This window comes from Nipponia nippon, unplaced genomic scaffold (genome assembly GCF_047370975.1).
Source record: "Nipponia nippon isolate SJK-2023a ecotype South Korea unplaced genomic scaffold, ASM4737097v1 scaffold_5, whole genome shotgun sequence".
NCBI classification, from domain to species: Eukaryota; Metazoa; Chordata; class Aves; order Pelecaniformes; family Threskiornithidae; genus Nipponia; species Nipponia nippon.
In genome coordinates this window covers 43054773-43125928 of record NW_028262369.1, presented here as the reverse complement: position 1 = coordinate 43125928, position 71156 = coordinate 43054773, and the positions used below count along the sequence as shown (strand labels likewise).

At 40.3% G+C, this 71156-nt stretch overlaps 3 protein-coding genes across 8 annotated transcripts; all 3 read right to left on the bottom strand.

Annotated features, from left to right (window-relative positions):
* Nucleotides 1-26351: 26351 nt before the first annotated feature.
* On the bottom strand, nt 26352-40198 carry LOC104017636 (pancreatic alpha-amylase). Of its 3 annotated transcripts, none has more exons than XM_087731202.1 (11): nt 36565-36714; nt 33330-33545; nt 32593-32739; nt 32189-32386; nt 31233-31463; nt 30699-30832; nt 30489-30611; nt 30276-30375; nt 29942-30063; nt 29707-29832; nt 26352-26473 (listed from the first exon to the last, which is right to left on the bottom strand). In XM_087731202.1, the coding sequence occupies exons 1-11, from the start codon at nt 36580-36582 to the stop codon at nt 26392-26394; spliced, it is 1497 nt and encodes a 498-aa protein (XP_087587328.1). In that variant the 5' UTR covers nt 36583-36714; the 3' UTR covers nt 26352-26391. The 3 variants fall into 3 exon arrangements, with proteins under 3 accessions (XP_087587328.1, XP_009468955.2, XP_087587327.1); XM_009470680.2 differs by lacking the exons at nt 26352-26473; nt 36565-36714 and adding exons at nt 29106-29389; nt 40073-40198; XM_087731201.1 differs by lacking the exon at nt 26352-26473 and adding an exon at nt 29106-29389.
* LOC104017637 (pancreatic alpha-amylase) lies at nt 38149-58828 on the bottom strand. Of its 4 annotated transcripts, XM_087731204.1 has the most exons (12): nt 57830-58828; nt 53908-53985; nt 45827-46042; nt 44120-44266; nt 43632-43829; nt 42117-42347; nt 41065-41198; nt 40855-40977; nt 40642-40741; nt 40308-40429; nt 40073-40198; nt 38149-38886 (listed from the first exon to the last, which is right to left on the bottom strand). In XM_087731204.1, the coding sequence occupies exons 3-12, from the start codon at nt 45992-45994 to the stop codon at nt 38697-38699; spliced, it is 1539 nt and encodes a 512-aa protein (XP_087587330.1). In that variant the 5' UTR covers nt 45995-46042; nt 53908-53985; nt 57830-58828; the 3' UTR covers nt 38149-38696. The 4 variants fall into 4 exon arrangements, with proteins under 4 accessions (XP_087587330.1, XP_087587329.1, XP_087587331.1 ...); XM_087731203.1 differs by lacking the exons at nt 53908-53985; nt 57830-58828 and adding an exon at nt 48330-48463; XM_087731205.1 differs by lacking the exons at nt 53908-53985; nt 57830-58828 and adding an exon at nt 48300-48395.
* On the bottom strand, nt 53755-70131 carry RNPC3 (RNA binding region (RNP1, RRM) containing 3). Its single transcript, XM_009471054.2, has 15 exons — nt 69851-70131; nt 68643-68690; nt 67382-67500; nt 66132-66212; nt 65261-65372; nt 64691-64759; nt 63045-63193; nt 61963-62088; nt 60924-61060; nt 59907-60068; nt 59641-59735; nt 59503-59561; nt 58837-58969; nt 57830-57902; nt 53755-54904 (listed from the first exon to the last, which is right to left on the bottom strand). The coding sequence occupies exons 1-14, from the start codon at nt 70094-70096 to the stop codon at nt 57843-57845; spliced, it is 1596 nt and encodes a 531-aa protein (XP_009469329.2). The 5' UTR covers nt 70097-70131; the 3' UTR covers nt 53755-54904; nt 57830-57842.
* Nucleotides 70132-71156: the final 1025 nt, after the last annotated feature.

Here is a 71156-nt window from a genome sequence, read left to right as displayed (position 1 = left end):
TTAAAATATATACTTGAAAATAGTTTTGAACTAGGGAGCGTATTAGTCTACAGGCCACTTTATTATTTATTTATGCTTTCTTTCCACACTGTCATGCTACTAAAATTGCAGCAAAGAGATTGTGATTTTTCAGAGAGCTAGGTAACGTTGCAGAGAGAATAAAATAATCAATAGTATCAGATATTATTATCTTACTTGGTGTGTTTCCTGCTGTTTTTTGAAGAGAGAGAGACATATACAGTCTGACCTACAGTGTGTTCCCATATTTGCACAGGAAAATTCTAAAAGTTCTGATAAATCTTTTCCTGTTCTGACCTTCCAGATCTCTGCTGTTTCAGTAGATTCTTTTGCATCCTGTCCTGTAGCAGATACGGCCTGTTATGATAAATCATGGAAGGTTGTTTTTAAGTACCAAGGCCATGCAGTTTTCCATGCACTTGATACTAAGGGCTTGATGTTCTCAGCCTGCTGCATACAAATCCTTCATCCTCATTTCACTGCATACAAGCTGAGAATTTGAGTTGGAAGGTAGCTAAGACAGTTCTTTGCCTTATCACCTGTAAAGGCAGAATTCCCCATAGGACAAGCAAATTTGTAACTAGGTGTGAACGTCTTACCTAAATGCTAGATATACAGGAGAAAATTCTATTTCTAATACTTGTGTAGGGAACTGTTATTTCTTTCTCAGGAAAACTTCAATTATGACAGAGAAGTTACAATATGAAGTTTTTGCTTTCATGAAGAGTAGATATTAATGGCTACTGATGATAATCATGCATAACAATCTTGGCTAAAAATCAGGTCTGAGCTGTATGTCCACAATGCCTGAATGTTTAGGCAAGCAGCGAGTAGAAAAGGTGGATGTATCTGCCACTTTATATCAACTCCTTGAAAAGAATTCTAGCCGTAAGGGTGAGACCGTGCGATTCAAGATCGGAGACCTACAGACATAAGTAGGGTGAGATACTTGCTGTTGGTTATTTTGAAATTACTTGTGTATAATACAGTAAGTATCTAATTGTCTAATAAGATTTTGGTTTTAAATAGTTTGGTTTAAAACATATTCTTAGGAGTTGCTATTTTCTGGAAATTTTGTAAGACTTTTCCACGAGAATTGAGCTCAGTTCCAGTAGAAACGGGCATACTTAGGGCTAAGAACTGCACTCATTAATGTCAACAGCAGCTGTGCATGAGCATCCAAGGACAGACTTTTTTGCCTCAAGGTATGTTCTGCTTTGATGTTCCTAGAGTCTATAACCCCTTAAAGTTAATAGGAGTTGCATGCTATAGTATGCATCAAGGAAAAAGATATACCCTGCAGTTAAATATAATAACATTCGTCTTCATAGACCAGTACTGGGCACTGTGTTCATGTTGCTGAAAAACATACCTTGAATGAGGCTCTGAAGTAGCGATTTCTGTAGTTATTTGCATCTGTCAGTGTAAACAGAAATAGACATATTGAGTTTGTCATGGCAATTGGTAGACTAACAATAAGTTTGTACCGTGCAATGACAAATCTTTAGCATGGCAAATCAGCAGTTCTGCAGCCTGCAACTGCCAGCTCCCTAGCAGAGACCTGTCTGAGACAGGGACTACAACGGGAAGTGCTCACCCACTGAAAGTGATTTCCCTCATGATTCTGGAGGCGTGTGTGTCTAGAACTCCTCTTGCCACTATACAGTGTGCAGACAAGACCGGATCTTCTATTTTTATACCATTACGTATGTCCCTGGAATAGAATTCCTTTGCAATTTTCCATCGTTCCTTTTAGCACTGCATAAGCATGCATGTGTGTGTTTATGCACATTTCTCAATGAGTTCATAGGCCTTTGACGAACCTCTTTGCCTGGCTGTGAGACCATCTAGTTCTTACTCTCATTACTTGTGAAGCTTGCCACCTATCTTCTTCGAGCTGCTGCTGCTGCATAAGCACTTTGGTTTGGTGTGATTCCTTGTTTTGTTATGAGAGACAATATCAATAACTATTTAACAACATAACCAGGCAGTGCCCCAGAAATGGGAATATGATGTTTACCTTTGAGTATAGAGTCTCATTTTATCTGCTTGCTCTGAATGACACCTTTTGTATGCAATACATTTTATATTGATGAAGCAATGCCACAGCAGCTTCCTGCATCTGCTCTTTCTGCTGCCTCAAAGTGGCTGTAATTATTAACATGATAGCTAATCAACAAAAATAGCTGCCAGACACTATTTAATGGCCTCAAATTTCTCTTCTCTGGAAACTGAGGACATGAAAGAGAAAATGAATGTGCAATATGTTCACTGATTGCAATATGTTCATTCTTATCTCTTACGCGTTCTGTGTTGAAATCCAGCAGCATTGTTCCACTGGAGTGTGAGCCATGATATTGAACAAGAACCTGTTCTACAGTACTTGTTAAAAGGAGAATTAAAACAAAGCCTGTGGATACCACTAACTTGTGATTATCTTCCTTGAAAATATCTATCTTACACTGTAGTTGTAAACAAGTGGTATGCATGCTATCTGCTATGAATGGTCATAACACTATTGTTTTAGTTGAGTAAGCTTTATATTTTAAACAGTATTGCCATCTTGTGGTTCTGACAGGTTTTATCATTCTGTTTCTTTTTGCAACCCTTTTTTTCTTTATTGTGTTGGCAAGAATTCCTGAAATGCCATGGCACATACAACAGAATTGGTATTGCCCCAGTTACAAAACATTCACAAAAAACAATTACAGCCTATATCTGAATAAACTATTTCATCAGTCTTTCAACAAGATAATTTATCTCTTTCCACTGAAAGGGTGTAGATAGTTAAGATTTTTATTAGAAAGGTCATTGTGAGACACCTTATTGTTAGAGCTGTCTTATTAATTATTGCCCACTTTTGAAATGGAGTTTGTTCCAGACACATATCCTCCAGCAAGTGTCTGGACTCGTCATCTGTGGCTTCTGGACCACTGATAGTCCAAAAGATCATCCACAAGATCATCCACAGTCCAAAAACAGACCTGTACTATCTTAAGAGTACTTTTATTTCAGACATTAATGATAAGGGCTCGGAAAAAAGGTCTGAATTCACAGCGGCAGAAGTCCAATTTTTTTTCCTCAAAAAAATCTTTGTTTTCTGTGCAAACACAGTGCTAGTATTAAAGGACCATGCTCTGATTCACTTGTGGACAATATTAAACAATAATAATGTACCACTGTCGCTGGCCTCAGAGGATGCCCTGTCAGAGTTCAAGACATGCAGGCCATTTGGCAATGGACAGGACCACTCAGTACCAAAGGATGAATGCAATTAGCCTCTTGGTCCAGAAGACTGAAGATGTGATGCCTTTGTCACCTTTGGTGACAGGAAAGGCTCAAGCCCTTTTACTGCACCAGTCATTTGTCAGATAACTCATGAACTCTGCCTTGTCAGATGAGTTGCTGAGCACCTGATGTTACATGGTCCCACTGAAAGAAAGCAGCTGTGACTTCTGCTGGAGCTTAAGAGACAGACAGGATTTTTTTTTTCTCTCTTTTGTACCAAAAATGTCAAGCTGCTTATTGCCTGCTCAAACTTTTATAGAAAATAGCAAGTCTCATATCAGAACTACTTATATTCTTGGTACTGGATATTTTGGTGACACCAAGAGAGTGCCACCCGTCACGCCCAGAGCCAGGGCTTTCCATATCTGAAGCCAAGGCCCTGTAAACAAGAGATGGTTTCCCTGGGGCTTTGCTCTTTCCCACTCATCTTGGAATTGTTCTAACTGGTATAAAATCAGTAGTTTTCAATATTCTGGATTTGAGGTCCTGTAGAAATCTGCCAAGTACTGAGCAGGTACCTCTGAAAATCCCATCTATATAAAACACTCTATAGTGTACATGAACTCATGAACTTGCTGTTTTTCTTTCAGGACACTGTTTCAGATTGAGCCTATGAACAAGGTTTTCCTGATTTACGGGTTAATTCCAGGGACACCACATTGTCAGGGAGGCAAGTTTATTGACAAAGAACTTTTCTTTATAAACCAAGGATTCTTGACAAACTTTCTCCATATTAAAGCTTATCAAAGCTGTACATGTCTGTGAAGCATTTTGCTTTCGATGAATCAATATCTTCTCATGAAAAGTCCCCATAGCCTCAGAAATTAGGCAATCATTGATTTACAGTATGATGTGTGAAGAGATATGTATATTTGGCATCTATGCACTTAACAAGATTACGCTCTAGAAGTCTATTCTGAATATTTTGTATTGCTAGTAAAAGACAACACCCCTCCCCCCCATCTCACCACAACCACCAGGAATCTACAAGTGCTGCCATACAGTGGTGACATCTCAGGCTGTACTACAAATCCTACACCATATTGATAGTCACTGTACTCTCACCATGTTGATTTTTGGTCAAGCTGGTCCAAGTTGAAGTATTCAGTTTTAACTTTCCTGGAGATAAATCTAAAAAGATGAGTTTGTGGAATTAGTATCTTCAGACTGGAAAGTCCCAAGCCTTCTACTAGACATAAGCTAAACACAAATAACAGGATCTGTATTTATGCATGAACTTCAGGGCTGAGTTATAATACTTATTGACATCCATTTTTTGTGCTTGAGCAGTGAGCACTGCTAGAGGGCCTGTGCCACATAGTTCCTATTTTTATTCCGAAGATGAGCAGCCTATCCTGAAAATACTATTTCGATTGGTACGAAACTTTATCTCTGTAATAAACCATTTGCTGTACATGTTAAAGATTGGTGTTGGTTTTTGCAGTTTGCTGTGCTTTGCAGTGATTTGTGATGTTTTGCCTGGGACATTTGCTATTAAAACACTGGCCTTGAGCTAAATCTGGTATTTGGGTTTTGTACTGAAGCCATTACTGTACTTTGGGTACCACCTCATGGAGACAATTAGCAATTATACCTCCTCCTCCGACAGGTTTTTTATGGAGCAAATACAGAGTGGCACCTTCACTACCACCTTCTGTGATGTTTCCTCCTTCATTACAATAACTTCTTAGTGAACATTCTTGAGTAGTTAAGATACTTCTATTGGTATTTCTTGGGAATACTGTTTCAGTTTTGTCTAAGCTTAAAAAGCAGTTTAAAAATATCGTCCAGAGATCTGCCCCAAGGCTGGATAGTTATGAGTGGCAGGGTATGTGGGATAGTATGGACAAGTGCCTAGGACAGTGGGCACCTCCACTGTTTTGGAACTTCACCCCTGAACAAGTACAGAACCCTGAAAAACTAGTAAATTGTTTGGAAAAAGTATGTTGTCACCCTGGCAGCTCCAGAGAGACGCAAATAACCGCAACGTGCTGCGGCCTGGACCATGCCTCCCAAGCCCTGTTCAACTCAATTCAGAACCCTCAAGGGGAACAAAAGGTCTCTGGATCTGACAACAAAATGACAGGCACTGCGGCTACTCCAACCCCTGCAACAGGCACTGCAGCTGGACCAGAGAACCAACCTGTGCTGGTATCAGTCGCCCCTATACACAAGAAAAAAATACACAAGAAAATCATCTCATTTAGTAAGGGATGAAGATGAACCAGGGCCATCATGAGAACAGGAGGAGGAAGAGGCAGAACCCATAAATGAGATGGTCACCACCCGACCCCTATCCCTGAGTGAGCTGTGAGATATGTGAAAAGATTTCAGTCGTCATCCAGGCGAGCACATCATCACTTGGCTGCTCCGATGCTGGGATAAAGGGGCGAGTAGCCTGGAATTAGAGGGTAGGGAAGCCAAGCAGCTGCGATCCCTTTCTAGGGAAGGGGGCATTGACAAAGTGATTGGAAACGGGGCAAAAGTCCTCAGCCTCTGGAGGCGACCCCTGTCAGGTGTGAAGGAAAGGTATCCCTTCAAGGAAGGTGTTATATGTCACCCAGGCAAGGGGACCACCATGGAGAGAGGTATCCAATACCTGAGGGGATTAGCCATGCTGGAGGTGATTTATGGTGACCTGAACAATGAGCAGTTATCCAAAGATCCAGATGAAGTCAGGTGCACACAACCCATGTGGCAGAAGTTTGTATGGAGCGCACCATCATCATATGCAAACTCATTGGCAGTAATGACCTGGAAAGAGGGAGAGGAACAGATGGTGGATGAATTGGCTGGCCAACTCTGGCAATATGAAGAAAGTCTCTCTTCCTCCCTACGGGCCTGTGTCTCTGCTGTGGAAAAACTGTCTGAAAAACTGTCCTGGGAGTTCCAGTGACTCAAAGAGGATATGTCCTGCTCCCCACCTCTATGGACCAGTATCTCATCCATTAGGAGTAAGCATCCCTCTGCTCAAGAGAGAGGATATAGTGGGTACACACCACGGGCCACCCTGTGGTTTTACCTGCGTGACCACGGAGAGGACATGAGGAAGTGGGATGGAAAATCTACCTCGACCCTAGAGGCACGGGTACGTGAGTTGCAAGGAACAACAATCACCAAAGGTAATTCTTCCAGGAAGATTGCTGCTCCAGTTTCCAGTGGGCAATTCCCCAGACGGAGTAGAAGGGCTGATCCTACTTCTGATCTTAATAAAGGGACTTTTGATTCGCATTTACAAGAAGTGAGTAATGAATACTATGACCAGGACTAGAGGGGCCCTGGCTCCAGCCAAGTGGAGGAAAGGGGCAACCGGGTTTATTGGATTGTGTGGATTCGATGGCCTGGCACACCAGACCCACAGGAGTATAAGGCTTTAGTGGACACCGGGGCACGGTGTACCCTAATGCCATCATGCTATACAGGGGCAGAACCCATCTGTATTTCTGGAGTGAGAGGGCTAACTGCATTGGAGGCCGAAGTGAGCCTAACTGGGAATGAGTGGCAGAAGCACCCCATTGTGCCCGGCCCAGAGCCCCCGTGCATCCTTGGCATAGACTACCTCAGGAGAGGGTATTTCAAGGACCCAAAAGGGTACTGGTCGGCTTTTGGTATAGCTGCCTTGGAGATGGAGGAAATTAAACAGCTGTCCGCCTTGCCCAGTCTCTTGGAGGACCCTTCTGTTGTGGGGTTGCTGAGGGTGGAAGAACAGGTATCGATCGTTACAACAACGGTGCATCACTGGCAATATCGCACCACCCGAGACTCCCTGATTCCCATCCATAAGCTGATTCTTCAACTGGAGAGCCAAGGAGTGATCAGCAAGACTTGCTCACCCTTTAACAGTCCCATATGGCCAGTGCGAAAGTCTAATGGAGAGTGGAGACTAGCAGTAGACTATCAGGGCCTGACTGAAGTCACACCACTGCTGAGTGTTGCCGTGCCAGACATGTTAGAACTTCAATATGAACTGGAGTCAAAGGCAGCCAAGTGGTATGCCACAACTGATAACGCTAATGTGTTTTTCTCAATCCCGTTGGCAGCAGAGTACAGGCCACACTTTGCTTTCACTTGGAGGGGCGTCCAGTACACCTGGAATCGACTGCCCCAGAGGTGGAAACACGGCCCTACCATTTGCCACGGACTGATCCAGGCTGCACTGGAACAGGGTGAAGCTCCAGAACACCTGCAATACATTGATGACATCATCGTGTGGGGCAACACAGCAGAGGAAGTTTTTGAGAAAAGGAAGAAAATAGTCCAAATCCTTCTGGAGGCCCATTTTGCCATAAAACAAAGTAAGGTCAAGGGCCCTGCACAGGAGAACCAGTTTTTAGGAATAAAATGGCAAGATGGACGTCATCAGATCCCAATGGATGTGATCAACAAAATAACAGCCATGTCTCCACCCACTAGTAAAAAGGAAACACAAGTTTTCTTGGGCGTTGTGGGTTTTTAGAGAACGCATATTCAAAATTACTGTCTGATCGTAAGCCCTCTCTACCTAGTGACCCGGAAGAAGAATAATTTCAAATGAGGCCTTTGAACAAATTAAACAGGAGATAGCCCATGCAGTAGCCCTTGGGCCAGTCTAGGCAGGGAAAGATGTAAAAAATGTGCTCTACACCGCAGCCGGGACAATGGTCCTACCTAGAGCCTCTGGCAGAAAGCACCAGGAGAGACTCAAGGTCGACCCTTAGGGTTTTGGAGTCAGGGATACAGAGGGTCCAAGGCCCACCATACTCCAACTGAAAAAGAGAGATTGGCAGCATACAAAGGGATTTGAGCTGCTTCGGAAGAGGTTGGTACTGAAGCACAGCTCCTCCTGGCACCCTGACTGCCGGTGCTGGCTGGATGTTCAAAGGGAGGGTCCCCTCTACACATCATGCGACTGATGCTACGTGGAGTAAGTGGGTCGCACTGATCACACAATGGGCTTGAATAGGAAAGCCCAGTCGCCCAGGAATCTTGGAGGTGATCATGGACTAGCCAGAAGGCAAAGATTTCGGAATATTGCCAGAGGAGGAGGTGACACGTGCTGAAGAGGCCCCACTGTATAATAAACTACCAGAAAATGAGAAGCAACATGCCCTGTTCACTGATGGGCCCTGCTGTCTTGTGGGAGAGCATTGGAGGTGGAAGGCTGCTGTATGGAGTCCTATATGACAAGTCGCAGAAACTGCTGCAGAAGAAGGTGAATCGAGTCAGTTTGCAGAGGTGAAAGCCATCCAGCTGGCTTCAGACATTGCTGAACGAGAAAAGTGGCCAGTGCTTGCTGTCTGTGCTGACTCATGGATGGTGGCAAATGCCCTGTGGGGGTGGTTACAGCAATGGAAGCAGAGCAACTGGTAGTGCAGAGGCAAACCCATCTGGGCAAGAGATTGCTGCCCGGGTAGAGAACCTGGTGGTAAAAGTACATCAGGTAGATGCTCATGTACCCAAGAGTCGGGCCACTGAAGAACAGCAAAAAACCAGCAGATGGATCAGGCTGGTAAGATTGAAGTGGCTCAGGTGGGTCTGGACTGGCAACATAAGGATGAATTATTTCTATCTCGGTGGGCCCATGACACCTCAGGCCATCAAGGAAGAGATGCAACATATAGATGGGCTCGTGATCGAGGGGTGGACTTGACCGTGGACACTATTGCACAGGTTATCCATGAATGTGAAACATGCGCTGCAATCAAGCAAGCCAAGCAGTTAAAGCCTCTCTGGTATGGAGGACAGATGGCTGAAATATCAATATGGGGAGGCCTGGCAGATTGATTATATCACACTCCCACAAACTCGCCAAGGCAAGCGCCATGTGCTTACAATGGTGGAAGTAACCACCGGATGGCTGGAAACATATTCCGTGCCCCATGCCACCGCCCGGAACACTATCCTGGGCCTTGAAAAGCAAGTCCTGTGGCGCCGTGGCACCCCAGAAAGAACTGAGTCAGACAACGAGACTCATTTCCGAAACAACCTCATGGACACCTGGGCCAAAGAGCATGGCATTGAGTGGGTATAGCACATCCCCTGTCATTCACCAGCCTCTGGCAAAATCGAACGATACAATGGACTGTTAAAGACTACACTGAGAGCAACGGGTGCTGGGACATTCAAACATTGGGATACACATTTAGCAAAGGCCACCTGGTTAGTCAACACCAGGGGATCTGCCACTTGAGCTGGCCCTGCCCAGCCAAAGCTTTTACGTACTGTAGAGGGGGATAAAGTCCCTGTAGTGCACACAAGAAATATGCTGGGAAAGACAGTCTGGGTTATTCCCGCCTCAGGCAAAGGCACACCCATTTGTGGGCTTGCTTTTGCTCAAGCACCTTGGTGCACTTGGTGGTTGATGTGAAAGGATGGGGAAGTCCAATGTGTACCTCAAGGGGATTTGATTTTGGGTGAAAATAGCCAATGAACAGAATTGTATGACGTTACTTGCTATATAGTACTGCATGTCATCACTTCTATGGTTGCTATATGCCGTATCAATGGTATTACAGTAAGAATCATCCAGATTAATGAAGAATGAACTTTGATGAAACTGAGCAGAGTGCAGCAGTGATGGAAACAGAACTGGCATCAGCATGCAACAAGCTGCCACCACACACCACCTCTCCTGCCCTGAAGGACTGTTATGACAGATGGAGCCCAAAGTCATGGACTAAATGAACTCAACAGACATTTTAGAGGGATAGTCCATAGACTAAGGGAATTATATCTCTGTGTATATATCAAAAGACAGGAAAAGTGGTGGTGATTAATTGGAATGTATTGGAAAGGGTAGGACATGGGCAAGACGTAGATGGTATAGAAAAAGGGGTGGATACTGTCCTGGTTTTGGCTGGGATAGAGTTAATTTTTGTCCTAGTAGCTGGTATAGTGCTGTGTTTTGGATTTAGGATGAGAATAATGTTGCTAACACAGTGATGTTTTAGTTGTTGCTAAGTAGTGCCTACACTAAGTCAAGGACTTTTCAGCTTCTCATGCTCTACCGACTGAGAAGGCTGGAGATGCACAAAAAGCTGGGAGGGGGCACAGCCAGCACAGCTGACCCAAACTGGCCAAAGGGCTATTCCATACCATGTGACGTCATGCTCAGTATATAAACTGGGGGGAGTTGGCTGGGGGGCAGTGATTGCTCCTTGGGGATGGGATGGCCATTGGTTGGTGGGTGATGAGTAATTGCATTGTGCATCACTTGCTTTGTATATTATTATTATTATTACTACTACTACTACTGCTACTACTACTATTTTACTTCATTTTATTTATTAAACTGTCTTTATCTCCACCCACGATTTCTCTCACTATTACTCTTCTGATTCTCTCCCCCATCCCACCAGCAGAAAGTCAGAGAGCAGCTGTGTGGGGCTCTAGCTGCTGGCTAGGGTTAAACCACGACAAGCAAATATGTGAAAATAAATTGAGATTTAACAATCTTTATGTCTTCTGATGGATAAAACAAAAAGACATCATTCTTTCACTGTAGTGATACTAGAAAATGAAGAGTTACGATGGTTCACGTTTCAGAAGACACTACACATGACGTACTGCACATCCTGTACACCTAGAGTCCAGACTGGGGACATAAAGGATAAGGATTATGTTTATTTATGCATGAATGTAGTGAACATCTGCTAAAATCTATCTACTTATTTTAATTCTCCATTTCAACAAAGTTGACCATCTGCTCTGTCATCAGCAAAGATTTTGTTCTAAAAGCTGAATCAAAAGATCACCTGTCTTGTGCACCTTGTTCTCGCTTAACACAAACAAAATTTTTAATGGTACCCATCTGTAGGAATGATGGTGACCTGAAGCAGGTACATGCTGATTGAGTCAAAATTAGCAGCCGGAGTTGTAGTAAGCAGAATGACAATTAAAATGTTTAAACTCCATCCATAACTAAGAGGCATGAAATTAGGTGTACTGCTTAAAACAGTCACTCTATATAATACAGAATCTTCAGACACCTATAAGAGCCAGTGACACACAAATTAAAATACGTAAATATTCCTCAAGATGATGCTAAAGTCTGCAGTGAAACTGTTGAACTTGTATTCTCTTTATATTTCAGGGTACACACTTAATAACACAGAAAGATTCTATCACTGCATAAATATAAAATATAATAAAATATTACAACAAATTGCCAAATTAACGTTTAATATGAGAAACTGAGTTTTGTAGTGTTCTGGTTTTTAATACAATTGCTCAAACTACAAGATAGTACATTCCATTTTTTACTTTTTTTCTTGTTTACCCCCCTGCCAAAATGAGGGAAAATAAGAAGTAGGTGTTAGGACCTTTACATGACTTCAGTGCTCACTAACAGAAAAGAAAAGTGTTAGAGAAGAGGATATTATCATATCATTTCAGTTAGGTAATGGGCTTTTATATTGCTTGCACAGCTGTCACTGGCCTTGCAGAATTTTATTGTGTTAGTTTTAGCAAGAAGAAGGTGGAAGCTTTGGAGGACTGTAAAGACTTTAATAAAGTGTTAGTTTCTCATAGGAGGAAATCTGCCAGAGCCAGTAATCATTAGGGTCTGATCCCCCAGCTCAGGCTGCCTGAGGAGCTGCGCTAGCTGGAAACCCCATGTGTTATTGCAGCCCAGGCCAGCTGAACCTGGGTCTGCAGACTGCTGCCAGCTCTTACAGTATTTTGTTACTGTTGTCAAAACCCAAAGTTTTCTCTAATTGAGGCTGCAGATAACAGTACATTGTTGATGGTTAGCACTTAGCAAAAAGGCAGCATTTATGCTATGTGCTTATTTGCAATTCACTAGAACTGTTTCATCTAGCATTGGAGTGAACTTGTTTCTGTCCACTAAGTATATATTATCAGCAAAAATTACATGACTTCATCAATCTCTCTATACCAATTAGTGGTTATTTTCCAGAACAGTCCAATTTAGATTAAGCTAAACTATTACATTATTAGTACTTATGTTATCCTGATGATCATGATCCAGTTTCTTTAATTAGGCACATCAGCGTGTCTACGTAAGATGGCTCTTTTGTAGACAGTCTTTTCAAAATTTTTTTTGTTAGAGACTTATTAGCCTTACTGAGACACCACATTGTGTTCCAGGAAAGACCTAGCACTCAGGCCTTATCTCTGAATTACACATGGTCTGATTGAAATTTTTTTTATTTTTAAATTATGTTTTTAATTGAACAATCATAGGATTGCATTCAAGGACTAGAGATGATTCGAAATAAAAAAAAAAATTCTAGTTATGCTTTACTACATGCAAACTTAGGCTGTAGATTAGCAGAGGTAACAGACTAAAGCATGATATTTACTCGTAATGAAAGCAATTTTCTTTTCTCTCATATGAATTTACCATGTCTCTTTCAAAATACTCCTCACCACAGCACACTCACCAGGTCCACCCGCAGGACTGCCTGTCACGGCAAGGCCAGGTGGGGTCCATCCTTCAGTACCTGCACAAGGCGGGCAGGGCAGGGCAGGGTTGGCCAGGGAAGCTGCCGCAGCCACCACCACAGCCCAGTATGGCCAGGCAGGTCCTTGGTGAGGCAGCCAGGCAGGTCCTTGGTTAGGCGGCCAGGCTGTGGCCAAGGCAGCCAGCTGAGTCGGCTGGTTGGGGTGAAGTTCATTGAGGCGTGGGGCCGGCCAGGGGCATGGCTGGGATGCAGCTGAGGCAGGGAGTGAGCTTCAGGGCATCACCACCTGATCCAGCATGGAGTCCTCCATGGGCTGCAGCATGGATGTCTGCTCCACCATGGTCCTCTCCACAGGCTGCAGAGGAATCCTCTGCTCTGCTTTGGCACCTGGAGCACCTCCTCCTCCCCTCCATTGTCTGACCATGGTGGTCACAGGGCTCTTTCCTCATGCTTTTTTACTCACTCCTCTGCCTGTACAGCATTTTTACCCCTTCTTAAATATGCTCTCAAAGAGGTGCCAACGGTTTTCACTGACGGGCTCAGTTGTGCCTGTTGTGGGGTCATTGTGGAACTGGCCGTGCCCGGCACAAGGCAGCCCCTGGCCTCCCCTCACAGATGCCGCCCCTGCAGCCCCCCTGCTGCTGGCACCTCGTCACAGACACTCACTAGAGTCCTTTTAAGTGATATACCCTAAAATACCCACTCTAAGGCATTGCTTTCCTACCCAGGATAACAACATGTATGTTTTAATATTTCGATTTGCCAGGTAAAAGCTACTGACTGGCTTCAGAGACCAAAGGATAGCAGATCAGGTATTCAGCTTTAAAAAGTTTCAGGCCTTCCACATTTTCAAACACAGAATAGAGATGACGGCTTAATAATGCATGTGAAATAAGTATAGATGTTTACTGACTGTCATCAGCAACTCTTGCAGGGGCAGTTACTCACGTGAGGTTAATCTGGTAAGGCCCAATGCACAGGAGCAGTGGAGCTGTTTCTGACCAGAGTCCATGGCGAGAGGCAGACCATGAGAGACCATCCACCTCATCCAAAGCAGAGGGAGACAGAAATCCTAGATGTTTTTTTCAGGTAGTGCTTTAATAATCTGTTTTTCTCTTACGTTTTCTAGAGACTGGAGCGATGGCCAAGTGACAAAGAAGAGGCAGGTCCTGGTGTATAAGGCCCTTGCGCACTCCCTGGGGCCCAAGCTCTCTCACAGCAGCAGGGGTTTCCCCAGGGCTCAGCCTATCTCCTCAGCTTCTTGCCGATCACTGTAGTGAACTGCTCAGCCGGATAATACTGGGGAAAAAACGCCAATGATATTTAATATATACTTGGTGCAATTTTGTCTCCATACAGAATGGCTTGTTTGACTATATCAGATGTTCAAGTAGCTGACATTAGCATACTATCTCTGAACAAAGCACTTTCCTCTGCACTAAGCTGTCCAGGTAATGGTAAAAAGTAATTTTGAAGGTTGATATTAAGTATAATTGAATGCATTCAGGGCACAACTGCAAATCTCTTGAAGCTGTCATAAACCATGCAAAACTACTTCCTCAGTGACAGCTTGTTGAGCATAAAAATGGAATTTGAAGATCCTAAGCTATTTATTTCAATTCAGTGAGACACTTAGCAAAGCTTACAATTCTGTTACATTCCATAGAAATGCAGTGTCTCCTCAACATCCAGATGATGCCATCTATATTATAAATATAGATACAACACTGCCTTTGTGTATATGTGTGTGTATATACAACATATACACATCAGTAGCTAGGGTAAGAATATATTTATTTTGCACAATTTAAATACTTTCAAAATTAGACTGCAGCAGAACTGCGGTTTTATACACTCTCTATTTCTTGTTTAGTGCATATTGTTTCTAAAGTAAATAACAGCATGATTTAAAATAGCAAAATCGTGACCATGACCTCAGTGGGAGCACGGACAGCTCCTCTAGAATCTCTAGATATTTGTTTTAGAAAATTTGTTCATTCCCTCATATTAAAAGTCTGGGAATTCCTCAGTTTTGCTGATACAAACATTTGTGGAGCTGTGTGGTATGGCTCCATGCTAAAAAGAAGTAAAAGATGTCATGAATGTAAAGAGTATCTTTTTTTCTCTTTTTATATATTGTAGCACTGAGAAAATACAGTTCATGTTTGAGATACAGTAGACTGGAAATCCCATGCACATTTAATTTCTTGTAATCACTGCTATTATAGCAATAATTAAAAATAGTTGTGAACAAAATAGTTTTCTAATGACATGACACAAGGAATTTTTTTTTTTTTTGATGGCTTGTTTTTTTGAGAGCAGAATGCCTATTATTTTTCAGGAATGATAGAAAAAAAAGATAGAACCATAGGCTGAAGAGGTGTTGCCAATGTGCTCTACAGCAGTACGTTCCTGAAACTCCAAAGTAATTTTAATTAGTAGCAGCACAAATGTTTTTTGAACAGCTGAATAATATCATCATGAGTCTGCAAATACTAATTAGCAGTCACTTTGTTCACACCTAAACTAAATGAGTAGTGTTTCCTAGGAATTGCTTGGGGACAAAATTCTTCACCTAGCTCATTTATAAAACATAATTGTAAAATAATAGATTTATTAATTATCCATTTTCTGGTGGGTGAAGATGCCAATAAAATATCTTTATTTTCAATCAGAAGACAGCTTTTCAATAACAGAAGAATTGAGCTGTAGATTTCCTTGAAGTTTTTTCATTAGGTCTACTCTAAATCTGGCTTGAAAATACACACTTTATTGCACAACAGTTAAAACACATAAAGGCACAGTGTTTTGAAGCATTGTTAAGAACGTGGGAACAAGAACACGAGATTATATATATAGTTAATCAAGTAGTCAAAAAGCAATGAAGTCATGAGAACAGACCATTGTGACAAAATAACTGTCTCATTCTCATAAGATTAATTTCTTGATGTTGAGTTTATGTTTATTTTTTATTGCTGTCTTTGGCGTTTAGATTGCAGCTTTATCCATCACTGTGATCAACTTGCTGAGCATTTATCCCCTAAAAATAAAGCACGTTTTGTTGAAGTTAATATTGCTAATATCTTGTCATTGAAGACATAAAATATTTTGTGTTATTTATCATTCCATTTTAAAACAGGGTATACGCACAGTTGAAAACCTTGCTATCTAATATCTTCTCTTCCACATATTGCGTGAGAGCAGTGGGTTCAGTATAAGAAAGGAAAATTGATACAATAACATTAACGTTATCTTACACACTTAATTCTTAACAATTTTCAAAAGGGAACATGTGAATCAGGCCTCCAGCATTGTTTGTTCTCAGGTATACAGTCTAGGCATGACTCAGACTGTCTGTTTTAAGTGTCCCAACTAGATGTTACAGCACCTAAACAAACAGTAGGTGACACTCAACAAAAATACTTAGGTGGTCCAGAAAGCCAGGGACTAAGCATAGCTACAACTTAGCCACCAAGATAGACTCAAAACAAAGTGGTTTGTGTCCTCCATCCTGAGCTTAGATTCATTCAATCTGAGGTCCTCTTCTGAATGCAAGATATACCAGCAGAGTTGCTATGTGCCTTTGGTGCATGAGATGAGTGGTTAGAGGACCCATGAGATGAGTGATTAGAGGATCCATCAAGGAAGTAAGAGAGAGAGAGCATGTGTGTGTGTTTGGGGGGTAGCCCTGTCTAAGGCTTGTTTCAGACTTGGAGGGGTGCAATGCTCTGCTCCTGTATTTTAAGATATTGCTCTACTAGGCTGCAGATTATTTGGGAGGGGCAGGATAGGTGTCCTTTATCGTTTGTTGAAACTGTGCCACTGACTGTCCAAAGTTCAGCAACAGAGAGATAAACTAAGCAAGAGTAAGACTGTGTGCCTAAATGAGCTAAAGAGCAGTTTCCTTTAAAAGGAGGAATGCCAGGACTCTGGCTTCACTTGGGGCATTCCCTTGGAAATACATTTTGGCCTAATGTTTCCTCCTGGGAAGAGATGTGTGGATCCCAGTTTCACATTCAGGAGCATGGGACTGTCCTACAGAAACACCCATGGCTCCTGCACAGGTAATAATTTTCTGTGCCTTAGTGAGCTGTTCTAAGACTTTCATGACACTGTCCTATTCCTTCCTGAGTCTGTCCTGACCAAGTCTTTAATTTGGCAGGCTGAAGACCAGGCAGGTTCAGGCTGTTTATGCCTTAGTTGCCCTTCTGTAACACAAATCCTTCCCCAACACAAGTTGCCGTGATGATGAATTTGTTCATGTTTTCCAGATATTTATGTATCAGGAGGAGAAGGAAGGGATAAGCCATAAATACACAGATAAAAGGAAGTGGCTGTATCCAACTCTCAGCCTTAAACTGAACTCAGTTTAGGACAAGTATTACTTTAGTTAAAGTAATTATCTCATTCCATATATGATCGCCTTGTAATCAGACACCAGACCTGTCAGCTCTCATGCTTTCTTTATGAGACTGTTCCACATGGGCTCCATGTGCTATTCCCCAACCACAGTATTGGCATTATAAGCACTTGCAAAGCAACTCCCTGGCTCCAGGCTGCACACCAGAATGAGCCACGATGCTGCTTATTGCTATGGTAGTGGTGGTGTCTCCTGCTGCAATCCCTGAACTCAAAAACATCCTGCAGCACAGTCTATGTCTCAGACTAGTCTCATGATACCACAGCTTCACCATCAGATCCTTAAGTGTCTGCCATCAGAGTATACAGAAGGCAAGAAAAATCATCTTTCTGTTCTCTTTTCCCTTTCCAAATCTGAAGTCACCTCCCACGACAGTAAATATTTCAAATAGCCATGTAGAAACAGAGTGTATACCAGCAAAATAGTGAAGGGAGAAGAACAGAAACCAGATTTGTTTAAAGGACCCATAAATACAAGTTTGAAAAAGAACTGCCATTTCTGTCATTTTTGAAGAATAGAAGAGGGAGTAGGGAGAGTTCAGACTGCAGGTATTTTACTGTGTAAACGGTGTTGGGCTTCAGTAAAAAATTCTCCACTTATTCACTCATTTGTTTGTTAGGATAAGGGTGAATTAAAATTCCATCTGGCTGCAAAATCGTACAAGCATCTTAAAATTTGAGATTAGCACTCAGTGTAAAAATAAGACTCATTATTTCAAACATTTTAAGGGAAATATGCATAAACCAAAAAGATTACTGTATCTGATCATTCTGGTCTCAGTGCTATTTTTTTTTTTTTCATACTGATGTCTACTTGATCTCAGTGAAAATTCTGGATGCACAAGACATATGAGACTGGACCATTGATGATCCCAGGAATAAAATCTTATTTGCTAATTCAGATCCCTAAACAGTTATGGCAGAAATTGAACATAATAGGGTCTATAAATATTTCATATAATTTCCAGCTAAGTGCCTAAGGGATGTCCTGCAGGCAGAAGGAATGAAAAAATATATATACATGTAGATGTGTGCACATGCTTATGTGCTACTTGGTTTGCTATTAGTTAGACCACTTGTTTCCTAATCTTTTCAGGGTAGAATGATGACAGATTAACTAACAAAGTTCGTAAGTGTATAAGTATCAGATCATGTGAGGCCAAAAATCTACTGAATCATGCATGATTAAAAAAATTCTATTACCAGACTTTTGTGTTTACCTAGATAAAAATGAGGAAGGGAAAAATGAAAGTGGCTTTCATCTTGTGACAGTGGACTTAATTCTAATTAATCTACACACCACCAACATACACTGACATTCAGCATACACTTAGTTTTTCAGCTACTGATAGGAAATATTGTCAGGGGAAAGACAAGGCATTATTCAATGTGATTAAAGAGTAATGAACTATAATATAAAAATGTAAATTCTGGCTTACTGAGAAAAAGAAATCTGCCCATTAGGTCCACTAGGCAGTAGAGTAGTTTTTCAAAATAAGTCACTGATGCATCAACAAAGCTATGTTCAAAGTAGACCAGATAAAACACTTAAGAGCTAAGTGGAGAGGATCATCTTGTAATTGTGCAACTGAAATGGCCCCAATGGTCTTATCCAACCTTCTGATCTCTAAGTGTGGGATAAAGAGAACATGGCATTTGAGTGTGAAGATCAAATGAAGACAAAGCCACCTGTGACACTAGAAGATGAATTTTTTCCAAAGTCAGCAGACATGGAAAGAGAAACTGTATTGCATCCACGACAAATGGGAAGATAGTAGTAGTAATTCAGGGCTGGATTATGTGATGTTTCCTTCTTTTAGAAAAACACAGCCTTCCAGTGAAGATACATCACTTCTCCAGTTTGTCAGCTTTGTAAATAAGCTGCAGACTTGTTGAGACAAACCTCCTCAACAGAATACTTATCTAGAGGCCACAACTCTAATTTATGATATCGAGGTTGGTGATGAATGTGGCAGCTATCATATGTAAAAGATGGCTAATTAAAAAAAATCTGTAGAAGCAGATACTGAAATGGATTCCAAAGAAAAGTAGAAAACTAGATCCAAATCCACTGCTCACATTTTTCTGCCACATTTCCTTCTGTCTTGTACCATCCCAGCTCTCCTGTCAAGAGGTTTTAACATCCCATTCCTCTTACACAGCATACAATCCTGACACCAAAATGTGGCAGTCTCTTTGTCAGCACAAGGTCATTCCTTTTATCTTCACAGAGTAAATAGACAATTTGCTACAGGTTACAGCATCATAAAGTTCTGTCGCAGCTGTTCTAAGATCCAGTTTCCCATTTAAAGCATGAAAGTCCAATCTACAATACATAAACACAGTGCTTGCTGATCCACTTGCTTTAGTCCTATCTTCTTGTTGTTTCAAGCATCTGCAATTCCTACCCATGAGTACACAGTTTGGTGCTCTAGACAAGTCATCCAGAAGGAGTTTGCCTATTCTCTGTTTGTGTTCTATCTTGTTATCTATCATTTGTGTTTATTCATCTTGTCAATATCATATTTGTCAACATTTGTATTCATTCTGGCTTACCACCTATCTAATTCTTCTGTCATGCTCTCTGTCCACCACCGACTACTCTGTACTGTCAGTGTCATCACTCTGCGTATCAGCTGTCCATTGCTAACTGCGCTGTCTAGTAAGGGTAGGTTCAAAGAGTATTTATATGAAGGCAGAAATGTGCATAGCACCCAGACTGAGAAAGCTATTTTTTTTTCCTTATGTGTTATTAGCTTTTATTGCCTTAGTTACTGCTATACCCCATTATCTGTCCTGATAGGGTTCAGAGGATCTTGTCTGAGTTGCAGTGAGGTTAGTTCATGGAAATCCACATTAACTCTATGCCAGTTAAGCCAGCCTACAGTCTATCTCAACCTCTAGAAAGGTTCTGATGTGTTATTGATCCCTCTATTACCTTGCTGCAGCTTCACAAGATATTGTCCTGCCATTTTCTACCAGACCATGCAAATTATATATGTTTAAACACAATCAAAATGGTGGTTACAAATGCTGAAAAGCAGGAGAGTAAAAGACAAATGTAGAGGTATTCAGATGTCCATAGAGAGGTGTGGATATATGTTTGTGAAGCTACCATCATTTCCAAGAAACTTCCATTTAGGAAAATGCTATTCTTGCAATTGTATTGCTTTGTGGAAGCATTAGTAGGCCCACAGACCAATGCTGCTGCTGCATCTGTTGTGCTTTTAACAGTGGGCTCTGACCCCATGACATCTTAACAAATGCTTGTTTATTTCACTTTTCTTGCTAACCAGGGCTATACAAGAGGCTTTTTACATTCCCTTTGGTTTTAGTGCCAGAAAAGAAGACACAGGAAAAGAAAGAAGAAAACACCGGGGGCGGGAGGGGAGCCAAAATTACCCTCTTTGCACTGGTGTTAATCTGGCCAGCTCAATGTTCTTTTCCTCTTCTTTTTGTTGTTGCTAAACATTATGGCTGGTGAGATTCAACTTGATTAGTATTTAAATGACCTAAATTCAGTCAATGGCTATTCTGCAAGTGAATGTTTTTATCCTATGAGCTCAGGCAGCAATTATTTGAGCTTAGTCTTGACAATTCCCAAAACACAGATATGATTAAAAATCTTAAAGACAGAAGATTTTGGACAATAGTGGTGTAACAAACAGTTCATTTTAAATAAAGATTAATTCCTATACTTAAAATACACCACGAGATCCTCTAAGATAAAGAATCAAAATTTTAGTGACTGCCTCCCACACGCACTGTAAGGGAACAGCTCAGGAATAATACCTATGTAAATTAGGCCAATAGCTGAATGTTTATTATTGTAAGCATAATGAGTTCCCTGTGGTCATCTTGCCCAAGTTCTAAAGGTTAACTTTCTTCAAGGGTCTTCTGACTGAGTTCATGCTCCACAGAGTATTCAGAACATTGCAGAAATTAGCATCCACAGTTATTACCATTTGTCAACTACAAACACACAGACATTGCTAAGCGTCCAAAGGCTTTCTTCACAACTGGAATGAAAAGTAAAATATGATGGTAGTGGTGTATATTTACCATGACATCACTCTTTCTTTTTTTCTGGGGGGGAAAAAAAGGAAGAAAAAAAATAATCATCCTTGGAATAATAAGGAAGTATAATGCAGTTAATTAAGCTGGCTACTTCTCAGTCTTGGTGGCTGGATAATGCAGTCTAATTCTTAGTTTAGGACCAAGGAAGACAATGGAATTTCATTCTCTGACAAATGTTTGGTATTTCCATTTCAACTCACAAGTGCCACAGAATCTCTCACACTACTGCTTACCTACAGGGTGTAAGTCAGTTGCTTTCTTAATCGTACATTAAATGCTGTGGCTATTTATGCCAGAGCACTTGGTGTGCCTACTTTGTGAAAACCCAAGCACTTTCACTTTGACTCTAGCAACTGGAGATAATTCACCACTATCATCTCAAACAGTGTCACTGGAATATTTATGACTAAGGCCTTTGTATTAAATGTCATCTGAAAGGCAACATATTTAGTAACATTATTTCTAGTAGCATTCTTTCTTACCATTCTGATTTAAGGTAAAGTGAAGATTGCCATGGCATGAAAACATTTGAGAAGGAAATATCTGTATATTGTTCAGAATATGTTGTGCGGTGAGACTAATAGACTGAGACTGTTAAAAACACAGATTGCAGACAAAGGAACCAAGCACACGATCAGCAATTAAAAAGTGTTATATGTGTTGAGTTTTTCATTTGTTTCCCTTTAAAACAAAATGATAACTTGAATAACATTTTCACAGTCTCTATAAAAAAGACAATAGTCTGCTAGTTTCCCTTTACAGAACTCTTTCTTCTGCTAGAAAAATAACAGTGATTCAGGGAAATAATAAGCTGATACAGAGGCATGCAGAGCTGAACAAAAGTTTCCATTTTTGCTGTTGCATTGAGCTGAGAAAATAAGTTTCCATAAATAATTCAGTAAACTTAACCTTCTGGTCCACACATAGGCTATCCATTAGAAGTTGATGATTTTTCTACACTGTTTATTTCACCTTGTCTGACAAACACATAATTTTAACTCTGTGGATTAAAACCACTAAAAGGACGAATCATCTTGTGGTGTATCAGACACATCATTTCTCTTTTCTGATCAGGTGACTGTGAAAGTATTTACTGCCTGGATGTGTCTCTATATATAACTTAAGTATTCATAAGCAGTTGCACACACAATGAGCCATTTGCTTTATTGCATAGCTTCCATTAAATTCTGATCAGTATTATGCTGAAAGCTACATACAGAGACAGAACTACAGTGAGAAATAAAGAAAAAGAAAGAAAAAGAAAAAGAAAAAAAAAGAAAAAAGAAGAAGGAAAAGAAGAAGGAAAAGAAAAAGAAAAAGAAAAAGAAAAAGAAGAAGGAAAAGAAGAAGGAAAAGAAAAAGAAAAAGAAAAAGAAAAAGAAAAAGAAAAAGAAAAAGAAAAAGAAAAAGAAAAAGAAAAAGAAAAAGAAAAGGAAAAGGAAAAGGAAAAGGAAAAGGAAAAGAAAAAGAAAAAGAGAAAAGGAAAAGAAAAAGAAAAAGAAAAAGAAAAAGAAAAAGAAAAAGAAAAAGAAAAAGAAAAGGAAAAGGAAAAGAAAAAGAAAAAGAAAAAGAAAAAGAAAAAGAAAAAGAAAAAGAAAAAGAAAAAGAGAAAAGGAAAAGAAAAAGAAAAAGAAAAGAGAAAAAGGAAAAGGAAAAGAAAAAGGAGAAAAAGGAAAATAAGAAAAAGGAAAAGGAAAAGGAAAAGGAAAAGAAAAAGAAAAAGAAAAAGAAAAAGAAAAAGAAAAAGAAAAAGAAAAAGAAAAAGAAAAAGAAAAAGAAAAAGAAAAAGAAAAAGAAAAAGAAAAAGAAAAGGAAAAAGAAAAGGAAAAGGAAAAGGAAAAGGAAAAGAAAAAGAAAAAGAAAAAGAAAAAGAAAAAGAAAAAGAAAAAGAAAAAGAAAAAGAAAAAGAAAAAGAAAAAGAAAAAGAAAAAGAAAAAGAGAAAAGGAAAAGAAAAAGAAAAAGAAAAGAGAAAAAGGAAAAGGAAAAGAAAAAGGAGAAAAAGGAAAATAAGAAAAAGGAAAAGGAAAAGGAAAAGAAAAAGAAAAAGAAAAAGAAAAAGAAAAAGAAAAAGAAAAAGAAAAAGAAAAAGAAAAAGAAAAAGAAAAAGAAAAAGAAAAAGAAAAAGAAAAGGAAAAGGAAAAGGAAAAGAAAAAGAAAAAGAAAAAGAAAAAGAAAAAAAGAAAAAGAAAAAGAAAAAGAAAAAGAAAAAGAAAAAGAAAAAGAAAAAGAAAAAGAAAAAGAAAAAGAGAAAAGGAAAAGAAAAAGAAAAAGAAAAGAGAAAAAGGAAAAGGAAAAGAAAAAGGAGAAAAAGGAAAATAAGAAAAAGAAAAAGAAAAAGAAAAAGAAAAAGAAAAAGAAAAAGAAAAAGAAAAAGAAAAAGAAAAAGAAAAAGAAAAAGAAAAAGAAAAAGAAAAAGAAAAAGAAAAAGAAAAAGAAGAAAAAGGAAACAAAAGAGAAAAAGAAAGAGGAAAAGGAAAAGAAAAAAGTATGACCAGATCTACGAACTTATTATGCATTTATAGAATCAGAGATTAATTTAAACTGAAACAACTATTTCTCCAGTTTATCTACTTATCTGCTTAGCTCCTTTAATCTCTTCTCAGTGACTGCTACTTATGGGTCATTACAGTTATGCTCTGAGAAGGCACGCTTATACACTACATAGCAAATCAGCTCCAAATAACTTTCTTAACACTGAAAAGTTGGAGCAAAAGAAATTCACCGACAAAGCTGGTGATTTTATTGTGCCTTACAGAAGATAACAGATATCATCAGAAAACTCTTATTGCCTGGAGTCAGTCCCTTAAAGTGTGAGCTTTCAGACTACCAGTATGTTCTGTGATTACAACAATCTGATTTTTGGGTGCAGAATTCTAATACATATGGATAAAACTAGTAATAAAAAATTATGCAAGAAACAACTATGATGTTCAACGCACAGGCTAACAAATGAAGCCATGAAATATACATTATTTGAAATGACTAATGTTTGTGAACTTGTATTATATGGTATTACTTGCAATATATTTTTGAATGAACAAAGAAACTAGCCATCTCCAGCTCTTGAGATTCTGCCATGGTCAAATGGCTACTTAAATTGAAGAGCTCTTGGCTAAATATAGCAAGTGGCATTTTTTCACTGACTTTTACTTCAAGAACGCAACATTTCACTCGGTTCAAAGTGGGTGAAACTTTTGACAGGATATATTTTTTTAAGAGCTATTCATTTTCTGCTTTTGGGTGAATAGATATGCAGAAGGTCAATAAAATGCCACACTATGCTTTTAACAGGTCTTTTAGGCAGTCTCATTTTGGGATGTAGTTATGGCCACCAAGATGCTAAGTCTGCTGGTTTTATTAGTTTTGCATTTCTTGGTTATAAAAAAGGAACAGGAAACATGCTTTTAAGGTTTTTAATTGTATGGGTATAAACAATGCCATAGTAGTCAAATAGAGAAAGGTGAACTATTACACCACATTTTCTTTGAGCCACATCCTTGTCTTTGAGCCACATGGAATACTTTGCTTTGCTTTCCCTTGTAGTCAGATAAAATATGGGATTTGACACTGATTCATTAAAACTGACCTTACTGAGAACATGTTTAACCAATATTCACAGAAAGCTACACAGGTAGTTCAGAAAAGTTGCACAGCTCAGTAGTGAATAATTGTTCCTTGTTCTAAAGGACATGCTTGCAGATGCTGATGCCTTCAATTTGATGACTATTGTTTTAGTCAGCATAAGTAAAAGTATTATACCATAGTCACCAAAAATACAATACTGCTGTGACCAGATCAAGCAACACAATAGCTGACAATTTAGAGCATAATAGCTCATATAGCTCTAGGCTCAACATTTCATGTTTGTTAGGTTCTAAGGGGACTGAGGAACTTCCCTTTTGTGAGGACATTTCTATACTTTCCTCACATAATATACTGATAATATTAAAGATGTCTAATTTATAACTTACCTAGATAGCTTCTCCACTAGTAAAACACTGTGTTCTGCTTAATTCAGTGCAGTGTGCTGTGTTTACACGTATTCAGAGAACACATGGCCAAAACAAATGGACATAACAAGAAAATGACATTTATTGCTATCCTTCATTTTTTTGTTCTCTTTCCGTGTTTTGGTTGTCAGAAGTTTAAGTGAACAATAAGTGTTTCATACTTACAAAACTGACAACATTCCATTGCCTTTCCCACCCCACTACAATTAAAACACCTCATTACATTTATTTAGAAAGCAAAGGACATCATTACTTTCTTTCTCACCCAATTATACAAAAGTACAACCAATTAAATGAGGCAAATATAAATTATTACTCATTGATTTTGCTAGTGTTAACTGTTCAGGATCTAACACCAGCCCCAAAACTTTCTTAGTGTAGAAACGACAGAAGTTAAGATGGTCAACTAGAGGACCATAATAAAGTTTACAACAAGAATTGGTAAAGTCTTAAACTTTCTCTGTAAAACCATTTAACTACTGTCCCTAAAATGTTCTCTAAGTGATATCATTGCCAACAATGGGTACTTATAGACCATCTGGGTGAAATGAGTCAAGGAATTTTTCTCATACCTACACTGTAAATTAATTCTCTCTTCATTGATCTTCCTTCTGTTCCAGTCTACTTCTCTTAAATGCCTCCATATGTTGTATGGCACAAAACAAACCATGCTTGAACAACGTTGATATATAGAAAGTTCTGCTTAGTTTGAATTATGGTACCTATGAAATGTAGCTATTCCAAATCATACCATTGTAGGCTTCATATTGCTTGAAGAAGGTAGTTACAGGACAGTAGTTACAGTCTCATTCCATTCTTTGTCCAGCACAGTATAAAGAAAATATCTGGCTTGCTCTTTAGTTAAAGGTTTCCTCAACACTCACCATCAGTAGCTAAGTTACTTTACCATTTGGTGTACCATAAATGCAAAAGCTTCCATAAAATCTTTGGGGATTGTTTGTTTTCTACATTATCCAAGAGGACACAATATTTCTACAAAAAAATCAAATTATTGAAACAGTGGAGGTGAAAATGCCCCTTATCTGGACTGCAACGTTTCATATGGGTTTCTTGTCTCACAAACTGAACAAATAGGAAGAGCATTCCCTCTTCATGGCTGGTGAATCTAACACAGTTCCTCTGAGCTCTCCATAGAGCACAAAGGAGGAGCTGACTAGATTTGAAATGGTACTCGGCATGTGACAGAAGAGGCAGAAGAGCAGGAAAAGCAAAACTTCTCTTCTGCAGTGAAGGAACTGAAAAAGAAATTGTATAACAGAACTACTTAAATTTCTCTGGAAGAGAAATCTCACAGATCCCAAAGGAAGACTAATCTATTACTATCATCTATCATCTTTCTTCCATTCACTTTAAAACCAGTCTGATAACCTGATACTATGTGAAAAAGGTAACAGTATTTACCTTTTCTCATAGTCAAGGTTCTTCCAATCATCAGCTACATGGTATATCCCTAAAAATGGAAATATTTCTTTTTCTGTGCTTAATCCCCACTGGTTAGGTTTGGAAGCTTTTTCCATGCTTAATTCTAGATCAAATTTCAAAATAAAATATAAAAACAAGAAAAGAGCGTACCTGGAAAATGCAAAACTTGGAGTGAAAATAAAAAACCACTCCAAATCTCAGATTTTCTAGGGTTTGAGATATTATTTTGGAATGCTTGAGACTGATAATATTGCAACAAAATTTAGAACATCAGCCTAGAACAGGTTTTGACATTACTCAATTAAACTCATTGTTTGGCCAATGAAAGTGAGGACTACTTTGCAACAGAAAATGAAATATTGCATAACGTCCACAAAATTCTAAAATCTTACCCGTCAGCAAATCTGTTAGACATCGTGTTGCACCCCAGAAAATACCTTACTTTAAACTTGATAAATTTCATAACAGGACTTCAAATTTTCATTCATTACTGGCATACAAAATTAAGACCATAGTGACATCACTTTCCATATGAGAGTAGCAATAAAAATGATAAAAATGATGATAAAAATTTCCTAGTACTAAAAATTTTTTTGAAAAACTTAAAAATCAACAGAAAAGCTGACTGTAACTCTGGGTTTCATGACTCATCGGAAAGACCTGGTGTTGCTCTGAATGACACTGTTGTTTTCTGCATCTTCTTTGTGCTAAAATTATCAGGCAATGTGCCAAAAAGCTTGAAATAAAAGGAACAAAAAACAAAGTCTGGATGCAGGTCTGGTCCTTTCAGAGCAGTGAACATCTGGCCCACAAAGTTTTGCTTACATTGAAGGAAATTGTCTCGTGATTTTTTTTCTCCATGTTGTATTTAATTCCCCTGTTAAATGCAGAGCTGACTGAACCTACATCAGGCAAAATCCTCACTGCACTCCAGCATAATTGAAAAGTGGATCCACATATGTTCACAGGCACAGACAAATCCTTCTACATATTCAGCACCTCCTGTTTATTTATGGACACCTCAGATCAATGTCTGTCATTTCAATCATTTGCCACCATAGCTGGGGGGGCTTGGGGGAGGATTTATAATTTTGAGGGTAGACTGACTGTTACATTTGAAATTAGGTAATATCTGAATAATAGCTCGCATAGAATCACACAGTTTCTGAGGGTTAGAGCAGAATGCATAGCTTAAACAAACAAGGGTACAGTAACCCAGAAAGAGCAGGCAGTACCAATCTATTTCAAAGGGGCAGGAGGGCTCCCTGACCTGACCCTGGGGTAAACAACAGGTTTGCAATGGCTGCTAACCTCCTGCCACATGGGTCTCCCAAACTTTGACACCGCTCCAGTGAGCGGATCAGGGGGCTGCGTTCTGCCAGCAGGCCCCCTGCCCTCAGCATGGCGGAGCTGGCCACAGCAAGCAAGGGAGACAGATGGCAGGTCCAGCCTCTGGGCCAGGGACACTACCTGGCCCCTTCCTCCCACACCCTCACTGCCTTGCCAGGCACCCTGAGCCCTCGGGCACACGGACAGCCAATAGCCGCCCCCAGCACCCGTCCGCTCTCTCTCCCATCACAAAAGGGAAACGGCCCTAAGAAGTACACCTTGACCTCAAAAACACTGAATCCGAGCATTCCTCTTCCGTTTGCCCCTCCAGAATGGGTCGCAATGAGTACTTTTGGCCAAGCAGACGTCCTGATTTAACACAAGGGCTGCACTCTCGCATTTACCTCAGCATTTTCTCACGACTGAATGAAATTGGGAAAGCCGCCAAGTCGGTGCTCCAGCTGCGTAATTCTCCAAGCTATTACAGAATAAGCAAGCCTAATGCACCACAGAGACAAGAATATGCTGTGCTTCAGCCTCTGTCACGAGGTCTAAGCGGTGCTTGGCTATACAGCTCATTTCTCGGACGCCTTTGGAACAGCCACCGTGAACGCTAGTTTGCAGCAAGACACTGGCGTTAACGATGGAAGAGCTGTGGTTTTGATTTGTACAGGCACAAGCTGACTGTGAACCAGGCAACCCGCTCGCTTGGGTGATGTCACAGGCTGGAATAATTGATTGGTGCGGCCCAGCTTCCTCTGATGACCCAGACCCCGGGTTTGGTTTGTCGCAAGAAACAGATAAACTGTCTGCGTGCGTGGGCACTGCTCATAGGTGACTGCCCTCAATGTGGCTGCTCTGGCATACAGATGTGTGTGTATGTACCGGCCTTGGAAACACTGCATTTTAACTTACCCAGGTGTTGGTTTGGTTTGGTTTGTTTTTGTTTTTTTTTTTATTTTATTTTCGCCTGTTTCTGTGATGTGGGAAATGGAGTGCTGGATTGCCTTAAAACTCACCGCTGCATTGCCACTAGTTATGACGTGATAAAGTTGCAGTCCAAGTCATTAAGGGAAAAAACATCACTTTTCAATTTGATTGCCATTTATTATTCACTACAGAGAATCACTCATGCTCGAATACCAGGGAATCGCATGTGGGGGAAACAGTAAATATACAGACCAATGGAAGAAACACATTTTCAACTGAGTTATAACTTGGCATTAACGTGAATTGCAATGAATGGATCTTCAGCATTGTTACTAATCTGGAAATTAGCCATTCCATCACCAGAAACGTACACCTGTTTTCCAGTACATTTATTGCCCTCCTTCTGTCCAGAAATAACATCGCAGTAGGTACCAGCAGGCAATCCCGTTTGCAAACTGACATTCATATTCCTATGTGAAAATAAGTGAACGCTATTTATCCATTTTTTTCAAAACAGACATTTCAAACTGGGTATAGGATTTTTGAACCTGCTGCTACACCCTTACTTTGAAGGGCAATGCAAAGTGTGCGCTTTCTGATCCTATCCCTGCTTCGCTCCCTACGCTCCTGTTTTGGCTCTCTAGACCTGGCATGCAAGGGCATGACTCTAGCTCAGGCTGTAGTGACTGCTCTCGTAAGGAGAAGCGGACACTCCCATTCCCATCAGTATTGCTGATGAGGGATGCTCTATTTCTCTCTGGGGACATAGTCTATCCCACTGACTTACCAGTCATCATTATTGAAAACGATGAAGCCTTTATTACCACGGCCAAAAGCTACTTGATTGCTGCCATTGTCCCACCAGTTGGAGAAAGGCTGACCATCCACCACATTACGGAAGATAACCATGTTCCTGAAAATGCAAGGAATGGCTGTCACTGTGGCTGCAAGGGCTCTAAAGCCACGAGGAACATGAAGCAAAAGCAACTGCTTTCACTTTTTTTTTCTCCACAGCGTCCTACTTTATTTGACGCCAGCGATGTTCGCAAACCCAGTCGTTGCCACAGGTAGTGTCTGCATTGATTGTAACAGGCTTTATTGATCCATCCGAGTGACTTGGTGGTCCCATCCAGTCATTGATGTCCTGTAATTGAAAAGAGAAGTTTAAAACTTCTTACTGAAAACGCAGAGAGCCTATCTGTAGAGAAAAGCTAGATGGAGCATCAAATTTCCACCTGCTAGATCCAACACGGGACAGAGAAATCTCTTAACAAATTTAAATGCACTGGACTGCTTCTCTGGACCTTGTTGGGATCCTTATTCACCGTGATTTTCTCTTCAGCATTACAAGCTTACCCGTCCATCTACAAAATATCTTGGCCAGCGAAAACTCGACATCACACGTGTGAACCCATACGGATGAGCAAGCATGAAACCAACTGCCATTTTGTAAGGCCTGTTCGGTAGACAAAAAAAGGAATGAGACGTGGCAAGAGAAACTGTGCCAGGGAACCGATAGACAAACAAGCAAAAGGAAGAAGCATCACCCAGACAAGAGAAATCCCTTACCTGGGGTCCCAGAAGGTCAGAATGGAAGCTCCACCGGCCCCGTGCCCCCGCTGGTTGTCGTGATTGTCCACAAAGACCAGGGCTCTGTCGGAAGGCACAAAGCCCCAGCCTTCTCCCCAGTTCCTAGCCAAGAACACAAAGATTTGAAGCTGCCCTGTCAACTGGCACATCCAGCACATCCCAAAAAAGTCACAGCATCTTCATCCTTACTTTAAGTAGGCCATCTTTTCTCCGTTCCACTTGCGGATCACTGTCCCCAGTTTTGCACCATATTTGAATTCTGTCACTCGCCCGTTTCCAAGGTAGTCACTGCCTTTGATCGGCTCTCCGCCCAAGTCAATTACCTGGCAGAGAAAGGAGAAACTATGCATCTGTTCTCATCTCTCAGAGACAAAAAATGCAGTGTACAGTCCTCAACATTAGTTCTTGCTTTACATTGAGAGAAAAAATATTAAAGTATGTTTATTTCTGCTGTGTAGATCAACCCAAACTCGGTATAATACATGATGCATACAGGTAAAAACATGATTGAAGGAAGAAAAGGTAAAGTTGAATGACAATTTGTTGTGGAGCCATTTTTAAAAAGCAAAACTACTTATTTCTGCAGGGCTGCTCCAAAGAAATGGCTAGCTCTTTCTGGGGTAAAGTTGGATGAAGATGTATTACCACCATTCCTCTGAAGGAGGAAGGTAAAAGAGATACCAAAGACAAAGACAAACATAAAGGAAAAAACATGGAGATTACCTCCTGGTAAATGAAAGGTTTTGTTCCTGCAGAAAACCATTTAGTATTTAGATTTTTCAGCTTGTCCAGAAATGCTCTTATGTCCCCAGGCCACATATGCTTGGCAGCATCAATCCGGAAGCCCGCTACACCAATATCAATGAGATGGTTCATGTACTCAGCAACTTTTGAGCGTACATAGTCCTTCTCCAGGGCCAGATCAAGAAGGCTAACCAAGCGGCAGTCTCGGACCTGTGTAATGAAAAAAAAAAAATAAAGTTTCAAGGTGCCACTCTGTCTGCCTCTAAAACCTTCCAATGAAAAGTTTGGACGTTTTGAGCCATAAAATGATTCTGTTTGGATATATAATTTGCATAGAAGAGAATTATGCCAAGGTCTGCACGAAGACATAGATAAATTTACTATACAGCTCAATACTCAAGTTAGGACAGTTGGTGAAGGATATCACCTCCCTGTGCAGATGTCGTCAGAATTGAGGATGCGAAACGGCATGGTGTATTGCTGCAAAGTGGCCAAAGGAAGAGCCATAACCTTGAAAAAGAACTGCTGCACATTCCCTCTACAAAAAAGAGTAAGTCATTCAACCAGGGTACCACCTTGCACTGCTGTCAGTTTTCCAAGGGGGCTCCTTATCAAGATCAGCTGTGTTTACAAGCTGTAAGAAAGAGCTCACCGGCTGAGCCACGTACACTGGGATCACTTCAGGAGCAAACTCCTGCACACGCCCACGGGAAACATGTGGGGAGGGTTCTTGATTTCTCAGTACTTAGAATATTTTGCACCACGAGTACCTTTCCTGGACCTATGTTCACTACTTCATTCACTTGTCAGGTGACTAAGCACAAGTTTTGTGAGAAACTACTCCCTTTGTTTGGCCTTACTGTAACGTTTACACAACAGGTTAAAAGAAAAAAAAAAAAAGAAAAACATTTCAAACTTTTGCCAGAGAATGTTACCTGGTATATATCACCATAATTTTCAATTTCTCCACTTCCAGTTCGACATCTGCCATCATTGAAATCCCAGCCAGAGTATGGCACAGCTGGAAAATCCCTGTTCCCAGCATTAAAATAGCTTCCACAGGTAGAATGGGTACCTGCGCCACCCGCAGCCCCACACATGTGGTTGACAACAGCATCCACATAAATATGAACCTGGAAAAGTCATAAGGGCATTTCAGTGTGTTTTGTAATGATGGTGAAGTAATAGCCAGAGCTTTACCATATCCGTATTAATTTGATTTTTTTTTCCCTTTCAGTTTATTCTCAGTTTATGCCTCCTTTGAGGACAGCAGCAGTAACTTCCTTCAGCTGAAACAGCACTTCTTGCTGTATCAGGTACAGCTTTTCAAGGCACTTACTCCAACGTTGTTGCATCTGGTCACCATGTCTCTGAATTCATTTTCATTTCCTGACCGAGTGCAGAGCTTGTAGCTGATGGGCTGGTATCTTTCCCACCAGGGTCTGTTTGGGTTAGTAATGACAATATTTTCACTTGGAGGTGAAACCTGCAGATGAAATTATGTACTTTGATAAGAAATCAATTGGGTTTATTTCAATGTTTTAAAGGCAAAATCTGCGCTCAGCTCCTTTGCCCTCAGAGGCAGGCTAGCACCCAACCCAGTCTCTCTCTCCCACAGCATAAGCTTAGGTCTGTGAGATGTCCGTCTTGTAGACTCGCAAGAAAGAAGCTTTCTTTTGTTCCTCTGGGCTGCCCATGTCCAGCATGGGCCTGCTTTCAAGGACACGCAAATGGGAGGGCTGAAGCCACAGGAATTATTTTTACCTGGAATAGTGATATCCTTAGGAAAGCCAAAATGCCACGCTTATGCATTTCCCTCAGAACAAGGTAAAGAGGAAAACAGCTTTGCAGGGCAAGTGTTTCAGAGGAAAGTGTGCCCCTTCGTAACTGATCTGCTAGAGACACAATATCATTCATTGGCCCTGCAGGATCTAGGGTCGCGTCTAACAGCAGTTATTACTTCCATCCCCCCCTTTCCATCACCAAAGCAGCTGGCTGTCTCCGATTCAGGCATTTTGATTTATTAATCGAATGCTACAATACCACCTTCCTACCTACTCACAGGAAACAACTTACCTGAACTCCTCCAAATCCATTAGGAGCTAAATAGCGTTCACACTCAAGAGCAATATCCGCCCAGCGCCATTCAAAGAGATGTACAATAGACGTCCTCCCAGAGAGAGTATTAGGGTTGTACTGCGCCCAGCAAAACCCTACAGCTGCGAGTAGGAGGAGGACTTGCATGATGCCTTCAGTATAAGGCTGCGGTCTCTCCACTGGCAATTTATACTCCTGCAAGATGACAAAGTTCCTATTGCAGCTGTCAAAATTCACACAGATCAATGCTATCAGTTATTATTTAGCTAACTAGCTCGATATCATTCTTCTGTTTGTTTTTTTTCCTGGATTGCCCAACAACTGAAGATAAAACACCTTTTCACAATGATTATAAATTATCATAAACCAATCGGTCTGTGGGCAGTGCACCTAAATACAGAATTGTACTCTTTCCAATCATGTAAACAAAGACGAATGTGTTTGCTAGCATTCAGGGGCATCTATCTGCCAGGATTAGTCCAAGCTCAAACCAAGGTACCTGATCAGCCAACACTCAGTCAATAACAGGTGTGTCACATGACACGTCCTGGGTCTTCGCCAGGTGAATCACACCAGTAACTAGAAACTGACCCCTTTTCATGCCTGAAGTTTTTCTAGCCCCATTGCCCAGTCCCTGCTAGGAACTGTTACTGGTTTTCTTCACACAGTCGTGCAGAGCAACTGTTGCTCTACCTGACTGAAAGGGATCAAAGCTGCAAGCATTTTCCTCTCCAACAGAGACTCTGCATAAGGTTTCATCTCACTTTAAATGACCAATGATTCATCTGAGTCAAGGAAGGAAACCCAAAATCAGATGTAAAGTGACACTGCAGATGAGTTTTAGCTGCCTGACATAAAACTGAATTTGAAAGCCAGAGCTGTTGACCAAGCTCCTTCTGGCTTTTCCTACGATTTCCTCCTTCAAAACAACCTTCTGATTTTTGCTCATGACATACTTTCAGGTCTTCATTTGGAACTGACTTATAAGATCAAGGTCTCAACAACAACACTCCATGAATAAGCTCGAGTCATGCCAATGATAAAACAACACCCTGAGAGAATACGAAGACCAGAAAACCCCTGATATTTGATGAATATCTGTGAGAAAAACAAGAAGTCCCCAAAAGAGCACATCCATTCCAAGCAAAAAGAAACCGCAGTGCACTTTTTGTACCTGAACTGCCTCTAGTGTGTTCCTTCTGAAACTAGCCATGCCATTGAATATGTCACATGCATCCTTCTCTTTCCCAGAATGTGTCTTCAAGGACGAAACACAGAAGCAGGTCTCATTTGCCCATCTGTTCATTTTCGTATCACAGACCTTATCAAAGGACTCTTTTTCCACTACAACAATGAAATAGTAAATTACTGTGACTGACCTTGCCTACTCGCTAACAGCAGGGAACCAGTGAGATGACCGCACCTTGTGACTACCAATTCAGTAAGCACCGACCCCCCCATTCCTCAGTATTACCAAGAGCAACCAGATGTGCCTGAGGTTAATTTTTACATCACCATTCCCTGTAGGGTTCCACTGATGTGATGGCATGTCACTGCGTAACATTCAGTTTCCCACGAATGACATGCGTTTTCCACTGAAACACGCTGCTATCAGCCAACGAGAGTAAAAACTCGTCCTTGATAGCCTGATGCAATGGATGGCCAACCCACTGGCAAGGAGACGAGGAGCCCTCATGTGACAGGCTACTCAGCAGCTCAAGCTGAAGAGGCTGCAGTATTTTAGCATGCTGAGGAAATGCATGAGGGCAGGAGAGAAGGTGGCCATCCAGCACTGATGATTTATGAGTCTTTCTGAAGTATAACCCCAAGTAGAAAGTATTTAATGTGCAGTTTCAAACATAGCATCTATTTTGGTATGGTAAAAATGCCAGGTGCCTAACAAATTGGCTCCGATTTCCAGGGGAATTTTAGAGGAGTTGAAGCTTTGGGCAGGGAAGACATTGGAGAGTTTTGCCTTTCTTTTGAAATCCTGTGTTTTAATCCATTTGATCCCCCACTATCATTGGAAACCTGGTTGTGAAGAACTGAAGGATGTGGCTTCCGGACATCGAAACTAGACCCTTTTATTTGCAAGCTTTTACACTGCAGACCTAAAAAAGCAGGCCCGCTTTTATATATCCCTATGTGGTCACAGCACAGCTCTGTCAATCGAATACACAGTTGATACCATGCTGCAACGGCAGCATTTCCCCAATACACTGCTGTGGTGTCAATGCGTACTCAAGACCTACCAGCATGTGACAGACCAATAAACTCCTCCAAAGGAAGAAGGCTCAGAGGAGACAGGCAAGAGTGACTTGCCCATGAAGCTCAGGGAATAATGCAGGCTGTAACTGTCCACAGGTGTTGCAAAGAATGCTGACTTTACCTCAACACAAAGAGGGCTGGAGGGTGGCCTTTATTTTAGATAAACAGCTATGTCAGTTGAGTGCATCAGCTTGTAGCATAACTGTTTATCCCCAAGTTAATTGAAAGAGTGTGAATGTCTCCCTGGTTTAGGCAGACCAGCATGGGGAGGAGTGTACACATGGCTCAGCACAACAGAGATTATAAAAACTAAAGAACGAACAGAAGATTTTTGAAGATAGCAACGGGCTTTAGCTGGTTTCAACCCACATATTCCTTTTCAGTGACTGGGGACACCCCGCATCCTGCTGGTGAGTATATTGTAGACACCAGTAATGGAGATCATGTCGATATTGTGATTGAACTGTATATTGCAATTGTTACATTTTGCTAAGCGTAACTTACATTTGTATTGTGATTTCAGTACATTTTGTACCACTCTGCTAAGTCAGAAAAAGTATCTAGCATCAACTATCTTCAAATAAGTAAATATGATATTAAATATTACACCCTCCACACGTGGGATATCTAAAAGAAGCTGGTCAGAGACTACTGGACTCTGATATAGTCAGAGCAATCTCAATGCAATCATTCATCTCGCTGCTATTTAGCTTGACCAAATGAATAACCAATATTGTTGTGCTCTGTCATAAAAATGGCTTGAAAGGTATGAAAATGCAGTTAAGCGTACCTGTGTATTAAACACAGCATTTAACCATTTCCAGACAAGTTATTAAAAACAACGTAAAAGACTAAGGGAGATGACAGTCTTAAAGATGCTTAGAAATATTAGACTTGAATTATCATCTTTAAAAAAAAGAACATGTCTACATTTATTGCTACTCACCAGACAGGTGAGTGTCATAACATGCTACAAAGTTGAGATTGTCCTCCTCTCAGGAAAGAAACAGTTATCAAATTTCAGTGGTATCTCCGGTAGCAAGTCCAATGCAAATCCCAGGAAGGGTGGCCAACAGTAGTTTCAGAGAAGCAGAGAAAGAGCTGGTACAAGAAAAGATTAAGGTATCTTAGCTGTAGGACCTAAAAAATTATGCCAGTTTCAACAGCAGAGACCTATTCATCATCTTGATTGTAAATTTTCAGCAGCCAGGATACTGCCACTATCAGGCACTACGTGAGACGTCATGCTTTTAAAGCAGCTTTCCTGAAAATTGACTTCAGAGACATTCTAGCATAACAGGAATGTGAACCCATTCCTTTGCCACCCCGGTTTGCAAAAACAAGTGGAGCTAGTCTGGTTCAAAGGGGCAGGAGGGCTCACTGGCCTGACCCTGGGGTAAACAACAGGTTTGCAATGGCTGCTAACCTCCTGCCACATGGGTCTCCCAAACTTTGACACCGCTCCAGTGAGCAGATCAGGGGGCTGCGTTCTGCCAGCAGGCCCCCTGCCCTCAGCATGGCGGAGCTGGCCACAGCAAGCAAGGGAGACAGATGGCAGGTCCAGCCTCTGGGCCAGGGACACTACCTGGCCCCTTCCTCCCACACCCTCACTGCCTTGCCAGGCACCCTGAGCCCTCGGGCACACGGACAGCCAATAGCCGCCCCCAGCACCCGTCCGCTCTCTCTCCCATCACAAAAGGGAAACGGCCCTAAGAAGTACACCTTGACCTCAAAAACACTGAATCCGAGCATTCCTCTTCCGTTTGCCCCTCCAGAATGGGTCGCAATGAGTACTTTTGGCCAAGCAGACGTCCTGATTTAACACAAGGGCTGCACTCTCGCATTTACCTCAGCATTTTCTCACGACTGAATGAAATTGGGAAAGCCGCCAAGTCGGTGCTCCAGCTGCGTAATTCTCCAAGCTATTACAGAATAAGCAAGCCTAATGCACCACAGAGACAAGAATATGCTGTGCTTCAGCCTCTGTCACGAGGTCTAAGCGGTGCTTGGCTATACAGCTCATTTCTCGGACGCCTTTGGAACAGCCACCGTGAACGCTAGTTTGCAGCAAGACACTGGCGTTAACGATGGAAGAGCTGTGGTTTTGATTTGTACAGGCACAAGCTGACTGTGAACCAGGCAACCCGCTCGCTTGGGTGATGTCACAGGCTGGAATAATTGATTGGTGCGGCCCAGCTTCCTCTGATGACCCAGACCCCGGGTTTGGTTTGTCGCAAGAAACAGATAAACTGTCTGCGTGCGTGGGCACTGCTCATAGGTGACTGCCCTCAATGTGGCTGCTCTGGCATACAGATGTGTGTGTATGTACCGGCCTTGGAAACACTGCATTTTAACTTACCCAGGTGTTGGTTTGGTTTGGTTTGTTTTTTGTTTTTTTTTTATTTTATTTTCGCCTGTTTCTGTGATGTGGGAAATGGAGTGCTGGATTGCCTTAAAACTCACCGCTGCATTGCCACTAGTTATGACGTGATAAAGTTGCAGTCCAAGTCATTAAGGGAAAAAACATCACTTTTCAATTTGATTGCCATTTATTATTCACTACAGAGAATCACTCATGCTCGAATACCAGGGAATCGCATGTGGGGGAAACAGTAAATATACAGACCAATGGAAGAAACACATTTTCAACTGAGTTATAACTTGGCATTAACATGAATTGCACCATGTTTCAGCCCAAAGGTGTCTTCTTTTGCTTTTCGGACATGCTGTTAATTCCAGCTTCCCCATAAAGAGAACGACATTTCCACTTATGCGCAGAGCAGCACAATTTAAAATTAAGTAATTTCAATTTTCTCCTTTCATTTTTTATTAGTACTTTAACTGAATGAAGCGCAATTACAAAGGTAAACAGGCATATACTGCCTCTTCCAGATCTACACTAGCACCACTAGCTCTTGTCCCTCTATAGCAGCTACTCAGTATTTCATTAATATAAGCTAATACACTTTGCTCTATCACGGTTCATTTGGTGCTGGACAGCCAAGAGAATCAGACCACCTTGTATGCTATTAGCAAAAATACAGAAGAGAACAATCAACACGTGCACAACAGATCTGGTTACAATTTCGCGTCAACATGAATTGCAATGAATGGGTCTTCATTCTCATTACTAATCAGGAAATTAGCCATGCCATCAGCAGCAACATGAACTTCAACCGCGGTACAGTAGTCACCTTTCTTTTGCCCAGAAATGACATCGCAGTAAGTGCCAGCAGGCAGACCAGTCTGCAGAGCTACATTCAAAGACCTTTGGAAAATATTGAAATGCAATAAGGATTATTTGGACTCTCAAATGCTTTGCAACTCATGTTAGAGACCTTCTAAGCTGTTAGGTAATTCTGGAGTTCTTCTGGACCCTCCAGAATCTACTCTCCCACAAAATTACAATAGTCTAGGACTAATGAGTGAGGAGCCTAGAAAACTACCAAAGGTTCATGCTGTGCTCAGGCATCATAAGGCTGGTCAACACACACTAGTTATAATAATTTTTCATGTGAGCTCTTTTACTTTATGGGCACTTGAAGGAATTTGGTTCTAATCACACAGAATTACGCTCCTTTACAATGAAGAAAAATAATTACGTAAATAAATTAATTAATATAGTAGTATTTAAGTATTTACCAGCAATGACAGGAAGCTTGGGTGTTCTCACTCTCCAGGAACTTTAGGACTTGAACTCTAGAACTTCAAATTGATCTCTAGTGCAATTTTCATTTTTTTCTACCAAACCCAGTTAGCTTTTTCAGATCATCCCATTAAAAGTTCTCAGAAATGTCTCTGCTAGTAATCTATTTTTTCAGGAGCTTAAAGGTACTTGAGAAATGCCAGATTCCACACAGATATTGTATTCCTGACATCACAGTACCCTAGAAGAACATACCAAAAGAGCCTAAAAACCTGTCAGCCCTAATACAACTCCTCTCAAGTCTTTGCAGGATGTCCAAAAGGAACTGTTGTGAAGGAGAGCACAGTAGGCTGGAAGACAAAAGTTACTCAGAACTCAAACACTACATCCTTCAAATTGCTCATCACCCCAACCTACTTCTAATTATTACAGACCTGACACACTCCCAGTCTCTTAAATCACCTCAATTTTGCTTACAAGACTGCAACACAGTTTTTAAAACTGCCACTTTTGGACTAGATCCCCGAGTCGCCAAGTTCCCTCATTTCTATAAGTTCAGACGCTGCTGGCTGACCATGCTCTTCATTGGTATAGCCAACTCCAGGAACAGGGAAATAGCAATAGCACAGTACAAGGCCTAACCCTGGACAGTGAAGAGTGCTCCTGGTAGAGTGGAGAAACCTAAGTTTAAGCAGGGAACAACCGAGACAGGGGAAGCATCTGTTAAAAAGTTCTGTTGGAGCTCGCAACACCTTAAAAGCTTTCTCTTCTAACTAGAAGAATTATAATCTATTCCTTTCTTACTTACCAGTCATCATTATTGAAAACGATGAAGCCTTTATTACCACGGCCAAAAGCTACTTGATTGCTGCCATTGTCCCACCAGTTGGAGAAAGGCTGACCATCCACCACATTACGGAAGATAACCATGTTCCTGAAAATGCAAGGAATGGCTGTCACTGTGGCTGCAAGGGCTCTAAAGCCACGAGGAACATGAAGCAAAAGCAACTGCTTTCACTTTTTTTTTCTCCACAGTGTCCTACTTTATTTGACGCCAGCGATGTTCGCAAACCCAGTCGTTGCCACAGGTAGTGTCTGCATTGATTGTAACAGGCTTTGTTGACCCATCCGAGTGACTTGGTGGTCCAGTCCAGTCATTGATGTCCTGTAATTGAAAAGAGAAGTTTAAAACTTCTTACTGAAAATGCAGAGAGCCTATCTGTAGAGAAAAGCTAGATGGAGCATCAGATTTCCACCTGCTAGATCCAACACGGGACAGAGAAATCTCTTAACAAATTTAAATGCGCTGGACTGCTTCTCTGGACCTTGTTGGGATCCTTATTCACCGTGATTTTCTCTTCAGCATTACAAGCTTACCCGTCCATCTACAAAATATCTTGGCCAGCGAAAACTCGACATCACACGTGTGAACCCATACGGATGAGCAAGCATGAAACCAACTGCCATTTTGTAAGGCCTGTTCGGTAGACAAAAAAAGGAATGAGATGTGGCAAGAGAAACTGTGCCAGGGAACCGATAGACAAACAAGCAAAAGGAAGAAGCGTCACCCAGACAAGAGAAATCCCTTACCTGGGGTCCCAGAAGGTCAGAATGGAAGCTCCACCGGCCCCGTGCCCCCGCTGGTTGTCGTGATTGTCCACAAAGACCAGGGCTCTGTCGGAAGGCACAAAGCCCCAGCCTTCTCCCCAGTTCCTAGCCAAAAACACAAAGATTTGAAGCTACCCTGTCAACTGGCACATCCAGCACATCCCAAAAAAGTCACAGCATCTTCATCCTTACTTTAAGTAGGCCATCTTTTCTCCGTTCCACTTGCGGATCACTGTCCCCAGTTTTGCACCATATTTGAATTCTGTCACTCGCCCGTTTCCAAAGTAGTCACTGCCTTTGATCGGCTCTCCGCCCAAGTCAATTACCTGGCAGAGGAAAGACAGAGCATTCCTTTCTACTTAAAAAACCAAACAAGTAAAAGGCATTGCCCTAGACATTCTTCTAAGGAAGAGGGACTACTTGAGCTAAGTATATTATTTGGCTTACTTGCAAAATGGTATTTAGAGCTATTTTCTTCATTTTATCTCAGCCTAGCTGTGAACTTGTTTTCCATCCCCATCCTAAATCTCCTTACTCTGATTGATCACTACGGCCTAATTAAGGCTTGCACTGTACCAACTTTACATTTAGTCTAGTCACCAATGCCTCTGCTTCCAGCACATGGGCAACCTCATTTCACTGTGTAGCTAAAGAACGTTTCAATATTTGCCCTAGGCCTTGCAGGCGACATTCAGATTTAATAAAATGTGTCTAACAACTTCAGCTTCTGCTGACTGAAACCAACAATTACCTGCTTCTTGGGTCTTGTTAGGATTGGTTATTCAAATGCAAAATACAAATTGGGAATGTCAAGTAACACTGGTTACGCCACTGGAAAACAAAGTTGCAGACCATAATCACCATTTATATCTTCTGTTGCAATTTATTATCCAGAATTTAAAATTCAGGGAGTGAAATGTCTTTTTTAAACCACTAGAATTTTCACACTAACTTTGATGCAGCAAATTTCATCTCCAGTGAAATTTCCAGGTTACCTAGTTCCAGAAGATTCAAAACAACTGGGCATTTTGCATGTCAATGACCATTTGTGGGCAAATTAGATATTTGTAAATTATGGTTATTAAATCTTCATGACGATTTCTATAGATCTTGAGTCTGAAAGCTGCTCAGGTCCAGGCCCAGGCCCAGCTCAAGCAAAGCATCACTTCCAGCGTGGGACTGAGTCTATACTGTGCCTGCAAGAAATATGTTTGTGAAGTACAGTTAAAAAAAATAAAGATTACCTCCTGGTAAATGAAAGGCTTAGTTCCCGCAGAAAACCATTTAGTATTTAGATCTTTCAGCTTGTCTAAAATCGCCTTCACATCCCCAGGCCACATATGCTTGGCAGCATCAATCCGGAAGCCTGCTACACCAATATCAATGAGGTAGTTCATGTATTCAGCAACTTTTGAGCGTACATAGTCCTTCTCCAGGGCCAGATCAAGAAGGCTAACTAAGCGGCAGTCTCGGACCTGTATAAAAATTCTGAAATGAAACATTTCTCACCTAATAAACTAAATGTAGTGTTCTACGTACATTTTGAATTTTGTTATGTACATTACAATGCCAAAATAAAACCTTTACTAGCCATTGTACACCATCCATATCTTTGCCTTGGACAGTTATCTTGTACAGTCATCTACGCAGAATGAGCAGCTGTAAGTGCTGAGGGATTATAACAGTGTCAAACCATTAAATCTATAATCAGCTTTTTAATGCAAGCATAGGGTAACAATACGATAAATTATTTTTACTCCACTGTATTAAGGAACAGATTCATTACTATTTCAAGTGCACTCATTTCTTCTCTGATGTAGGAAAGATTTCTAGATTATATTTCTAAATCTTCTAAAAATCTTGAGTTATTATAGCCTTATGAAACATTAAACTCTTGTTTTCTGTCCCCTTTTTGCCTGTTTCCTGTAAATACAAAATGATGGGCATCAATTTTCATCAAAAGAATACACTGAATATACTGAAATGGTTTTTTTAATAATTCTTATGATGGGTTTCCATGGCTATGCACATCTGCCTGGAGAGAGCAACGTGCATCAGCCTATGTTGCAAACTGTACTAAAGAATTGGCTATAAAGATGCTCCTTTAGAATGGCTCAAGAATTCAGGGACATTTAAAGTCTCCCCTTCTTCTGCCATTTCTCCAAAACCCTTCTCCCCTCAACTTAGATTCAGAAAAGATGCATTTGAAAGGCATAAGACTTCATTCATATTTATCTTTATAAAAAAAGTTTTCATTCTGTGGTAGTTTTAAAGTCCTGACGTCGTAATCTGATATAGAGGAACAGATAGACTCCTAGGAAGAGAAATCTCTAAACAGAAGGCTGATTCTTAAGATTTTAGCATTACTATTTTTCTTTATGAAATCCTAATCTCTCTCTCTCCTGAAATTGAGACCAAAGAAAATTTCCAAATTACCATAAAGGGCAAAAAATAACTCTTACTTTTTTTAAAACACAAAACCCACACACAAGATAATCCCCAGATAGATTTTATGAGCTTTAAAACTGTCTTTATAAAGTACCTAAGCACATATGTCTAAATCTGAAATTGAGCCATTGGCTGAAGTAGAGCTATCCCTTTAAGAAGTGGTGTTATAGCAACACTAAACTCTATTATCAATTTGGATGGTTTTCCATGAGGGTTTTTGTTTTGTTTTTAAAAAATGTCTGACAGTAGCAAAGAAACCACAGCCCAGGAACAGATGTACATGAAAAATATATTTATAGTTCTAGGTTTACCTGATATATATCATGATAATTCTCAATGTCTCCACTTCTAGATTTACATTTACCATCATTAAAGTCCCAGCCAGAATATGGCACAGCTGGAAAATCTTTAGTCTTTGCATTGAAATAGCTTCCACAAGTAGCATGGTCGCCAGCACCAGCATTAGCTCCGCACATATGGTTGATTACTGCATCCACATAAATATGTACCTAGAGAATAGTATTCACATTTCAATTTGAGAAAGCTACTTCCCACAGCACCACTAATTAACATTCTCTCTCTCTTACCTCCTGCCCTATCCCCCTATTTCTGCTTGCTTGCAATTACTTAAAATATTCCTCTTTTATTAACATATAGCAATGCTGATACAACATGCAACTCAACAGATAGGCAGAACCCCCCCCGATCTTCACTCCAGTGCTACCATGTCTTCCCTTCTAAATTACCAGTTGTCTATATCCTTGCGTTGTTAACACCAGAAGGTTTTCAAAGCACTTACTCCAACATTGTTGCACCTCGTCACCATGTCTCTAAATTCAGTTTCATTTCCAGATCGTGTGCACAGCTTGTAGCTGACGGGCTGGTATCTTTCCCACCATGGTTGCCAGGGGTCAGTAATGATAACATTTTCATTTGGAGGTGAAATCTGTGAATAAGATGGTGTCTCTTGGTAACAGGATACTGACAATGGTTTATTTGTTTGCCCAGTATTGTTAGAGAAAGAACATAAAACCAGAAAATTGGGTCCCTTTTATGGAAGATGCTCACAATACCTAACCCATTTAGATCCTAACTATCCTCTGCTTACACTATAGCAGGCTGGAAATAAAAGACTTGGGCTGGGACCTTCAGCAGGTAGAAACATACTATAAAAATTATGTCCATGGACATAGTGTCCTAATTATCTTCACGAATGCAGGTCTCAAAGATCAAAAGAAGGGTCTGAAATCTGAAGGACTAGGTCAGCAGAGATAGCCCAGAATCAGGAAGGAACTGACTGCAGAACAACTGACATAACATCCTGCCCTTAAAATTGATCCGACTTCCCATTTTTGTGACGTTTTGGATAAAAGCGTTCTCGAAGACTTGTCACAGTTTCCAGATAAGCTATACCTCTTCCTTTTATAGACTCTTTCCAGGACACTTTTGAGGCCACAAGCTTTTGCGGCTACCTCCAAGTCTCTGGGCATAACCGCCAAATCCCACCGTTTCTCACAAAGACCCCTACGCTGCAGCCTGCTTAGCTGCCACACCTTTGTGACCAGCTCAGCAAATCATCTCAACAAACTTTCTTTCTGAGACCCTGTCAAAGCATGGATTAAAAAGACATCCAAACCAAAGTCTGAGAAATCAGTTTAAAATTAATCAGGCCTGTGTGCCTGCAAAGAAGGTTGCAAAGAAAACATGTCTTATTTGAAAATTATGGGGAAGTTCTCACTCAGGCCAACTTGCAAACTCCTGGGCTGCAAGAGACAGACAGGCAGACTTCTCTCACTGATTTTTCCTGAGCAATCTGACAAACAAACTGAAATAGTTTAATAGGTGACTGCTCTCCAGCCGTACCACCCCACCCATCTGACACTACTGGTTCCACAGGAACAGTGTCTGTTGTTCAGAGGGAACAGATTCACATCGACACACCTCCACCAGAACCTGTGTTCAGTTCATTTCTGCCTGCTCACCCCAGGTTCCTGCAAAGAACGGTCTCTTAACGGCTTACTCTGACACTAGGCTTTACAGAGAGAAACTTGCCAGTTTGGGTGAACACAATTAGCAGCCTTTTATATCTATTTATTTAAAACCTTTACCACTTTGGTATTCTCTTTGGGAGACCTTTTTTTCAGTCATAGTTTCACTTTATGTTTACCTAGCTCTTAACAGCTTCCCTTGATTTAAATAATATCAAGCAGATAAACGCGGGTTACTCTTCGCAGCAGTAAAAAAAAGATTTAGCCAGTGATATGCAATTCTAATTCATCTAAATGTAATGGCACAGAGTGCAAAACATGCACTTTGGAGCGATGAAATAAATTCACGCTTACATGATGATGGCTGAAGAATATATTTGTCAGCATTTACTACTTCCATTACCAATTTCTATTTTTCTTTCTCAGTACCTGTCCTTTGGTGAATTGAACATTTTCTCTGAAAAACAAATTATCATCTATGTAGCAATTTTACTACCTACTGATAGGAACAGACGTACCTGAACTCCTCCAAATCCATTAGGAGCTAAATAGCGTTCACACTCAAGAGCAATATCCGCCCAGCGCCATTCAAAGAGATGTACAATAGACGTCCTCCCAGAGAGAGTATTGGGGTTGTGCTGTGCCCAGCAAAACCCTACAATTAACAGAAGAAAATAGATACCCATCCTGTGCTCTGTGATCAGTCGCTCTCTTCTTACTGCCTATTTATGTTCCTGCAAGAGGGTAAAGTACACATTACAAAACACACATTTAAAAGTAAATGCCCATCTCTGGCATCATATTTATTTAACTTTATTTGATTGTCATTTTGTTTGAGAATTGGGTTCTATCTAATCTATATCAACCCCCCCATACTAACGGTAACTTTGTTTTTCTGAAGTTAAAATTCAGACATTGTCTAATACAGGCTGTCTCCAGTGTCCAAAAGTTGTGTTTTTATTAGTACAAAGCCAAAAACAACCCCAAAAGACAAAGGAGTACTTATATAGACTGAAATGGACACTTAATTTCTCATTTTCATGTATAGTACTTTACATTCCTATTTACCCTTGAGAGGCATCTTTTTTTCAATCTGTGTTACTATGACTTGTGCATATTTAGACAGGGCCTTGGAGAAACAGCATGTTTCTTATCCTGAGTTGCCACAAAACCCCAGGTATTTTGGAGGTCTAACATATGTGAGTCTGTCATTCGTGACACGCATGGCATCTATCATGACTAGGTACAGAGTTCTGCAAAGGCACTGAAGGAACATTCCAAAGGAGGAAAACCAGCTGCATTACCTTCTGATAAGCTAGGCTAGGAATTATACTTCCCCATTCATATTGCATAGGTATTTACTTATATATGAACAAAGATGACAAGCCTATTAAAACTGCCTCACCTTTTTCTCATCTAAACAACTACACAACTTATAACAAACCAGAAGTTAAACAACTATCAAGGTTTACATTACACTATTTAGGATCTCATTTTGCACTCTTCATGTTTAGAAGTTGATTTAGAGTCTGCAATACAAAGCAGTCCTACAAGGAGATCTTCTGCAAACAAAAGGCTGAACTATTACTTCCCTTAAATAACAAAACACAGAATCTTGTTACTTTCTTCTAAGTATCTAGTCTTTGTAAAAAGCTATCATAACACATAAACAACACAGGGCAAAGAGGTAATAAGGAGATCCCTGGCTGCTGTCACAGCACTTCAGTGAAGGTTTAAACATGAACACATGGGCCTTCAGGTGTGCTACATGAAAGAAACCTGCACCCTTTCCTGATTTAATACACATTTAGGAGTGCACTGCTAAAAACTCCAACCTGCTATGACACAGATACAAAAAAAAAAAAAAGTTTATATAAAATCTTACATGATTTCTACAAAACAACCCTCCCTCTCTCATTTTTATTTCAGAGAAAGGATGATCCATATCTCGGAGTCAGTGGAGCTGCACTCTTTGGAGCAAATTCAAGCACAAAATATGCCAGTTTATAAAGTGTAGAACCTGCCTTCCAGAGCCTGTTGCTATCAGCTGTCACTGTACTTCACAGGCAGCCAGAGTTATTACGAATGAATCATTTGATAAATTTAGCTTGTTTTTCTGCTTGTGAACAAAACAATTTTAATGAACTTATTTACTGGTAGCTCTTCGGTAGAGTATACAGATAAATTTCAGCTGTAAGCAGTTGTTCTGTGTGTTTCCATTTTCATGAAAGAATGCTTATTTGCCCTGATAGGAAGAGTATGCATTAACAGAAAATGAGCTAAGAAAGTTTGATCTTCTCTGATGAGAGAAGGCATTTATCAGATTGGCAATTTTTACGTACAGCAGTAAGCACACAAAGCAGTAAGAATTAACATATTTTGGCCCAACCAGCTCCAAGGCCTAGTGCTTGAAGAGAAGACTCAACACAGATTTTCATTTTTTTGAAATAGGTTTACAGCTGCTCTGGCTTCAGTACAAGCAATAATAAGAGAATGGAGATGTTGAAATCCCCAACGCACTCTGAAGGCTCTAGCTTCAAAATGCTTTTGGAACTTGGAAAAAAAGGAGAGGCCTGTATTTGTCTATGGAAGAAAAGAGAGCACAACTGACTGCAATTCAAAGAACGTGGGAGAGAATCGTTTCTGAAGAACGCTATTGCTGCCTTGGACAACCTGAGAACTCAGGTCAGCTTGTCTTCTGCTGGGTTAAAGTCTGAGGTACCAAACTCAGCTACTATCTCCAAAACACTACAAGAATATTTAAATTTGCGAGAGGTTTGACGCAGGCCTGCTGAAGCTTCGGATGTTAAAGACTGTTAGAGGAACGTAGTCTCCATGCGAACTTCCAGTGCCTCCCCACAGAGCTTCCCTCAGCAGCTGCCTGCTCCACAGGGAGGAAGCAGCTCCGCTTCGGCACCTCCTCTGGGGACGCAGCTCACCCGACCGCCGGCCCTGCCGGGGCCCCGCGGCGCCTCCGGGCAGTAACCGTACCCACAGCCAGCAGCACACCGCCATACGCACATTTCGGGGCGGGCCTGCGTCACTTCCTGCGGACTCCAGCAGCATCACCCCGCCCGCCGAGCGCCGCCGGGGCGGCAGCGACGGGGCCTCGCCCCTTCCGCCGGGGCGGGGCGGGGCGGGGCGGGGCGGGGGGGAGGGGGGGTAGGGGAGCGGGGCCGCGGGGCTCTGCACCGCTGCCGCCTGGGGAAGCAAGGTCCAGCCCCGCGCCAGGCCTGCCAGCGAATAACTGTTACACGGTAAAATACACCGGTTTATCTAAAAGCTTTGTGTTACACGTGATTATGTTGATTCAAGATAAAATTACAGTCTGGAATATATTTGTTCGCGAGATTTGAGAAAGGAAATCTCTCTGCTTATATGCAGATGCACTTACCTCACTTTTTTTTTTTTAAGTATTTTTGTCTTTGAGTATAGCACCACCTTGCTGTTATCCTGCTTCACTGCTTTGAAAACTTAGTTGGCCTTTTATGCACTATTTTAATAGCTTGGTCCTGTACTTGTAACTTATCGTTTGTGTTGGGCCATATTGCATGTTTCCTCTGTTATATACCTTTTTATGTGCAATAAGATGAGTCACAAAGCTTTGTAACCTGGCTCCATCCAGATACAGACTAAAAAGTGCAGTAGCACAAGGAAGGGTTCCACATAAGCAGCTGGGAGAAGTCTCACGATCGCTAGCCCTTGTTCTCGTGGCAGACTTCAACATACCAGATGCCTGCTGGAAATACAATGCAGCAAAGAGGAAACAATCTAGGAGGTTCCTGGAGTGAGTGGAAGAGAACTGCCTGACACAGCTGGTGAGGGAGCCAGCTAGGGAAGGCACCCGCTGGACCTCTTCTTCGTGAACAGAGAAGGCCTGGTGGTGATGTGATGGTTGGAGGTCGTCTTGGACATAGTGATCATGAAATGATAGAGTTTTCGATTCTGGGAGAAATAAGGAGCGGGGTCAGCAGAACTGCCACCTTGGTCTTTCGGAGGGCAGAGTTCGGCCTACTTAGGAGCCTGGTTGACAGAGTCCCTTGGGAGGCAGTCCTGAAGGGCAAAGGAGTCCAGGAAGGCTGGACATTCTTCAGGAAGGACATCTTACAGGTGCAGGAGCAGGCTGTCCCCATGTGCCGAAAGATGAGCTGGCAGGTGAGAAGACCAGCCTGGCTGAACAGAGAGCTTTGGCTGGAACTGAGGACTAAAAGGAGAGTTTACAACCTTTGGAAGAAGGGGCAGGCAACTCAGAAGACTACAAGGATGTTGTGAGGTTATGCAGGGAGAGGATTAGAAGGGCCAAAGCCCAACTGGAACTTAATCTGGCTACTGCTGTAACAGACAATAAAAAATGCTTCTATAAATACATTAGCAACAAAAGGAGAGCTAAGGAGAATCTCCATCCTATATTGGATGTGGGGGGAAACATAGTGACAGAGGACAAGGAAAAGGCTGAGGTACTTAAAGCCTTCTTTGCCTCAGTCTTTAATAGCCAGACCGGTTGTTCTCAAGGTACCCAGCCCCCTGAGCTGGAAGACAGGGATGGGGAGCAGAATGAAGCCCCCATAATCCAAGGGGAAGTGGTCAGCGACCTGCTACACCACTTAGACTCTCACAAGTCTATGGGGCTGGATGGGATCCACCCAAGGGTATTGAGGGAGCTGGCGGAGGTTCTCACCAAGCCACTTTTGATCCTGTATCAGCAGTCCTGGCTAGCCGGGGAGGTCCCAGTTGACTGGAGGTTAGCCCATCTACCAGAAGAGCCGTATTGAAGATCTAGGGAACTACAGGCCTGTCAGCCTGACCTCAGTGCTGGGGAAGGTCATGGAGCAGATCATGCTGAGTGCCATCATGTGGCACATATGGGACAACCTGGTGATCAGACCCAGTCAGCATGGGCTCATGAAAGGCAGGTCCTGCTTGACTAACCTGATGTCCTTCTATGACAAGGTGACGCGCTTAGCGGATGAAGGAAAAGATGTGGATGTTGTCTACCTGGACTTGAGTAAGGCCTTTAACACAGTTTCCCACAGCATTCTCCTGAAGAAACTGGCTGCTTGTGGCTTGGACGGGCATATGCTTCTGTGGGTAAAACCTGGCTGGATGGCTGAGCCCAAAAAGTTGTGGTGAATGGAGTTCAATCCAGTTGGCAGCTGGTCCCAAGCAGTGTTCCCCAGGGCTTGGTACTGGGCCCGGTTCTGTTTAATATCTTTATCAATGATCTGGATGAGGGGATCGAGTGCACCCTCAGTAAGTTTGCAGATGACACCAAGTTGGGCGGGAGTGTTGATCTGCTGGAGGGTAGGAAGGCTCTACAGAGGCACCTGGACAGGCTGGATCGATGGGCTGAGGCCAACTGCATGAGATTCAACAAGGCTCAGTGCCGGGTCCGGCACTTGGGTCACAACAAGCCCATGCAACGCTACAGGCTTGGGGAAGAGTGGCTGGAGAGATGCCTGGCAGAAAAGGACCTGGGGGTGCTGGTGGACAGCCGCCTGAACACAAGCCAGCAGTGTGCCCAGGTGGCCAAGACCACCAATAGCATCCTGGCTTGTATCAGGAATAGTGTGGCCAACAGGACCAGGGAGGTGATAGTGCCCCTGTACTCGGCACTGGGGAGGCCACACCTACAGTACTGTGTTCAGTTTTGGGCCCTTCACTACAAGAAGGACATGGAGGTGCTGGAGCATATCCAAAGAAGGGCAACGAAGTCTTATGAGGAGCAGCTGAGGGAGCTGGGGCTGTTTAGCCTGGAGAAAAGGAGGCTGAGGGGAGACCTTATTGCTCTCTCCAACTACCTGAAAGGAGGTTGTAGCCACGTGGGGGTCGGTCTCTTTTCCCCAAGTAACAAGCAATAGGACGAGAGGAAACAGCCTCAAGTTGCTCTGGGGGAGGTTTAGGTTGGATATTAGGAAAAAATTCTTCACCGAAAGGGTAGTCAGGCATGGGAAGAGGCTGCCCAGGGAAGTGGTTGAGTCCCCATCCCTGGAGGCATTTAAAAGATGGGTAGCTGTGGTGCTTAGGGACATGGTTTAGTGGTGGAGTTGGCAGTGCTGGGTTAACGGTTGGACTTGATGATCTTAAAGGTCTTTTCCAACCAAAATGATTCTATGATCTTTGAAGGCTACAGTGGAGTAACTACTGTTTTCTACTTTAATGTTGCTACACAGGGGCTGTGCCAGACAAAGTAACAAATGGAGCCTGTCATTATCAGAATAATGTTTCTTTTCTCCAGGAACAATCAAAATGCCAACTAGAGTAAATATTTGTCTGTATGTAACATAAAAGGATCTCATGCCAGAAGCTGCTTGCTAAGCAGGAGTAAAAGACTCAGGCAGGTGTCACAGGCCTCAAATGTTTGTCCTACAACAGGAGCAGCTGCAACATAAGCTACTTAAGGAAACCAACATATTTACAGTGGCTAATGTGTTCTCTTCAGTCTTCGATCAAGTAGGAAGATACATTTAAGGAAAAACTGGAAGCAGTTGGAAATGTCCTAGAAAATACTAAAGGAAAAGTGATTCTGTTTGACATTAGGTCCTCTCTTAGCTGTCAACTTCCAAAGATGTGAAGGGAAAAGAGAGATGCAAACTGTGTAACATGTGAAATGTCTTAGTGACTTTTCCAAGTTACTATTGTTATAAGGATAATTTAGCTAGAAACTGTTCATTTCTGAATGCACATTAACTCCACTTTGCAGATGATATTATTATTTTTACCTTCTCAAAACCAAAATTTCTTTTCACTACCATATAGTGAAGTCCCTAAAATTCAAAGTTTTTGAGGAAAAAAAAAAAACACCCACCCAAAAGACTGGAATTGAAAATGATCCTTATATATCAAACTCACACTGAGGACACTGGAGAAATGTGCATGCTTTTTTAAAATTTGTCTCCTTAGAATTAAAAGCATATTAGAATGACCTTCTGAATTTAGCTTTCAAAGAAAATTCTGACAAGGCACACAACTCACATTTATATATAGAAAATAAATCTAATTTAGCTTCTGCTATCACAAAATCCTTGCTATATCAAGGAGTCAATTTAGAGCACTATAGTAAAATTCATGATTGTTAGATTATCTGAGTCAGCCTCACCTTGAAAATTATAGTGATGAGTATATTCAAAAGTTTAAATTAAAGTAAGAAATGTTGCTGTGTCTATATGCCATTAGCCAATGAAGAAAAATTGTAAAATAAGCCAGCATTCACTGCTTATGTGCCATCTCAGAAACAGGCCCTAATGACTTGTTAAAAAAAAAAAAAAGAGGTTGTTTGACCTGAAATATCAGATCAAACAGAACAGACATTCCAAGGGAAAGGAGAAAACGAAACAAACAAAAAAACCCAGCAGAAACAGGTATACAAAAAAACTAGTTGTTTTAAGGGAATGAAAGCTTTGCCTTCTGACCTTAAAAAAAGTTCTCTCAACTGGATTGCAGAAGTTTCCTTGATAGATTATCAGTATAGGATAGTAGGGAGTATGTTTTATTTTTTCTTTAATAATACAACCCCATCAAGAACACAGCTTAAGCTTTATTCATAATGGAATGGCAACAGAACAGTCAAATTTTTTTAAGCCACTTTTTTTCTCTCTTTAAGCATCATAAACCCTTCAGAAGTTCTCATAAAACTTCCTCTCTGTGTATTTTTCCTGGCCTACTACTCCAAATACAGATAAGATAAACTAACGAACAACTACACATTCCACATGGGAACACACCAAATAAGCTAAGAAGAATTCCAGTGAAAGCATTTTAAAAGTAATCTGCTGAGCCAGTTCATATTGAAAAAACAGCAAAGATACAGTTATCCAGCAATCAATACTAGTGATTTAGGCTGTTTGCAGCTGGAATGATAACAAAACAAGTCTTTACACCAGCCCGTTACCACACCATCAACTATGAATTAGTATCTTATGGAATAAGTTTCTCCTTAAAATCCATTGGACCCTCTTGCCAAGTAAATGTCATTGCAATGTTTCCAACGTGGTTTTAGAAAGTTACGCTAATCTTCCTAGTATGTAACAAATCTTACTGTGTGATCTCCACAGTGTTGTTTTTTATTAAACACAGTTCAACAGGGCAAGGATCACACCTACACTGGTTTAACACTGTTTTAACTGCTACTCTTGTTTTAATGACTTCAGTCTCACTAGCAATATTTTTCAAGATGTGGATGAACAATGGAAGTTAATTACTGAGGAAAAAACAGTGCCTAATTTCACAGTACAAATTCATGCCAGTGCACTAGACCTGCTTAGTCCCCAAGATAAGAAAAAGATTTACACTAAAATGTGATTATCCTTAGATTTTCTTATCTTTTTACCCTGAAACACTAACAGCTAAACATCACACTCCAGAAGGAAAGAATTCACTGCCTTCCTCCTCCTTCCCACTCCCAAACCCCACAACAAAACAAAAGTCAAAATGAAGAGAACAAGGCAAAAAGAAGAGAAAGGAAATAATTTATTAGAGATTTCACAAGCAAACTAACATACATTTATCATATAAGTCTTGTGACAGTTTAAAGATATCTGGAATCTTTAAGATGAGAAAATTTATACTCTGCCTTAAATACTTTAGAAATGCTACTACGCACAGTTCAAGAGTCCCGATGATTACACTGCTTCTTCCCTCAGCTTGATAATACTTGAAAGAGATGGAACACAAAAGGGACCTGGAACATCACAAAGGCATGTTAAAAGTAAGAACAACCAGAAAATAGTAGTGTTATGCGTTCTTTTGGCAACTAAATTGAAAGATGTTTAGTATTTAGAAGAGTGCTGAATGTCTGAAAAAAAAAATCTGACTTAATAGATACAGGAGATACAGGCTGTATTAACTTTATATTACAGTAAGTTAAACAATAATGTAATATGAAACCCACAAGGAAAATACAAGACACTGGCAACAACACTACCTCAGTGCAGAGAACAATCTAAAAAAACCAACCCAACAAAAAGGTAGCAGTGATTAATAGTTCAATTCCAAATACTTCATTGCGAGATATTGTTAGATTTTCTTCTCTACTCAAAAAAGAAAAAGTAAGGACAACAAACAATCACCTACAGATTGTTTCTCACATACCAGGACAACAGTAATCATCTAAAATACTGGTCAACCCTTTAATATTATTAAGAATTGCTCTGCAACATATTTTAACCAACATATTATTATTACTATATTTATTTAAAGAAAAACGAGAAGATATCCTTGGTGTGCGCTCAAGCACAGCTCCACGCACATCAGTGGAACACTTCTAGCTCATACGAGCTAAGGAATTGGACCACAAATTAGCAAGTTATAGGACCTTTGAGGAAGAAGGTGGAGGCCACCTTTTAAGACTAGGAACCTTCATTGTGTCTATTCACGCAACACAGACAACTTTTTTTTTCCCCCTGAAAAACTGCCCTTTGCTTTTAAAATTCCCAGATTAGTTCAAGCTCTAAAACACGTAAACTCCTCCCCACACCTACTCTATATGAAAACTTAGATGTAGTTGAGTGCTACGGGAAACATTGCACAAAAAAAGGATACAACAAGAAAGGATACACTCTGCATGACAGTATTACTGCAGTATTTACGCAGGAATGTTTCTAAAGAAGAACAGCAGAATGTGGTTTAATTTTACTTGATTCTCAGTATTGCATACATATAACTTTATGCTACCTATCAAAAGCAAATACGCCTCTCTGATAAATTACAGTTTTGACCCCTTATGAGATTTAATGAGGGCTGATGAGTCCACCAACACTAAACTCCATATTCAAAAGTAAATACATCTTTTGATAACTTGAACTACTAGGACAAGAACAGATTTTTGTGTCTCATTAATTCTCGTTCAAGTCTTTGCCATTTTACAGACTCACTTTTTCCATCAGGTCCAAAACCCAACCATGTTTCCATTCAATGCAGGCTTTCAAGTCACTTCTTCCCTATGAAGAAGCTGGAGACCTCTCAACATCAGTTTCTTCTACATAACCTTTCTCCCAAAAAGCTGTATTTTAGCTACAGAAAAAATAGTCACCCCAAATACTAACTGAAATTTTTGCCAGTCCATCAAGAAAAAGACATTTCAGCCAGCAAGGAATTGCATAGTATTTTTATAAACCATATGTATTATTTTCTCTACAAAGGATAAAACCTTTGTAGAGAAAATACTAAAATACAATAAAAATATTTGCAGTAACATTGATGAATTTAACATAGCTTCTTCCTGTTTAAAAATAATCAAGAGTTTAACTTATGTCAATTTAGTTGTTTAAAAACAAAACAAAACAACATTGAGACACAGGATACAGATGAAATTTGAAGTCCCTCAAATGTTTGCATAAACTTGTTTATATGCATATATGTGTTTCAAATGAGATTCTGACACTGTTCTTCCTTACAGACTCAGATTTCTATCATGGAATTTTGCATCATAAATCAGCATCCATCAATATTCCAGCAGCAACAGGAAAACATAGTCATGCAGAAATAGGGTTCAGTTTCATCATTAGTTGGGAAGTGAAATAAATATTTTTAATTAAACCTCATGGATCTGTATTAGTCTATGGCACATTCTGTGACCCTTACATATAAATGGTCAAGGTAAGGAAGAAGTTCTGCACATGATACATTAAACCAATGACACCAAGGTAACTCATGTGAGACTTTCAGGTGCACAAATAAGTCTTGCATAAGTACGTGTTTGCTCACTCTAAAAAAAGCTTCTGGGTAAACCATCAACATGATTAACAACCAAATAAGCACCTCGTTATTTTCGTTATATAATTCAAGTATTATGTAGCATGCCTAGTGAAGTCAGAATTAGATTTAATGTACAAAATTAGTTGGAAAGACATGGAATTCCTAAAAGAATAAACGTGTTCAGACTTCATTTATAAGGCTTTCCAATAGCTAAAATACTTCAGGTTTCTTTTTGCATTTAAAGAAACCTTACTAATTTTCTTCTTATTGGACACTGGATAAAATAATACACATACAAGTTAGTTGTTTTTTTTTTTTCCTAACAAGGACAGAGTAAGAAACAAGATTGAAACATTCCCATAAACCCTTGTTCCTCGTAGAAGACTTTGGCCAAGGCTCATTTGTCTCTTTTCAATGACCAATACAGAAGAAGGTCTGTACAAGTAACCTTTAATTTGATAAAATAAAATACAGATTTTGCAAATCACAAAGCAATTAACTCAAAATAGGAACTGGTAAGACCAAATAGCTTCTCAGAAATGAGGGAAACAAGCTCAAATATAATCTGATGAAAAAATCCTTAGACAACTGACAGAAGAAACCTACAATTGAAATAACTGTTATAAATAGAAATACTACCCTCACAATAGCCATACTGTGCAGGGCCTCCTACCAATTTTTAAAAATCAAAAACTGCTCTTCTCATCCTTTATTTCAAACTTCAGGCGTTTTTCCAAAGTAAAAATGATCAAAACATCCAGATTAAAAACACATCATGGATTAAGCAGAATGTTTTGGAAGCATTCAGCCTAAGCTTTGAGTTCATTTGGTCTTAGGTGGAGGCATAACCAGAGCGATGTGCGCAACTGTAATCTGTAATTAACTTAAATGCCCTTTAAATTTGAGCTAGCCAATCTATCAGAGGGTGTAGATTGAAAAACAAGTGCTTCTAGTTCTTGCATCAGTTACTTCACATGCTAATTTGAGACAGTTCACTACTCAAATGTTTTTAGGCCATGAAACCCCTCACAGTTAAATTAGAGCTGATTTTGCTTGAGTTACTCTCATATAAAGCAAATACTTAGAGTAAGCAGTAGCAAAGCAAGGCTATATGATAGGAAATGAAGTTAAATGGTGATTACTTTCTGCTAAGTTACCTTCCCATCAAGTTCAGACAATAATGCCAAAAACCAGGACCTATGCATTCCACAACAAAGGAAGACTTGATCAACGCAACATTAAGTAGCACTTTCTGACACAATATCCTTTCCTAAATCAAACAAGTTTAAAGGATGCTGCAACAAGACTAAGATCTCATTTTCCAAAGTTAACAAAGCCAAAGGTCCTTTACAGAGCTAGCAGAAGTGATTTTATTGCTGGAAACGGTTCTTCAGGATCACTTTACAGTGGTGGAGAGGAAAGGGAAGGAGAAAAGAGGCAACTCTTTTCAAAGCCAAAACCTCAGAAGGTTACTACAAGGTAAGTGGTCCGATTCCACAGACTACTTCTTGCTCCCCAAATTAAGGAGTAGAGAAACTGACAACTACCCTAGGATATTAGGATTAAGGAAAAGACAGTCTCTGAGTTTCTAAACAGAGGAAGAGGTAACATTTTAAACTTGCAACAACAATATACCTTGCATTCTGGTTTTCTGATCTAAGTCCACATTTAAGAAAATAAAATTGTATGGAACATTTCCCCTCCACCATCACTATTCCTAAAGAAGCCATTAAAAAGATAATAAATAAAAACAAACAAAAAACCCAACAAAACAAATGAACAAAAAACCCCAGCCTATTTAGTTTTATTTCCGGGCAGAGAATCCATACCTTGTGCAGTGTTCTACTTTTTTCTTTTCCCTTCATTGGCATCCTGTTTTGGTCTAGCTGAACGAGCAAATTGCTGAGATTCTGTTAAGGACTACAAGTGTCAATGATAAAGAGAAGCCAATCAAGAAGCAAAAAAGAAGCATTATTTCAGCAAAAGATAGTTTAAAAAGTGGCCTTTATCCGTGAATCAATTCTACTGCAGTATTAAATATTGTAAGAATAGTGTCTACTAGTCAAAGATTAGGACCTCACTGATCTGCAGTACAAAAAATTTTAAGAGAGCCTGTCCAAGATACAACTAACCAGGAAGGGGTTAGGTGCAAACAGAGTAACTACAGCAGTATAAATGCTTGATATTTACAATCCTCCAACCCAGCATGTTAATTCCATAACTTTGATGTCTCAGTAACTATTTGGGATGAAAAAAGCTAAAAGGAACAGAGGTTGCAGTGAACAAGAGTACAAAGAAAAGGAAATAAAGTATGAAATATTTAAGTGAAAAATAAGAAAGGACTTACAGACAAAAAACAGGGCAATGCAATCAAAAAGCATAGAAATCCCAACACAGGCCCAAAAAGTAACTGACAGATCCAGCTGGAGAAGCAGTCTCAATAGAGACCACTGACCCTGACAGGAACATTTCTTTAGGTTCTTAATTCTGTAAACGCAGGCTTAACCAAGTCAAAAAGCCTACTTAAATACAATGGTCATACAAGCTAAATTACCTTTTGTATTGGGTTTACAGGATCAAAGAGCTAAGACCAGAGAAGACAATTTTATTGTCTTAAATGAAGCACATTTAACTTTCCTATTTCAGAAGAGGTGCCTCAATGTATTTTTCAGTTATCATAAAATTAACAATAGTACACTATGCTATGCTGCCTGGTCTTCTTAAGGTATTTCCTCTTTCCACAAATTTCTAGTAAGTAGAAAACTATGACAGCAAAACTAGAGATTGACAGACAGATTACAAAGAATATAATGTAAATGTTTGAAGAAAAAGATACAACCACCATGGGTTTTTCAAATAAGACATATCCATTTGCTTCTTTTAAAGCTTTAGCAGCTGCTTTTTCATTAGGAAGTCCAATGAAAGCCTGTCCCTTCATACGGCCTTCTTTCATCAAACGTATATCAAACCTAGAGGCAAAATTGAGAATTGGGAACTACTCATATTTAACCACACTTTCATATTTCACAGTAGAAATATAATTATCATGCTTTGAGTTGGAAAACTAGCAGAAATGGGACCAGAGCCTACAAGCAGGAGTTTTGTCACTGGAGACCATTTTGCCTGGGGGAACCATTTAGTAAAAAGTGACCTTAGACCGCAGGATAGCAAATGGATGTGCAACTGTAGTAAATATGACATATGCAAAATGATCAGATAAACACAATCGTCTACACTGTTCACTCTGTGTTGCTCAGCCAATAAACAGTAAATTTGGTAATGAAAAAATATGGGCAAAATAGTAGGGTCTTCAGACACTGTTCAAAAAATAATTCTATTTCTGTACTTGTGATAAATGAAGATTTTCAGATGCAACGCATTTTTTCCTTTATGCAGAAGCATAAAGAAAAAAGATGACTAGTTTTTAAATCACAATTTTCACCAGTATTACTGAAGTTAACATAAAAAGGCTTAATTTTAACCAAGTACCAAAGTAACTTACATATTTCGTTCCACTTCTGACTGGAAGTCAACATATCTTCCAAAAATGAACTTGAGATCCTGAAATTAAAGGACAGGTATAAGAGGAAAGCTGATAAAAAGCTCTTCTGATAAATATTTAATTTGCTTGTTTACCTACCTTTTCTTGAACTTGTTTAGCTAAATTCTTCACATATATCCTGCAGTTTGGATCACCTGGCTCATAGTTTTTGAAAACAGAAAATTTTTCCATTTCTTGAAGACAGAAAAACAATGTTTTAGCTCATTTACTTACTTTGTATTTTTGCTCAGTATAAAATAAATAAATGTAATATATGATCAATTAATAAAGGAAATACTTATTTAAATTATCTGTTGCAACAAATCAAAGAGCTATTATTAGATAATTTATTCTCACAGTTATACCTTCTCTAGAAAGTCTGTTTTTTTCTAGATCCCTTCTAGAAATAAATTCTGATGGTATTTCATCATCCTCCTCTTCAGTTTCCATTTTATCATTTGAGCTAGGAGCTGGGAAAATCCTTCCAAAGCCTGTATTATTGATTTCTTCTGTTGTTGCATAAAGGTCTGAAATTTCAACACATTATATAAGTAGTTTGTATGTTTATTCACAAGAGGATCAACGGCAAGCAAAAAAGTATACTCCTTCCAGTAACATTTTAATATAGTAGACTTTGTAAAGCAATTTGAACTCGTCCTTAAAGAAATGTGTCTTAATCCCTGGGTTGACAAACACACCTGCTATATATGGTCCTATAAAATCAACTCTACTACAAATAAAAGCGACGGCACATGCCAGTTAAGGTAAAACTAGCCTTGCTGCTCAAGTCTGGATCCATTTGAATGGTTTACCTAATTTTCATTCAAAGAAACTGTACATTACTGTAAAGTACCAAGAAACACAGACTGACCATAACACTCTAAGAAACCATCACACCTCATTGCTATTATCGCCCAGCATTTTTATAGCAGATAATCAGTGCATCAGAGAAGGAGTTGGCAATCACTTGCATGCTGCTCTCTAAGAGCTGGAAAAGGAAAATCTGAAATTAGCCTGATATATTCAATTGCACTATATAATATCGAGAATGCATTTGTAAGATATTTGCCAAAAACACCTTAACATTAAAAGACAGTACAATTCACTGTAAATACACAGATCACATAGGAGAGAAAGAGATCTTTAAAATCCTCTAGATCCTTTACTGTACCAAAGCACAGTTCTGTGCTTTAACATGGGAAAAACAGCAAATGCAGACAAGACACAAGTTGGTGTTCTTAAACAAACCCTGGCGTATACTATTTGTGAAAGCTCCAATACAAAAGAAGAAAAGAATTCCCTGGCCTAAATTTCAGCAGCCTTCTACACACTGAAACCACACAAATTTAATATTAAATACATTGAAGTACGAACTCTCTTACCATTTTTTTCTTCTTTTTCTGAGTTTATCTGAAGAACAGCTGGGATGTCAGTAGTAATGTGGAACTCAATTTTTTTATGACCTACATGCTGTGGCTGCTCAAAGACATCTGAAGGTGACAGTGCAGGGTGCAAATTACTGTTTAAAAAACCAACATGTTAATTAAAGATTCAGACACTGATGAGTGCATAGTCAAATACAAGATTTCTTCCAGATAGATTTTATGCTGCTTTTTACCACAAATACATGAGTTCTCCATTTCATAAATTTCACCCAATATAGTTCAAGTTGATTAAAACACTGCAAATTCAGTAGGTATGGCTGGCAGTGAGAGCAAAACCAAGAATTACATACCACATTACAGTATAGACAGGCACTTACGAAAAACTTCATCAGTAACTTAAAATACAAAAAATAACTGGCCTTGCTGCCACTCTCACATAGTGTATAAAATACACCACATTTTCAAAAAATATAGCAAATCATTTGGAGAAGGAGGAAGGGTATTAGTAAAAAATGCATTCACAATTGGTCGTCACTACATAGAAATACTACATTGGTGTCTACTGTGCCATAGCAGTGCAATTTCAAAAAACAAACTTATTTCAAACCAAATCAGTTTTTATTCTTCCAGTATCATCCTTTTTTTTTTATTTTAAATTTTTATTTTAAGAAGTATCCCAAACAATAAATCCAGATGGCTTCTGTCAGGGCTGTGATATGAAATTGTTTTTCTTTTTCATGAAAAAGTGATTTTTATTAGTTTGCTAGCAAGAGAAACACAGAGCTTGAACCAGGCGCACTTTACAGAATAAGGTTATTGAGCAGACTTGAGTTCAAATTACATGAAAATTTGGACCTTTAGAGTAATGAAACCAAGCATGAGGATAAGGGAAGACCAACTCCACTACCAAATTTACCTATCAGTGAAGAATGCTTGTTTTTAGAACAGCAACACTAAAGCAAACAGAGAACGAACACCATTTAGTAAAAGGAATAATCTTCTGAAAAAGTGCAAAAACCACAGAAATAATACAAACCTGTGAGGAGTACACACGGGAACATTCAATAAGTCTTTAATTCTTTGCTTTTTTCTAACACCACGCCTCTTCGTGTTTATTGGTCTTTTAGGCTGAAGGGTTGCTAATTCCATCAACTTGGTCATTCTATTTTAAACAAAATTTAAAAGAGAAGCAAAGTGGTTTACAGTTTATTTGAAAATACTCATTTTGAAAACCCCTTCCTTAGAGCCCGTGAAATAGAACTTTTCAGAACGTGGTTATAAACCTAGCTACCTTAAGACCGAAACTACATTAATAAACTATAACACATAGCAAATCGATATACACAGAGCACTTAAGTGACCCACCAAAATCATAATGAGTTCAATGGCGCGCCTTCCCTCCCCAAGCATGAGCCTAATTAGGACACTGAAGCTGTAGAAATTCTAAGAAGCCCCAAGCTAAACCTTTTTTTTTTTTTTTTTTTTAATAATACTATTTCCACTCAACAGGACTGCCTTTTTTCAAATGCATGTATTTTTCTGAATATAGCATAGGGACTTTCTGATTTACTTTTCAGCTTAAATAGCAAATAAAGAAAATTGCTTCTTCATTTACTATTAAAGATTTAAAAAAACAGCTATGACGTAATTCAGTCCCAAAACTGCAAGAAAATCCTCAGCACACACAACCTCCCATTATTATTACTGCTAGCAATACACACTGATGTACAAAGAACATTTTGGAAGTCAGAGTGCACATAATTCAGGCTGAGTAGTTTACTCAGTAAAGATGTGGAAAAATGAAGAAAAACTAATTACTGTTTCTTTATATCTGCACTCTCTCTTCATTCTGAGTTTTTGTTTTGTTGGGGTTTTGTTTTTTGGACATGGGAACAAATAATTTGCATACCATTTGGCCATTTTCCTTCTCTTACTGTGATTCAAAACAGCACTGTCCTTCTGCGTTTGTCACTCTGGAGCTTCCTTAAGCATCTGGGAAGATTATCTATATACTGCAAACGTTAACAGATTCCACCATTTGCTGAACTAGAAGCTAGAAAAGTAAAGACACCACTTTAAAAGAGCCCCAAAGCTTGCAAATGACTGTAAAATGCATACCTCTCCTTTTCCTCCTCATTATCACTTTCGTATTCTGATTCATCTCCACTAGATACTTGCTCTTCTTCCTCTTCAGGCAAAGGAGGCTCTTCAGGAGGCAGAGGTGGGATTGGGGGAGGTGGCACAGGCACTGGTAAATATTCTTCATACTAATTATGGGGAAAAAGTTAAAAAAAAGAAGTAACATTTTAAGAAAAAAAATTGCATATCTTCTTTTCCTTTACATAACAAAAACAATCAATAAATTAGAAGATGACAAGAAGCATTTTTAAAGTATGTTTATAGGGATTCTAGATGCTATTTTGCTAAACTACATTACTAATGAAAACTTTCCACAAGAAAAAAAAATTGGTGCTTTCTGAAGCGTAATAGTAAATGCTTTCATTCTTTTAATTTGAGGAGTTGGAAAAAAAAATAGCAGCCATAGCCCTGCGTTTTTACTTTGCACTCAGCTTTAAGGACTTTCCCAGAGAAGAATATGGTCAAAACATGTGGGAGGAGGCCTAAGCTCCCAAGCCATCTCAATTTCTACACTGAACCTTCCACCACCTATCAAAGTTGCATTTCTATTTCTGTAAGGAGTGAGGATTTCATGAAAGGACTCAGTTTTTTCATTGAGACTGCAAAAACACACGTATAAGGAACTTCCTATGTACAAAATCATCTCCAGCCCCACTTTCAACAATCTTACTACACTTAACAGCTACTTTTATGTACCATCAGTTCCACAAGGCACTGATGTCTTCTGGCATCAAAAATAGTGTGCTCTTTAGAAACTGCTCTAGGAATTTTGAGGACTGGCTTCTTACCTTACTACTCTTTTTTGCATGACCATTAAATTCACAGTGCTTAACCTGGCCCAATGCCAGGCAACAAATAAAATTATTCCCAGAAAATCAGTGTGCATTCATTTATTTGATAGATTGATTTCATAGTTTTCTTTACCAGCTAACTCCCCTGTTATTAGAAGCAGGTGTTTTGTTAGGGCATACACAAAGTGTAGTGGAGCACAACTTCACTATATCCAAATACTGTAGCTATCACTATTAATGCAAGTCCTCACTTGCTCTATCTTCCACTGGCAGTCAGTCAAACTACTCTATCACAGCAACACAGAACTCGGCTCACAGAGCTGGTATTTCTATTGCCCTTCAGAAACAGCTCCCCCTAAGCCTCTGCCAGTTTCCCTCAACCTTGCCTCTTTCAAAAAACATCCTGGAGACAGAGCAAGTTAAATACAAAAGTACTGCATAATCTCATTAACAATCTGAATCTAATCAGAACTCCAAAGAAACACATGGATCAAAGAACTTAACACATCTTTGTAAGGCAACGGGCTAATGGCATTCTTTATTTCCTGTATGTGTAACATGATGCTATAACCTCTCTTTTTTTATAATACTCAACAGTTTTAAATATTCCAGTGCTACTGTCACACACATATATCTTTGTTCTAAGTATAGTTATAAAGATTTCTTTAGAAGACTAACACGCACATCTTGCCCAATGAAATGGAGCAGTATTTGCTATTCTCTGGAAATTTCTCCAACTTTTAAAAGTTTGAACTTAGATCTCCTACCATGTTGCTAACATTTTAAATTGTGAATCTGTTTTACAGTACTTAAAACATGTATTAAAAAAGTTACCATGGGAGGGCGAGCAGTAATTGGTCCAAAAGGTGGAGGAAGATTCATCTTATTCATAAGATGAAGTACCTGAAATGATTCAAGATAAGTAAGATTTCCTTTAAATAAATAAATAAATCAATAAAAATAGTTCCTTGCTAGGTATAATAGCCAATAACTTCTGGCAGGTGTCAATCAGCATAGTTTTAATGAAGACACAACTACATTAGTTATTAAACAATGTGAAAGCCTGCACTTGAGCTCCAACACTAACAGTAAATATGAGCAACACCCTAAAAAGGCTAATCAAAAAAAGTAAAACATCTTCTCAGAATGAAATTCCAAGTACTCAAGTCACATCTGATTAGGAAGATCATATCCAGTTAAGTCTTCAGTGTCAATGAAGTAAGTTACTTCTGGTCAATGAAATCTTATTATCTCAACATCGTAAAAAATTAACATTCGTTAACACTATCACAGGAAAACTAATTTAATATTTACTATGACAAAATTATTTCTGTGTATCATTAAAAGATGAAAAAGGAGACGGGTTTATTTTTATAATTTCATTTTTCACCATTTTTTACTTACCTGGACATAAAATTTGGGCACACTTGCCAAGGCATTTGCTATATTTGCTAGAATTGTACTTGAAGGTGGTGGATACAAATATTTTAAGCAAGAATTGATGGGAAAGGTGAGGCTGAGGAAAAAAGATTAAAAACAAGACATCTTAGCACCACTGCCACATAATGACTGATAACACTTAATGATTACTAGAGGTTTAACTATTCATTACATCTGAATTATTACTGAAATATTATTTCCCCTAGAACAGTTTTGGGCCACTTACATTATGTCTTTAACACCAGGGAGCAGTCCCCTAATGCATGGCAGACTTACTGTGCTTGGGCACAACGGAAGTACCAACACATGCAGAAAGCCTAATGCACACAGAAACAATCAACTTGTCCAAAACCAAAAGCACAGCATAGCATGCTGTACAAACATCATAAACTCAATGCTCAAAGTGCCAGATCTGTTAGCCCAAAAAGAAATTTATTCTTCATGTATGCAAAAATGCACATGGGGGCAAAAAAGAACAAGAAACCTCTGGAAAAACAAAAGTGAACAGTATTCTGCTGTTAACACTGAGACAACCTACCCAGTCCTCAAACTCCTCCTGAGAAAGCAATGCATAGTGCTAGAAGGCTATTATGCGATCCACAACTTCACGGCTCAAAGCACCAGTCACTACTCAACTTGAGTTCTAAACTTGAAGAACTAAAATTTCATCTTTATGACAATTCCTACAGCTATGCATGTAGAACAGTAGCATACTGTGAAACAAAACGAGAGAATGCAGCATACTGCAGTCTCTCTTGTTCAACAGTGTGTAACACTTATTTCAAAATAAACTTTAACAGAATAAAATAGTTAAGACAAAAAAAACTCCACTAACCCATGGTTGGGTGCAATTCCATTCTCTATTTTAACACAACTTGGTTCTTTCTTCTCTTCTTCTTTCACTGGTTCTTCTGAACTGAACATTAATTTAGCATTAATTAAAACAGGGCAAAATTTACGTGCCTTACATAATGTATGAAATATGCTTAATCTCATCTATTAAAAATATAAGCAATAGATTAGTATAGTATTTTTAAAAGCTTTCACCAATGGTATTACTACAGCCATTATTAATTCTTAGGAATTAATACACATGGATAATTATAGTAGCCAGACTTCTAAAATAAATATTTATGCAGTTTTAAGTAGGTCCTCCTATATTCAAATGCTTCTGACTTAAATCTACTTACAGGAAAAGAACTAAAATTATTTCATGCTACTGTCTGTTCAGAGACTGTATAAAAGCAAAGGTATTAAATTATTAACTTGTTCATATTCAGAGAGTGGAATAAATAACTTAAAACCTCTCCAGTTGATTTTAATTAAGCGCTATCACATAGCTTCTACCACTTAGTTACATAATACACAGGTAAACTTGAAAGCCTAAATATGCAACTTATTTTTTTAATTAAGCACCTGACAGACAATTGAAACCCAAACTATCACAGTTCTTGGTCACACTAGCATTAGGATTCATTGATATTTTTTTTTATTTTTGTTTTTAAATATTACATATTCTTTAACTATTTGTAGAGAGACTCAGACAGTTTTATGTTTGTTGTGCTCATGCTTCAAGCTAGATACATGCAAATCAGCTCCAGCTTAGAAGCCAGTAGCTATAATAGTATAGTCTTATACAATTGTGCTAGCAGGTGTCAATTCTGCCTGACTCTTGATTAGATTAGAAAGAAACATCAGGAAAGCACTGCATGCACTGTTTAACAGCAAAAGAAAATTATAATCCTGACACAAAAGACAAGTAGAAGAGTCTTTTTTTAAACACAGGGAACCTGTGCAACACAGAGGTCAGCTTACGCAGACTGGAGTCTTGCTCTGTAAATGAGAACAAACAGGACCATCTGCTGATTAAAGATATTAATAACTATAGGAATAAGGATGGGAATTATTTCATGGTGATACTGAGTGAAACAATACTAATGCGAGGAATGCAGTCACTTATCTATAGAGCTGAACTTGCCTGTTAACACTTCTAAATGATTATGATTTATCCTTTGACTTAACAGTACTGCAAAAGGATCATGAATACGGACCACAAACACAGAAACTAAATTATTATGCACATACCTTTTACACTTCTCTGAGACAGAAGGCTGGCTAAGTACCTGCACGCTATCTTGCTCCTTCGCAAATTCAACAACTAAGGTGTGACCTAAAAGTTTCAGCTGATGCAGTCTTGACAAAGCCTTCAAATAATTATAATGGAGAAAAGAAAGAAAGGAAAGAGGAAAAACATCAGAACTATTTCAAAGCATAACTGTTTTTTCTTTGGCTGGTACACTAGCCATAGGATGCAGTCCCAACTGCTTTAAGCTAAGTCTGTGGCACTATAGACACTGGTAGTTCTGCACCATCCCTGCCTTCACAGTCCTGCTTTTAACAGCCTCTCTCCTGCTAGCAGGAAGGAAAAAGACGAGGTTGCACAGACAGAACCATTGCAGAGACTTAGGTCATCTGAACACAGCAGCAAGACTGCAGCCTTAACAATGACGCTTATTACATAGCCTAATAAATCTCTGTGATTTCAAGTAACCAACCTCTTGCTCATGAACTACAAATATGCTGAAGTCCACTAGTAATAGCTGGGAATTTTAAAATCAGGATTCTTAACAGTAACACTAGGAAGCTCCAGCATTCTGTAAGTCCAGATCCCAATAGGCTGCTAACAACTGACACAAAGCAACCTAAATTCAGCACTGTTCACCTCACACGGTCTTTGTAACTTTTTTGAGTAGTACTTTACAGCATGGCCTAAAAAAACATAAAAGCAACACCAAAAAACAACAGGGCATAAGAGGGAAATTCAGGACACAGGCTTTTTACCAGATTCGTATTTAAAAAGCATTATTAGTGTTACCTTTTTGGCATCCACGTCCCCCATTAACATGGTAGTTTTCTTTTGCTTATCAAAGTTGGGCATTGAAGGCAGTCTTGAATTGTGTACATCACTATGTCTGAATTTTATGGCAAATATGCAATTATGCAGGAGACAAATTCTTTTTTGTTTATAGTTTATATATAAACGCACACACATCCTGGACAAGGCCCTCATCAGTCTCAACTCATGTAAATTTGCCATGCTCTAAGTGACAGGTTGGATCAGATGAATTCCACAAGCCCCTTCCAACTCACCTTTCTTATGACTCTACAGAAGGTTGCTTTTATCAAATCGTTCAAGCACCTCTTGAAACAGAACTCTAATATTACATCACTCAGCATTTTTTTTCCTGACACTGAGTACTAGATGATGTGTAAAACATTTTAGAGCACAACTAGCAATTCAGAAAAGTGCTTTGCTAAAATATTCAGTAACAAACTCAATACAAACCTTCACAGCTGCATTTTCACTGGGAAAGGTAGCAAAAGCAGTATGTTTCTAGAAAACAAACAAAAAAAATTGTCATACTGAATTCAAATCAAAAAGGTAACAAATTGCATGTAAAAACATATACCCACAAGTAATTCGTAAGTTCACGTTTACATATTTGAAAGCTTCCAGATAATAGCCACCTAGCTCCCACGTGTGGCAAAGGTGAAGGACTAGAGATCATTTTTCTTAAGAATTTAAGACAAGCACCTCCTGCAGTCAAAAATTAAGATAGGAACTCGGCAGTTTGAGGAATACAAAGTATTTTTTTCTAGTGAGCAAAAGCCATCCTAAACAACAAGAAAGTACATATTGATAAAGAAGTTTAATCCTCTTTTCAGAAAAGGAAATTTATTTCAGCACCTCTCAGCAGAACATTTTCATCAAAGCAACTCCTAAAAGTAATACTTTTCCTGCTACAAAAGTCATAACTGTTGTTGTGCTCTGAAAGTTTGGATGGTTTCTAACTAACATTTTCCCTTACTTCGTAAGTTTAAAAAAAAACTTAAGCTTTCCAAATTAGATTAAGTCCTCACAGAATACACAGTTCATTTTAAATTTGTTCATCTTCATTACTGTTCAAGCTTTATTACTTCATCTTGCCACCACATGATTCCATATTAAAAACTCAAATTATTAACACTGTTACAAGAGCACCTATCAGGAAAATCATTGTAACAAAGGCAGTATTTTTAATCTCCTATAAAAGAAAGCATGACCCTGATACAAGATGCAGACATCAGTTATCTGCAGTTCTGCAGGACTGCAAGGCTCTTTCCAAACAGCATTCATCACCAGACAGATGCTACGTTTTTATAATTTGGAGGAAGAAAACAATAAAATAGCGATTTCAAGAGACAGACCTGTGAAACTGCATCCCTACACCTACCAACAGACCCTTCTGCACTGCTTTTCCACAGCCTTGTTCCTAACAGCAAGCGAGGCCAAAGCTGCGGCCCAGGGCACGGGACTCGCAGCCGGCAGGCAGACGGCACAGCGGTGCCAGCCGCTCTCCGGCACGCCCCGCCTGGGCCCAGCGGGGAGAAGGAAGAGCTCTGGCCCGGCAACCAGGCTCACCCCCTCCCTGCAGCGCGGCAGACGGCCCAGGGCGGCGGCAGGGCTCTCCTCCCGCCCCCACCGCCGGAGCAGGCCCAGGCCCCGGCCCTCACCAGCCGTCCGTGGTCCGACAGGACGCGCACGGACACCGCGCCGAAGTGCTTCAGCAGATCCTCCTTCTCCGCCGCCGTCAGCTCGGCGGGCAGGTGCCGCACCAGCAGCGTCCGGCCCCGCCGCCGGGCCACGCCGGGGTGCGGCGGGACGCCGGGGTGCGGCGGGCCGGCACCTGAGCCGGCACCCGGGCCGGGACCCAGGCCGGCGCCGGCCGCCCGCGCCTCCTCACAGCCCAGCGCCGCCATTGCAGCGCGTACGGCTGGAGCCACCCCCGCGCGGACCCGAAAGCAAAGGGACAAATCTCGCGAGAGCGGAGGCGGGGACTTGGGCCGCAAGTCTCGCGAGACTGGCGGGGCCCCGGGGTGGGCGATCCGTGGCGAGAAGGGCGGGAAGCGTGCGGCGAGGCGGTTGTTGGGGCGGGTGGGGCCGATGGCGGCGGGCTGGGTTCGCCGGCAGCTGGGGGCGGACGGAGCGCCGCGGTAAGCTGCTGCGGCTGGCTCTGTGGCTCCTCTGGACCCTGTGCTGGCGGGCCGGCGGCCGGAGCATCAGCCTGGGGCAGCTGTCGGGGTCTGCCCGCCCCCTCGGTCTCGCTTGCCGTGGGCGCTGTGGTGGGCTGCCCGGGAGCCGTTCTTCCAGGGCCGTGTCTCAGTCAGGTGATGCCTTAGACAGATGATGTACAAAATCTGCCTTAGTCAAATCTGAAATAACGCTCCAAAGGGAGAGATGATGTTTGCCCTCTTCCCTTCCCTTAACAGTTAAGAGCTTGTCTTCAGACTGAATTGTAAGTTGTATTGCTTTCAAAATAGCATTCTCATTAGCCTTTAGCTGAAGAGACTCCTCTTTTTCTCCTGTCACTTTACCTGAAGAGCAAGGTATTTAGGTCTTTCTGGCATAGACATGAATATGCTGCCTCAGGATAGCAGATGTTCAGTGTTTGGCAAAGGCAAGCAGCATGGATGAAGCACAGCCATAATTGCAGCCTGTAATTATGGGCATGCGAGGGGATTCTGCAGCATGAGCAGTGAGTACGGAGGCAGTTACCAGCTAGCTCCTACTGAAACCAGACAAGACTGATCCAGAGCCAGCCTTTTCTTCTGAGGCCAGAGGCTGTGACCTCAAAAGGAGGAAAAAACATCCCCAAACTTGGCTGATGAAATCTCAGGTCTTACAATATCTAATTAGCTGGCTGCTGGCTGTCAAAAGCACCACCTGCCTAGATCACTGTTCCCACTGGCTCTGGGTCGGACAGAGCCATAGCGCCTGATACAACCGTGCAGAGCCTGAAGGACTTGCCGTGCCACTGAG

What these genes read in the sequence shown, in the direction of transcription:
- LOC104017636 (XM_087731201.1), bottom strand. An exon ending in CATCGCTGGCGTCAAATAAA is followed by an intron (nt 29,833 to 29,941) that starts GTAGGACGCTGT and finishes TTGCATTTTCAG; the next exon opens with GAACATGGTTATCTTCCGTA. An exon ending in GTTTTCAATAATGATGACTG is followed by an intron (nt 29,390 to 29,706) that starts GTAAGTCAGTGG and finishes ATTTTCACATAG; the next exon opens with GAATATGAATGTCAGTTTGC.
- LOC104017637 (XM_087731204.1), bottom strand. Translation starts at nt 45,994, where the DNA reads ATGGGTATCTATTTTCTTCTGTTAATTGTAGGGTTTTGCTGGGCACAG. An exon ending in CGAGGTGCAACAATGTTGGA is followed by an intron (nt 43,830 to 44,119) that starts GTAAGTGCTTTG and finishes ACTATTCTCTAG; the next exon opens with GTACATATTTATGTGGATGC. An exon ending in GATATTTTGTAGATGGACGG is followed by an intron (nt 40,430 to 40,641) that starts GTAAGCTTGTAA and finishes TTTCAATTACAG; the next exon opens with GACATCAATGACTGGACTGG.
- RNPC3 (XM_009471054.2), bottom strand. Translation starts at nt 70,096, where the DNA reads ATGGCGGCGCTGGGCTGTGAGGAGGCGCGGGCGGCCGGCGCCGGCCTG. An exon ending in AGAAAAAGAAGAAAAAAATG is followed by an intron (nt 60,069 to 60,923) that starts GTAAGAGAGTTC and finishes TTGAAATTTCAG; the next exon opens with ACCTTTATGCAACAACAGAA. An exon ending in AAACAGACTTTCTAGAGAAG is followed by an intron (nt 59,736 to 59,906) that starts GTATAACTGTGA and finishes TCTGTCTTCAAG; the next exon opens with AAATGGAAAAATTTTCTGTT.